The sequence below is a fragment of the Protopterus annectens genome, chromosome 2.part1, assembly GCF_019279795.1.
Source record: "Protopterus annectens isolate FY-2018-M chromosome 2.part1, PAN1.0, whole genome shotgun sequence".
Classification (NCBI taxonomy): domain Eukaryota; kingdom Metazoa; phylum Chordata; order Ceratodontiformes; family Protopteridae; genus Protopterus; species Protopterus annectens.
In genome coordinates, this window is record NC_056729.1 from 1,754,661,252 (window position 1) to 1,754,733,340 (window position 72,089).

The following is a 72,089-nucleotide window of genomic DNA, read 5'->3' on the forward strand; positions in this document are numbered from 1 at the left end:
AATTATAGATAGAGTTTGAATGCAAGAGCATGGATGCATGGGAGAAAAAGAAGAAGCAAAGAAATTAAAGGAGAGGTGTTAGAAGAGGATAGAAAAGAACAGATAACTAGTTATTTCTAATTATAAACCCTCCATGTTTTCTTCCAAAATTGCTATTTTGCGGAGGGATCATTAGGGGAAGAGCAACATTTTGAGTCAAAATCAGGGATTGTTCAGAGGTTTGGCTATGCCTAATTCTATAAAGCAATTTATTTGCATGTACCTCTCAACCTGTTAATGCAATAAATCTGGACAAGGCCAGATATATTGGGGGAACATATAAACACTACTAAAAATTGCTCTTGTATAAACTGGGACATAAATCTGGACAAGGCCAAATATATTGGGGGGAACATATAAACAGTACTAAAAAATGCTCTTCTATAAACTGGGACAGTTGATAGAACAGGTCTTACTTTAGCATGGATTTTTCTGAAGGTTATGAAGTCTGAAACTAGGTGTGTCATTATTTAGTGACTTAATTCCTAAATGATTTGCCAGAAAACCACAAATTTTTATGAGGAACAAATCAAAATAAGAAGCAAAAATCTATTCATTCTTTGAAAATCTGGACAGTTGGGAGGTATAGTTCAGCTGGGGCTGTCTAAGTTTGCCGCCTTCCCCTCACAAAACCCTGGTCGAATGGAGCCTCCTGCACCCATTCCAATGATCCATTAATTTGCTATTTCACTCCATTTACCATAAACACTAATGTGCATACTGATTTACTTCTATGATGATTTGAACTTCATTTGAAAGTTTTATTTTTGCATTTTACAGCACAAACACTAAGACATCTGCTAAACAAACTTGGCATTAAACCTTCTCTGCCCTTGAAACTCACATTCACTGAAACAACATTAAAATCCACATTCAAAGAAAATACATTTTACTCGTGGCAGATAAAAATTAATTCTGGCTGTTTTCAAATCATAGGCCCCTTGCATATGAAACACATGTGTTCTTTGATACACCTTCCTGTTGCTTTGAACATTTTCCAGTAAACAATGAAACAAAACTGTCCATTTCAGAACATTTCCATCATAAAAGTCTACTCAAACTTCTACAGTCCACTATTATCAGTAAATATGCACAATTCTACAGTCCACCATTATCAGTAAATATGCACAATCTCTGAAGTAGTAAAAAGTCATCTAAATAATTCCACGTTAAATAAATCTGTAATGAAGAGGTTGGTGCTAGCAATCACCTTTATATTTAATGGTTTCATCGAACAATAAAGTGTCTGATGCCCCTGTGGAATAAATTGCCTAAATTACATTAAAAATAAGCTAGTAATATTGCAATAGGAAATGGATGGCAAACTGATAACAGGCTCATAATTAGTATCTTAACTTTCAGTACGGCAGCATTCACCCCTTATGAGAGTAGAACCAACAACCTTCTGCATCAAAAGAAAGCACACAGCCTGGTGTGCTATTAGCACTAAACTTCTCTTCCCCTGTAGCTCTCAGCCCTTGTAAAATCTACTAAATACTCAACTGTATCTCAACTTCGCAGCACAAGAAGTCTGGAAAAAGCCAAATTTATTGGGGTGGGTCAAAAGGGCAAAAACCAGGGACACATTAAACATTGCTTGTATAATCTTGAAAGCTGCTAGAATAAAATGCTGTGTTACCACGGTACCACCATACATTTTACTGCCAAAGTCCCTGTGCAAAAAAAGAATCAGAACATACCACTATGCCAAATCACCTGCTTTGTGAAAGAAAATGCTGTGTTACCACCGACATTTTACAGACAAGGTCCCTGTGCAAAACAGTCAAGAGCAACATACCACTATGCCAAATCAGCTGTTTTGTGAACGAGAGGAAGACTGAAACTTAAATGACTATCATATAATAAATTCAGTTCTCACCATAGCTGTCAACCTCTTAGCACAAAACACCTGGACAAACCCAGTAATGAGGGAATGCAGCCCTCAAACATTCAGTGAATTCAGCTCTTGCCATAGCTGTCAACCTTAGCACAAAACCTGACAAAGCCACTAACAGGGTATTACAGTCCCAAAAATAAGGAAACATTTCAAATAGTCACCTTATAAACTTAAAAAATTGCTATAATAAAAGGTTGTGTTACTATATATTTATTGCTAGAATAAAAAGTTGTTTTACTATGTATTTTCTGAAGACTATGAAGTCTGAAATTCAAATGCCTGTCAATTTTACTTGTGATGGAACAAAACAATTTTCAGCAGAGGCCCAGGGAGAAATACTGTAGACACGTCTTTGTAAAATGGCAGGACACCAGAGCAAATCCACACAAACACAGAGATAAGATGCAGACTCCACAAAGAAGGCACCCCAGCCAAGAATCAAACCACAAATCCTATAGCTGTGACTCTGAGGCAACAATACTGCCACTGCACCATCAAATATGTAAGAAATTAAACATTCAGAAACCTGAAGTCTGAAATTCAAATGCCTGTCAATTTTATTTAACATTTGTTAATCAGGACAGTCTGACTTGGAACAAAAAAACAATTTTCAGCAGAGGCCCAGGAAAAAAATAATGCAGACATGTCTTTGTAACATGGGAGGACACAAACGCAAACCCACACAAACACAGAAAGAAGATACAGACCCCACAAAGAAGGAACCCCAGCCAAGAATCAAACCTGAGAACCTGCAGCTGTGAGGCAACAATGCTACCAGTGCACCATCAAATAAAAGCAAACCCCACACAAACACAGGGAAAAGATACAGACCCCACAAAGAAGGAACCCCAGCCAAGAATCAAACCTGAGAACCTGCAGCTGTGAGGCAACAATGCTACATTTCACCATCAAATATCAAGCATTGCAACATTTACAAACCACAGATATTATGAGGAACAGATCAGATAAAATATGAGGCAAAATACGCAATTTTTTTACAAGTGGTGGTGGGTAGGGAACTCAAGTCTTTAACACCTGCATACAGGGTACAGGGTTCAAGCCCACACCACCATGAGCACCTGGGGCATTTACACACACACACACACACACACACACACCTGTTGTCCTACTAACCTGTTTCACAAGCACCATATATTCAACACTTAACCAGTTTCACAAGCACCATATATTCAACACTTAACTGCAGCTCCTATTCCTGTTGCGGCACTTTAAAGTGCACAGACATCTCCTTATGCTTCCCTATCAGTCCTGCCAGACTGCCATGAGCATGCGCATACAGTAGACCAGTAAAACTTTTTTTTTTATTATTTGGTTTGAGGGGGCTGCAGTCCGGCAGTCCGATAGCACGGGCCGCCCCTGTGTACAACTATTAATTCATTATACTACCTCTATAACAAACTTAGATCTATTGCAAAAAAACATATATGATGTAATGACAGAAACTGACACAATAATGAAATGTTATAACATGTATCTAAATAACCTTGCATTCATAATAACCGATCTCATACAATGGTGAAATAGCTCCATAATAAAACCATTCCAAAAGAATAAATCCATTCCAAAAAAAATAGTTCCCAAAAAACAAGTATAGATACATATTGTATTAACAAAAATTGTCTATCTATACATCAGAAAGCATTTGATGTTTATCGTTTCATTTAGACCCAGAGGTAAATCTGCCCCTAGAAGTAACTGCCATAGTGCCTCTTTTTGTTCCAACCTGTTGTTAACATCTCCCAATAACAGACCTTTTTGTACATGGTCCAAAATGAAAAATTCAAACTTTTTAAAGTTAGTACATGACTGAGCATGTCTTGCTAAGGAATTATTACTATCTTTATTTTTAATTGCCAAAGTGTGTTCATAAATTCAAGCGCTTTTAAAACCCTTATTGTTTTACCGATATAATAACTGTCACATGTTACACAAGATGCTATATATACCACATGGTCACTATGACAATTAAAATATTTGTGTGCCCAAGATATTCTATTTATGTGTTTTAAGGTCACAAAAGAAGTGCTACTAATGTAATGACACAGCCTACAGTCTCACACAAGAAAGTACCTTTCTTATTGCTGACTTCCTGACTGTAGTATTCAAACGTGATTGTTATGTTCCAAAATGTGTTTAACATTGGTCACATTCTTATATGTAAATCTGGGTCTGATCCCGCTATGACATTAAGTCCATATTGCCAAGGATGATCCTCCAGTTTTTTCTATAATTTCTAATGTACCATAATTCGTTAGATATAGGAAGAGGAAATGCAGTGTAGAACTCTTCTACTTCTTCTTTGTTTGTATTGTGTGAGCTGTTTTGTACCATAAATTCAGTACTACTAATCAACAAAATAGGTTTAGCTACACCTTTTCTGAGTTTGTTTACTTCCTTTTCTAAACCTTTAACCAATTACATTTGTAACCTCTCTCAATTAACATTTTTCTTAACAAAGATAATTCTTTGTAATAAATGTTGTCTTCTGATGTCAACCTACTCAGCCTTATCATTTGGCCTTTTATTACATTTTTCTTCATATGTGGAGGGTGAAGACTTTCTTTGTGAAGATATTGATTGGTAAAACAAGGTTTTCTATATATCTTACTATGTATTGTGTTGTTTGTTGAATCCATGTACAAACTTAGATCAAGGAAATTGATTTCTTTTCCATATCCACTAGATTTGAAAAATAAAAAACTTGTTGTATTATTCAAATCATGTACCATATTGTCAAACTCAGTTTTGTCCCCTGTCCACAGAAAAAACAAGTCATCTATGTATCTAACATAGAGCACTGCTTTATTAAAATTTGGGTGAGTTTTTAGGTGTTCCTATTCCCAATTTGACATAACAATATTAGCAAAAGCTGGTGCGACCCTGGCACCCATCGCAACCCCAGATGTTTGTTTGTAAAATGTTTTATTGAATACAAAGAAGTAATTGTCTAAAACAATTCCATTAGGAACATAGTGTATTAATTTTTGAACCACCCAAGTCTGTGTTGGACGATAAATAAGTTCTCATGTACTCTAAACCTTCTTCTTGATCTATAGAGGTATAGAGACTTCTAACATCTAAGGTTGCAAAATGGACATCTTTGAATGCAAATTTTCCTTAACTAGTGTTTCCAACAAGTGCCATGAATCTCTCAAAAAGTATTCTGCTTTTGAGCTATCTGATTCAGAATGTTGTCAAGCCATATGGAAATATTTTCCTTTTGAATGTTTAGCTGACACTATAGGTCTAAATGTTAAACCTTCTGTATCATATTGTAATTTTGGGATGCCAAAAAAATTCGCCATCTTCGGTTGTTCTATTAACATAAAGTCATAATCTTCCCTGTCTATTTCTTCTTGACAAAACATGTCAAACAGGGAAGTATTGACCCTTCTATAACAACCTAAGATGAAATCCAAACTGACCTTGGAATAATTATTTATATCATTTAGCAGTAGGGTAATAGCATTGTCATAATCCACTGTATTCATTACTACGATCTTTCCCCCCTTGTCTGCCTTCATAACCCTGATGTCTTGAGTGTGAGACAGTTGTACCAAGGCTTCACATTCTAAGTCTGTCAGGTTATCCTGTACTTTTAATTCTGAAACTTCCCTAAATTCTGTTTCACAAATCTTTTGAAAGACTTGGAGTGTATTAACCAAAGGGGGATTGTAAGTACTTGGTTTTTTTAATACTTTGTTCTGAGTAGAACCAACCATACAAACATCTTTCATGATGTATTTTTGATTCAATTTGTGCAAAAAAATTCTAAAATCCACTAACAATCTACCAATTTCCACCTTGTTGGATGGAATGAAGTTAAAACCTCTTTTCAAAACATTTTTACATGCTTCAGAAAGATGACTATCACTCATATTGACAGTGTTCAAAGAATAGTCAGTATCTACTAAAGGTGTTATCACCACTTCCATTTGTTTTTCCCTTTGGGTTTCCCCTTGTATTGAGTGGAGTTGAACCACTTGGTAGTCTTTTTTGATTGCACCCCCTGTGTGCGAAAAGGGGCAACTTTTTGATTAGTATTAGAACTAACCACCCCTGCAAAACTTGTAGTAGCAATGACTTCTGTACTACTAGAGTCAGTGTTGTTTCCTGTGTTGTTAATGTCATTATTTCAACCTCAATATGACCAGCATGAGTACCTGTAATGGAAGGTAAAAAAGGCTGATTGTCATTCACGCTTGTCTCTTCCTTCTCAAACCCAGAAGGTTTAAAAAGTCAAATTAGGATCTTTTGGTGTTTATGTTGTTTTATTGTCTTTCTTCACTATAAGCACAAATGTAAGCTTCTTTAGCATTATATGCATAGATGTCTCCGCATTTTATTTTGTTTTCTTATGATGATTGTGGTCTGTTGTTCATCCGCTTTTTGCCACAAGTTGTTATAGAGTGACAAAAATTGTGGAAAACAACCAAACTGCTTTATTTTATCATCTAAGGATTTAATGTCTTCCATTATTTTTTTCATCTCTGTCTCATAGTGTTTCACCAGAACACGCATCATAGCTATTCCTGCATCATTGTACAATTTTATTAAGGTATTACAAAGTTCATCTCCCGGAGTAACGAATTTGGGAACTTTGCAGTTCTTAAACCTTGAGGTCCAATATTACGTGAAATACATTCAAATATTGTATCTCTAAACGTAATGTAGTGTGTTTAATAACCAGTCTTTCTAAATCAAAAATAGATTTTTTACAAGCTTGTAAGTTATTGATGTTTTGATTACTTACTGCGTTTGTGACTGGTACATCCTGAAAATTTTAAATGGATTGTCAGGTTCTGCAAACATAATCCCAAACATTGCTTGTAAACTGGGTTTTATCCCCATTTTCAAGTGTCTATCAATACCAATTCAGTATTGACATTATTATTAACAGACAACTTTGTAGACGCTTGAATTGCCTTGTGGAGTTACCTTCCTGACTCTCCAACATGCTTTGTCGCCACAGTGTTTGAATCACCTTCAAACAACTTTGTACTATTTTCGTGATAGTGTCAATTAAATCTTGCTCAGGCCCCCTGACTACTTGTGCTCCTCGGCTCGATCAGCTCGGTCCACTTCGGCGCCGGGTAAATAGATACATCCAACAGTGTGTCTTAGGAGAACGCCTGGCCATCCCAAGTGCAAGTAACTGCCCACTGAACTGTACTTAGAAACTTAAAACTTCAAAGAACACAGACTAGCCAAAACCTTGTAGAAGAACAAACAAACAAAAGAACAATTGGCCAGTAACTGCTATGATTCCACAAAGCAAAATGCGATTTAGCGCTTTCTTTCACCTTTATTATAAAACGGAACTTCATCAGAAAAAACGGGAACTCTCCCATGTTCCCGCTTTAAATGCATTGACAGGAAATGATGTAATCAAATCAGTTTGTCCAAATGACTACTTTAAAGTAAATAACTGTGAAAATATATATATATATATACATATGTGTACAAAAGCTGTTTTTTCAAAACATTTTTTCAGAAACATTTTACAAAATTTTTTTTTTATAAGCTAATACCTTTCAGTTCTAATGTAGAAAAACATAAACAAACATTAAAACTCACATTACAGTCATCTGTCCTATTTATATGTAATGTATGCTTGTGTCACGCTATTCTCATACTGACACTACAACAATCAGTCCTGGAAACGTGAATCTCCATAACTGATGATGCTAAGCACTAAATTACCAATAAAGCCGCTTAGTTTCTGCATGTAAAACTTATTGTTTTATAATGACAAAGAACTGTTCACCCTCCACATATGAAGAAAATGTAATAGTAAAGGCCAAATGATAAGGCTGAGTAGGTTGATATCGTCAGAAGACAACATTTATTACAAAGAATTATCTTTGTTAAGAAAATGTTGAGAGAGGTTACAAATGTAATTGGTTAAAAGGTTTAGAAAAGGAAGTAAACAAACTCGTTGTGAAAAGGTGAAGCTAAACCCATTTTTGTATGATTAGTAGTACTGAATTTATGGTACAAAACAGCTCACACAATACAAAACAAAGAAGAAGTAGAAGAGTTCTCACACCGTAGCATTTCCTCTTCCTATATCTAACGGTAATTATGGTACATTAGAGAAATTATAGAAAAACTGAGGATCATCCCTGGCAATATGGACTTAATGTCCTGCTTGGGGATCAGACCCAGATTTATATATAAGAATGTGACCAATGTTAAACACATATTTGGAACATAACAATCACGCTTTTGAATACTACACAGTCAGGAAGTCAGCAATAAGAAAGGTACTTTCTTGTGTAAGGACTGTAGGCTGTACCATTACATTAGTAGCACTCTTTTGTGACCTTAAAACACATAAATAGAATATCTTGGGCACACAAATATTTTAATTGTCATAGTGACCATGTGGTATATATAGCATCTTGTGTAACATGACAGTTATTAGTATCGTGGGTAAAACAATAAGGGTTTTGAAAACGTCAATTTATGAACACACTTTGGCAATTAAAAAATAAAGATAGTAATAATTCCTTTAGCAAAGACATGCTCAGTCATGTACTAACTTTTAAAAAGTTTGAATTTTTCTATTTTGGACCATGTACAAAAAAGGTCTTGTTATTGGGAGATGTTAACAACAGGTTGGAACAAAAAGAGGCACTATGGCAGTTACTTCTAGGGCAGATTTACCCTGGGTCTAAATGAAACGATAAACATCAAATGCTTTCTTGATGTATAGATAGACAATTTTTGTTAATACAATATGTATCTATACTCTGTTTCTTTTGGGAACTATTTTTTGGAATGGATTTATTCTTTGGAATGGTTTTATTATGGAGCTATTTCACCATTGTGTATGAGATCAAGTTATTATGAATGCAAGGTTATTTAGATACATGTTATAACATTTCATTATTGTGTCAGTTTCTGTCATTACATCATATATGTTTTTTTGCAATAGATCTAAGTTTGTTATAGAGGTAGTATAATGAATTAATAGTTGTACATCTAATTTCATTATTTATAGAAATACAAGTATCGATAAAAACTTTTGACACATATTTACAATATACTAGCATTTTGTATTATATATTTAGGAACACATTCAGTGTGGTCATAATTAATTATCATTGTAAATCTAGAGGGCATTTCTTGAGTGGTAAATCAACTAGTGCACACACATTACAAGCACTTACAGGGTTCAAAAGGTGCATTTGATTGAGTTTTAAAACAAACAGTTCTTTGTCATTATAAAAACAATAAGTTTTACATGCAGAAACTAAGCACTTTGGTAATTTATCGCCTGCATCATCAGTTATGCGGAGATCTCACGCTTTCCAGGACTGATTATTTAGGTGTCAGTATGAGAATCACTGACACAAACATGTTACATTTACATATAAATAGGACACAGATGACTCGTAATGTGAGTTTTTAATGTTTGTTTTATGTTTTTTTCTACATTAGAACTGAAAGGTATTAGCTTATAAAAAAAAAAAAAAAAAAAAAAAAAAAAAAAAAATTTTGTAAAATGTTTCTGAAAAATGTTTTGAAAAACGCCAGGCTTTTGGTACACATATGTATATATATATATATATTTTTTTTCACAGTTATTTACTTTAAAGTAGTCATTTGGACAAACTGATTGATTACATCATTTCCTGTCAATGCATTTAAACGGGAACATGGGAGAGTTCCCGCTTTTTTCTGGATGAAGTTCACGCCTTTATAATAAAAGGTGAAAGAAAGTGCCGCCAAAATCGCGATTTTGCTTTGTGGAATCCTTTAGCAGTTAATGCCAATTGTTCTTTTTTGTTTGTTTACTTTTTATCTTGATTGCTTGGATAAGTTTAATGCAGCATAAGTTTCTGTATGTACTTTTCTGTCATGATTTCTTGGATAGGTATAATGCTGTGTTAGTTTCTGTATGTACTTTTCTGTCATGATTTCTTGGGTAGCTATAATGCTGCGTCAGTTTCTGTATGTACTTTTCTGTCGTGATTGCTTGGATAGGTATAATGCTGAGTTAGTTTCTGTATGTACTTTTCTGTCATGATTGCTTAGATAGGTACAATTATGCATCAGTTTCTGTATGTACTTTTCTGTCATGGTTGCTTGGATATGTAAACCAAAAAAAACCACAAACAAGAGAAACAAAATGAGAAGTAAATCCGCTACCAAGTCCACGAATCACCTTAAAAGTTTATTGTAAGCACTTTCATGCACTTCTTGTGAGTGCACTTCCTCAGACCTTCTCATTTTGTTTATCATGGTTAGATATGCTGCATAATGCTGCGTCACTTTCTGTATGTGATTTTCTGTCATGATTGCTTCGATAGATATAATGCTGCATCAGTTTCTTCATGTACTTTCTGTCATGATTGCTTGGATAGATCTAATTCTGTGTCACTTTCTGTATGTACTTTTCTGTCATGATTGCTTGGATAGGTGTAATGCAGTGTCAGTTTCTCTATGTACTTTTCTGTCATGATTGCTTGGATAGGTATAATGCAACATCAGTTTCTATATGTAGTTTCCTGTTGTGGTTGCTTGGGTAGGTATAATGCTATTTCTCTTTCTGTAGGTACTTTTCTACCATGGTTGCTTGGATAGTATAATGCTCCATCACTTTCTGTATGTATTTTTCTGTCATTATTGCTTTGATAGATATAATGCTGGGTCACTTTTTGTATGTACTTTTCTGTCCTGGTTGCTTGGATAGGTATAATGCTATTTCTCTTTCTGTATGTACTTTTCTACCATGGTTGCTTGGATAGGTATAATGCTCCATCACTTTCTGTATGTGTTTTTCTGTCATTATTGCTTTGATAGATATAATGCTGGGTCACTTTTTGTATGTACTTTTCTGTCTTGGTTGCTTGGATAGGTATAATGTTGTGTCACATTCTGTATGCACGTTTCTGTCGTGATTAATTGGATAGGTATAACGCTGCATCACTTTCTGTATGTACTTTTCTGTCATGGTTGCTTGTATAGGTATAATACTGCATCACGTTCTTTATGTACTTTTCTCCATGGTTGCATGTATAGGTATAACACTGTGTCACTTTCTGTAAGTACTTTTTTATCTTGATTGCTTGGCTAGATATAATGTTGTGTCAGTTTCTGTATGTACTTTTCTGCTGTGATTGCTTGGATAGGTGTAATGCAGCATCAGTTTCTATATGTAGTTTTCTGTTGTGGTTGCTTGGATAGGTATAATGCTATTTCTCTTTCTGTAGGTACTCTTCTACCATGGTTGCTTGGATAGTATAATGCTGCATCAGTTTCTGTATGTACGTTTCTGTCGTGATTAATTGGTTAGGTATAATGCTGCGTCAGTTTCTGTATATACTTTTCTGTCATGACTGCCTGGATAGGTATAATGCTGAGTCAGTTTCTGTATGTACTTTTCTGTCATGGTAGCTTTGATATGTATAATGCTGCATCAGTTTCTGTATATAGATATCTGTCATGATTGCTTGGATAAGTTTAATGTAGCATCAGTTTCTGTATGTACTTTTCTGTCATGATTGGTTGGATAGGTATAATGCTGCGGTAGTTTCTTTATGTACTTTCCTGTCGTGGTTGCTTCGATAGGTATAATGCTACGTCGCTTTCTGTATGCACTTTTCTTTCATGATTTCTTGGGTAGCTATAATGCTGCGTCAGTTTCTGTATGTACTTTTCTGTCGTGATTGCTTTGATAGGTATAATGCTGTGTTAGTTTCTGTATGTACTTTTCTGTCATGGTTGCTTGGATAGGTATAATGCTACGTCACTTTCTGTATATACTTTTCTGCTATGATTGCTTGGATAGGTATAATGCTGCATCAGTTTCTGTATGTACTTTTCTGTCACGATTGTTTGGATAGGTATAATGCTGCATCAGTTTTTGTATGTACTTTTCTCCATGGTTGATTGGATAGGTATAATGCTGCGTCACTTTCTGTGTGTACTTTTCTGCCTTCCTTGCTTGGATAGGTATAATGCTGCATCACTCTCTGTATATGGTTTTCTGTTGTGATTGCTTCGATAGGTATAATGCTGTGTCACTTTCTGTATGTACGTTTCTGTTGTGATTGCTCGGATAGTTATAATGTTGCATTACTTTCTTTATGTACTTTTCTGTCATGATTCCTTTGGTAGATATAATTCTGTATCACTTTCTGTATGTACTTTTCTGTCATTATTGCTTGGATAGGTATAATTCTGGGTAACTTTCTGTATATACTTTTCTGCCTTGATTGCTTGGCTAGATATAATGTTGTGTCAGTTTCTGTATGTACTTTTCTGCTGTGATTGCTTGGATAGGTATAATACTGCGTCACGTTCTTTATATACTTTTCTCCGTGGTTGCATGAATAGGTATACTGCTGTGCCACTTTCTGTATATACTTCTGTCATGATTGCTTGGATAGATATAATGCAGCATCAGTTTCTATATGTAGTTTTCTGTCATGGTTGCTTGGATAGGTCTAATGCTGCATCAGTTTCTGTATGTACTTTTCTGTCATGGTTGCCTGGATAGGTATAATGTTGTGTCACTTTCTGTATTTACTTTTCTGTCATGACTGCTTGGATAGCTATAATGCTGTGTCAGTTTCTGCATGTACATTTCTGTCATGATTGCTTGGATAGATATAACACTGCGTCACTTTCTGTAAGTACTTTTTTATCTTAAAACTTCAAAGAACACGGACTAGCCGAAAAACCTTGTAGAAGAACAGACAAACAAAAGAAAAAATGGTCAGTAACTGTTAAGGATTCCACAAAGCAAAATGCAGTTTAGCACTTTCTTTCACCTTTATTTTAAAACGTGAACTTCATCAGAAAAAACGGGAACTCTCCCATGTTCCCGTTTTAAATGCATTGACAGGAAATGATGTAATCAATCAGTTTGTCCAAATGACTACTTTAAAGTAAATAACTGTGAAAATATATATATATATATATACATATGTGTACAAAAGCGTTTTTTTCAAAACATTTTTTCAGAAACATTTTACAAAAATTTTTTTTTTTATTTTATTTTTTTTTATAAGCTAATACCTTTCAGTTCTAATGTAGAAAAAACATAAAACAAACATTAAAAACTCACATTACAGTCATCTGTCCTATTTATATGTAAATGCATGTTTGTGTCAGTATTCTCATACTGACACTAAATAATCAGTCCTGGAAACGTGAATCTCCATAACTGATGATGCGAAGCGCTAAATTACCAAAGCGCTTAGTTTCTGCATGTAAAACTTATTGTTTTATAATGACAAAGAACTGTTTGTTTAAAACTCAATCAAATACACCTTTTGAACCCTGTAGTGCTTGTAATGTGTGCACTAGTTGATTTACCACTCAAGAAATTCCCCTCTGGAATTTACAATGATAATTAATTATGACCACACTGAATGTGTTCTAAATATATAACTACAAAAATGTGTATATTGTAAATATGTGTCAAAAGTTTTTATCGATACTTGTATTTCTATAAATAATGAAATTAGATGTACAACCAGTGGCGGCTGGTGACTTCAAATCAAAGGGGGGCTGCAGGAGACAGCTGAATGGGTGGGGTCAAGGGGAAGGGGTGTGGCCAACCAGAAAGGGGAGGGGCTATGCTCAAAACTACAAAAACTAACTTTAATTAAATACGCTGCCCTGGGTGGCAAACCATCATTATGAGAGTCCAATCAAGACAAAAATAAGTGTAGAAGAATAAAAATATTTCAATGCATTGGCTGCATGACAGCTTACTTAATATTTAGATGGAACCAAAAGGTTGTGAGGCATGAAAAAATAAACTTTTTAAATACATTACTGGAATGCCAGTCAAAATCAAGTACAAGCAAAACCAGAATCACTCAACTCAAACCACTTCTCCTTGCAATGCAGTTCTAATTATAATTTATATTCAGCTTTATTAAAGTTCCAAGTAACATGCTGAAAGTAGAAATCTCTGTGATGCCCCACTTGTAAAAATGTTTCTTATCCAAAAGACCTGCTGCCTGACAACTATCTACTTGTTTCATGGGGAAAACATGTAAGTAAAAAATGAAAAGCAAACAAGAAACAAGCTCAAGATACATTGCTTAAAGGATTACTGTACAGGTTATGGACCACACATGACTGGCATTCTGTTTAGTTTACGGGTAAAGTCTGTAGAGATGACTGGAAGTCTCCAACAAGTGTAATGAGCTTTTTAAAATAATGGAATCCTGTCCTTTAATACCCAAGGCTTATACATTATCTAGTCAAGTATTCTCTGCATGACAACAACAGAAAGGCTTTCAATGTTGGCAATTCTTTAACAGTATGCTTATTAAAGCTTATTTGCATCTTACGATCTCAGACAAGCTTACATTATGGTCATTAAAGCATTGCTACTTAAACACAGAACAACAGGCACTTTGAGTAATAAGCATAAATCAACAGTACAAAAATATGACAGAAACCAGACCTTTCTGCAAAATCAAGGACAGATGAAAAGCCACTGTAGTACTTGTGTCTACCTTGGATGGGTTGGGGCACACTGCACATTTACACTGCATAACTACTCCTTGCCTTGCTTGGACACATCCAGAGTCAGTACATGGTGGAGTGGGGTGCAACAAGTATGTCACAATTTGAAATGTTTCTGGCTGACTGTGATGGCCCTGACATGTGTCATACCTCTCAACCTCAGAGCAAGAAATCTGGACAAAGCCATACACAGAAGTGGGACAAATGCCCACAAATAAGGACAATTTTTAAATATTGCTCTAATAAACTTAGAAAGATAATAGAATAGGTCTTGCATTAGTATGACTTTTCTGAAGGGTATAAAATCTGAAACTCAAATGTCTGTCATTATTTTCTAACTTCAGTCTTTAGTGATTTGTCACTAATTTGCCAAAAACACAATTTTATGAAAATGGACCAAATGTGATGCAAAATATAAAATAGCCACACAATACAGCTGGGAACCTGTCAAAGAAGGGACACTTTAATATTAGTACTGCTAACTTGAGCAGCTGACAAAATAAAAGAATCTACATGCATTTCAAGTAATCTATAACTTTGATTATTACAGTTATTTCTTAATTGTAAACCCTCCATGTTTTCTTCCAAAATTGCTATTTTGCGGAGGGATTATTAGGGGGAAAAGCAACATTTTAAGCCAAAATTGGAGACAGTTGAGAGGTTGGCTATGCCTAATTTTATAAAGCAATTTATTTGCATGTACCTCTCAACCTGTTAATGCAGTAAATCTGAACAAGGCCAAATGTACTGGGGCAACATATAAACAGTACTAAAAATTGCTTTTGTAGAAATTGAGACAGTTGATAGAATAATAGTTCTTACTTTTGCATGCATTTTTCTGAAGATTATGAAGTCTGAAACTCAGTGTATCATTATTTAGTGACTTAATTTCTAAATGGTTTGCCAGAAAACTACAAATTTTATGAAGAACAAACCAAAAATAAGAAGCAAAAATCTATTCATTCTTTGAAAATCTGGACAGTTGGGAGGTATAGTTCAGCTGGGCCTGTCTGAGTTTGCTGCCCTTCCCCCCTGACAAAATCACGGTTGAATGGAGCCTCTGCAGCCATTCCAATGAACCATTACTTGGCTATTTCACTCCATTTACCATAAACACTAATGTGCATACTGCTTTACTTGTATGAGGAGTTGGACTTCATTTGAAAGTTTTATTTTGTATTTTACAGCACAAACACTAAGTCATCTACTAAACAAAGCAATGCAGTCTCACAATGAAAACTTAGCATTAAAACTTCTCTGCCCTTGAAACTCACATTCATTGAAACAGCATTGAAACCCATTCATTGAAACAGCATTGAAACCCACATTCAAAGAAAATACATTTTGCCAGTGGCAGATAAAGATTAATTTTGGGCTGTTTTCAAATCATAGGCTCCTTGCATATGAAACATACACGTGCTCTTTGATACACCTTCCTCATTGTACTAAATTATATTCCTTGTACAATATATTACAGTTGTTAGAGGGCATTTTAAATTTGTTTTGAACATTTTTCCAGTAAGCAATGAAACAAAATGCATGCACCCATAATGACAAAACTGCCCAGTTCGGAACATTTATCATAAAAGTCTACTCAGACTTCCGCAGTCCACCATTATCAGTAAATATGCACAATTCTACAGTCCACCGTTATCAGTAAATATGCACAATTCTGCAGTCCATTATCAGTAAATATGCACAATTCTACAGTCCATTATCAGTAAATATGCACTCTCTCTGAAGAAGTAAAAGTCATCTAAATAATTCCACATTAAAGAAATCTGTAACTAATGAAGAGGTTGCTGCTAGCAAACACCTTTATATTTCATGGTTTCATTGAAAAATAAAGTGCCTGTTGCCCCTCAGGAATAAATTGGCTATATTACATTAAAAAAATGATGAGCTAGTAATATTGCAAGAGATGGATGGCAAACTGATAACAGACTCATAGTTAGTATTTTCACCAAGGAGAACATTCTCAATACAGCAGCATCCACCCCTTGTGGGAGTAGAACCCACAGCCTTCTGTATCAAAGGTAAGTACACAACTTGTTGTGCTATTAACAAGGTAAACCAACTTCACTTAAGCAGCACTAAACTTCTGTTCCCCTGCAGCTCTCAGCTCCTTGTAAAATCTACTCAATACTCAACTTCGCAGCACAAGAAAACTGGAAAAAGCCAAAATGTATTGGGGGGGGTCTAAAGCCCAAAAACCAGGGACACAAACATTGCTTGTATAATCTTGGAAAGTTGCTAGAACCATACATTTTACTGCCAAGCTCCCTGTGCAAAACAGAGCAACATACCACTACGCCAAATCAGCTGCTTTGTAAAAGAGGAAGACTGAAACTTAAATGGCTATCATTTAGTGAATTCAGTTCTCACCATAGCTGTCAACCTCTTAGTACAAAACACCTGGACAAACCCAGTAATGAGGGAATACAGTCCTCAAACATTCAATGAATTCAGTTCTTGCCATAGCTGTCAACCTTAGCACAAAAAACCTGGACGAAGCCAATAATGAGGGAATACAGTCCCAAAAGTAGGGACACATTTCAAATATTCATCTTATAAACTTAGAAAATTGCTAGAATAAAAGGTTGTGTTACGGTTGTGTTACTGTGCATTTTTTGAAGAACATGAAGTCTGAAATTCAAATGCCTGTCAATTTTACTGCTGACAGAATAAAAATTTTCAGCAGAGACCCAGGGAGAAATACTGCAGACACGTCTTTGTAAAATGACAGGGCACCAGAGCAAATCCACACAAACACAGGGAGGAGATGCAGACTCCACACAGAAGGCACCCCAGCCAAGAATCAAACCAGAAAACCTACAGCTGTGAGGCAACAATACTACCACTGCACCATCAAATATGCAAGGACTTAAACATTCAAATTCCTGAAGTCTGAAATTCAAATGCCTGTCAATTTTATTTAACATTTGTTAATCAGGACAGTCTGACTTGGAACAAAAAAACAATTTTCGGCAGAGGCCCAGGAAGAAATAATGCAGACATGTCTTTGTAACATGGGAGGACACAAAAGCTAACCCACACAAACACAGGGAGACGATAAAGACCCCACAAAAGCAAACCTGAAAACCTGCAGCTGTGAGGCAACAATGCTACAACTGCCCCATCAAATATCAAGCATTGCAACATTTACAAACCACAGATATTATGAGGAACAGATCAGATCAAACACGAGGCAAAAATCTGCAGCTTTTTTTCCACAAATGGTGGTGGGTAGGGGATTAAGGTCTTTGACACCTGCATACAAACTACAAGGTTCAAGCCTGAGGTATTCCCTCACACACAAACACCTGTAGTAGCAAACCTCAAAAACTAAATATACTGCACTGGGTGCCAAACGGTTGTCATGAGAGTCCAATCAAGACAAAATAAAGTGTAGAAGAATAAAAATATTTCAATGCATTGGCTGCATGACAGCTTAATATCTAGATGGAAACAAAAAAGGTTGTGAGGCATGAAAAATAAATTACTTTTTTAAATACATTAATGGAATGCCAGTCAAAATCAAGTATAAGAAAAACAAGCGCTCAACTCAAACCACTTCTTGCACTGCAGTTCTAATAATTTATATTCAGCTTTATTAAAGTAACAAGTAACATGCTGAAAGTAGAAATCTCTGATGCCCCCACTTGTAAAAATGTTTCTTATCCAAAAAGACGTGCTGCCTGACATCTACTTGTTTCATGGGGAAAACATGATCAAAGTAAAACATGAAAAGCAAACAAGAAATAAGCTCAAGATACATTGCTTAAAAGGATTACTGTACAGGTTATAGACCACGCGATTGGCATTCGGTTTATGGTTAAAGCCTGCAGAGATGACTGTCTGTAAGTCTCCAAGTGTAATGAGACTCTTAAAATAATGTAATTCTGTCCTTTATTACAAATACTGGCATATGCATTTCAATACCCAAGGCTTATACATTATCTAGTTAAGTATTCTCTACATGGCAACAGAAAGGCTTTCAATGTTGGCAATTCTTTAACAGTATGCTTATTAAAGCTTACTTGCATCTTGCAATCTCAGCCAAGCTTACCTGATGGTCATTAAAGTATTGCTACTTAAACACAGAACAACAGGCACTTTGAGTAATAAGCATAAATCAACAGTACAAAAAATATGACAGAAACCAGACCATTCTGCAAAAATCAAGGACAGATGAAAAGCCACTCTAGTACTTGTGTCTACCTTGGATGGGTGGGATTCTCTGCACATTTACACTGCATAACTACTCCTTGCCTTGCTTGACACATCCAGAGTCACTACATGGGGAGTGGGGTGTAACAAGTATGTCACAGTTTGAAATGTCTCTGGCTGACTTGTGATGGCCCTGACACATTTGTCATACCTCTCAACCTCAGAGCAAGAAATCTGGACAAAGCCATACAAAGAAATGGGACAAAGGCCCAAAAATAAGGACAATTTTAAAATATCGCTCTTATAACCTTAGAAAGCTAATAGAGGTCTTGCATTAGTATGAATTTTCTGAATGGTATGAAATCTGAAACTCAAATGTCTGTCATTATTTTCTAACTTCAGTCTTTAATTATTTGTCACTAATTTGCCAAAAAAACACAATTTTATGAAAAATGGACCAACAAATGTGATGTAAAAATATAAAATAGCAACACAATACAGCTGGGAACCTGCCAAAGAAGGGACACTTTAATATTAGTACTGCTAACTTGAGCAGCTGACAAAATAAAATAATCTACATGCATTTCTGAAATAAAAGTAATCTGATTATTACAGTTATTTATTTATTATTTATTTATTTATTTCCAGTTTGATAACCGTGGAAGTCCACTGGGCCCGAAAGCCCGTTTTCAGTGGAGGCCCGGGGAGAAAAGCTCCAAGATAATACATTACACACAAAAACACAGCAGAAAAGATCTAAACTAATACATTACACACAAAAACACACTCTGTTCTAATAGCATAATACTTTAACAATTTCCAAACAAGAATGAGGTGCAATGGGCACTATACATAAGAAAAAGATATATTAGTGCAAGTGAGATGTTAGTAAGTAGGAAAGGAAAGCAAATTATAGATAGAGTTTGAATGCAAGAGCATGGATGCATGGGAGAAAAAAGAAGAAGCAAAGAAATTAAAGGAGAGGTGTTAGAAGAGGATAGAAAAAGAACAGATAACTAGTTATTTCTTAATTATAAACCCTCCATGTTTTCTTCCAAAATTGCTATTTTGCGGAGGGATCATTAGGGGAAGAGCAACATTTTGAGTCAAAATCAGGGATTGTTCAGAGGTTTGGCTATGCCTAATTCTATAAAGCAATTTATTTGCATGTACCTCTCAACCTGTTAATGCAATAAATCTGGACAAGGCCAGATATATTGGGGGAACATATAAACACTACTAAAAATTGCTCTTGTATAAACTGGGACATAAATCTGGACAAGGCCAAATATATTGGGGGGAACATATAAACAGTACTAAAAAATGCTCTTCTATAAACTGGGACAGTTGATAGAACAGGTCTTACTTTAGCATGGATTTTTCTGAAGGTTATGAAGTCTGAAACTAGGTGTGTCATTATTTAGTGACTTAATTCCTAAATGATTTGCCAGAAAACCACAAATTTTTATGAGGAACAAATCAAAAATAAGAAGCAAAAAATCTATTCATTCTTTGAAAATCTGGACAGTTGGGAGGTATAGTTCAGCTGGGGCTGTCTAAGTTTGCCGCCCTTCCCCCTCACAAAACCCTGGTCGAATGGAGCCTCCCTGCAGCCATTCCAATGATCCATTACTTTGCTATTTCACTCCATTTACCATAAACACTAATGTGCATACTGATTTACTTCTATGATGATTTGAACTTCATTTGAAAGTTTTATTTTTGCATTTTACAGCACAAACACTAAGACATCTGCTAAACAAACTTGGCATTAAACCTTCTCTGCCCTTGAAACTCACATTCACTGAAACAACATTAAAATCCACATTCAAAGAAAATACATTTTACTCGTGGCAGATAAAAATTAATTCTGGGCTGTTTTCAAATCATAGGCCCCTTGCATATGAAACACATGTGTTCTTTGATACACCTTCCTATTGCTTTGAACATTTTTCCAGTAAACAATGAAACAAAACTGTCCAATTCAGAACATTTCCATCATAAAAGTCTACTCAAACTTCTACAGTCCACTATTATCAGTAAATATGCACAATTCTACAGTCCACCATTATCAGTAAATATGCACAATCTCTGAAGTAGTAAAAAAGTCATCTAAATAATTCCACGTTAAATAAATCTGTAATGAAGAGGTTGGTGCTAGCAATCACCTTTATATTTAATGGTTTCATCGAACAATAAAGTGTCTGATGCCCCTGTGGAATAAATTGCCTAAATTACATTAAAAATAAGCTAGTAATATTGCAATAGGAAATGGATGGCAAACTGATAACAGGCTCATAATTAGTATCTTAACTTTCAGTACGGCAGCATTCACCCCTTATGAGAGTAGAACCAACAACCTTCTGCATCAAAAGAAAGCACACAGCCTGGTGTGCTATTAGCACTAAACTTCTCTTCCCCTGTAGCTCTCAGCTCCTTGTAAAATCTACTAAATACTCAACTGTATCTCAACTTCGCAGCACAAGAAGTCTGGAAAAAGCCAAATTTATTGGGGTGGGTCAAAAGGGCAAAAACCAGGGACACATTAAACATTGCTTGTATAATCTTGGAAAGCTGCTAGAATAAAATGCTGTGTTACCACGGTACCACCATACATTTTACTGCCAAAGTCCCTGTGCAAAAAAAGAATCAGAACATACCACTATGCCAAATCACCTGCTTTGTGAAAGAAAAATGCTGTGTTACCACCGTACATTTTACAGACAAGGTCCCTGTGCAAAACAGTCAAGAGCAACATACCACTACGCCAAATCAGCTGTTTTGTGAACGAGAGGAAGACTGAAACTTAAATGACTATCATATAATAAATTCAGTTCTCACCATAGCTGTCAACCTCTTAGCACAAAACACCTGGACAAACCCAGTAATGAGGGAATGCAGCCCTCAAACATTCAGTGAATTCAGCTCTTGCCATAGCTGTCAACCTTAGCACAAAAAACCTGGACAAAGCCACTAACAGGGTATTACAGTCCCAAAAATAAGGAAACATTTCAAATAGTCACCTTATAAACTTAAAAAATTGCTATAATAAAAGGTTGTGTTACTATATATTTATTGCTAGAATAAAAAGTTGTTTTACTATGTATTTTCTGAAGACTATGAAGTCTGAAATTCAAATGCCTGTCAATTTTACTTGTGATGGAACAAAAACAATTTTCAGCAGAGGCCCAGGGAGAAATACTGTAGACACGTCTTTGTAAAATGGCAGGACACCAGAGCAAATCCACACAAACACAGAGATAAGATGCAGACTCCACAAAGAAGGCACCCCAGCCAAGAATCAAACCACAAATCCTATAGCTGTGACTCTGAGGCAACAATACTGCCACTGCACCATCAAATATGTAAGAAATTAAACATTCAGAAACCTGAAGTCTGAAATTCAAATGCCTGTCAATTTTATTTAACATTTGTTAATCAGGACAGTCTGACTTGGAACAAAAAACAATTTTCAGCAGAGGCCCAGGAAAAAATAATGCAGACATGTCTTTGTAACATGGGAGGACACAAACGCAAACCCACACAAACACAGAAAGAAGATACAGACCCCACAAAGAAGGAACCCCAGCCAAGAATCAAACCTGAGAACCTGCAGCTGTGAGGCAACAATGCTACCAGTGCACCATCAAATAAAAGCAAACCCCACACAAACACAGGGAAAAGATACAGACCCCACAAAGAAGGAACCCCAGCCAAGAATCAAACCTGAGAACCTGCAGCTGTGAGGCAACAATGCTATTACTTCACCATCAAATATCAAGCATTGCAACATTTACAAACCACAGATATTATGAGGAACAGATCAGATAAAATATGAGGCAAAAATACGCAATTTTTTTACAAATGGTGGTGGGTAGGGAACTCAAGTCTTTAACACCTGCATACAGGGTACAGGGTTCAAGCCCACACCACCATGAGCACCTGGGGCATTTACACACACACACACACACACACACACACCTGTTGTCCTACTAACCTGTTTCACAAGCACCATATATTCAACACTTAACCAGTTTCACAAGCACCATATATTCAACACTTAACTGCAGCTCCCATTCCTGTTGCGTGCACTTTAAAGTGCACAGACATCTCCTTGCGTTTCCCTATCAGTCCTGCCAGACTGCCATGAGCATGCGCATACAGTAGACCAGTAAAACTTTTTTTTTTATTATTTGGTTTGAGGGGGCTGCAGTCCGGCAGTCCGATAGCACGGGCCGCCCCTGTGTACAACTATTAATTCATTATACTACCTCTATAACAAACTTAGATCTATTGCAAAAAAACATATATGATGTAATGACAGAAACTGACACAATAATGAAATGTTATAACATGTATCTAAATAACCTTGCATTCATAATAACCGATCTCATACAATGGTGAAATAGCTCCATAATAAAACCATTCCAAAAGAATAAATCCATTCCAAAAAAAATAGTTCCCAAAAAACAAGTATAGATACATATTGTATTAACAAAAATTGTCTATCTATACATCAGAAAGCATTTGATGTTTATCGTTTCATTTAGACCCAGAGGTAAATCTGCCCCTAGAAGTAACTGCCATAGTGCCTCTTTTTGTTCCAACCTGTTGTTAACATCTCCCAATAACAGACCTTTTTGTACATGGTCCAAAATGAAAAATTCAAACTTTTTAAAGTTAGTACATGACTGAGCATGTCTTGCTAAGGAATTATTACTATCTTTATTTTTAATTGCCAAAGTGTGTTCATAAATTCGGCGTTTTAAAACCCTTATTGTTTTACCGATATAATAACTGTCACATGTTACACAAGATGCTATATATACCACATGGTCACTATGACAATTAAAATATTTGTGTGCCCAAGATATTCTATTTATGTGTTTTAAGGTCACAAAAGAAGTGCTACTAATGTAATGACACAGCCTACAGTCCTTACACAAGAAAGTACCTTTCTTATTGCTGACTTCCCTGACTGTAGTATTCAAAACGTGATTGTTATGTTCCAAAATGTGTTTAACATTGGTCACATTCTTATATGTAAATCTGGGTCTGATCCCCAAGCAGGACATTAAGTCCATATTGCCAAGGATGATCCTCCAGTTTTTTTCTATAATTTCTCTAATGTACCATAATTCGTTAGATATAGGAAGAGGAAATGCAGTGTAGAACTCTTCTACTTCTTCTTTGTTTGTATTGTGTGAGCTGTTTTGTACCATAAATTCAGTACTACTAATCAACAAAATAGGTTTAGCTACACCTTTTCTGAGTTTGTTTACTTCCTTTTCTAAACCTTTTAACCAATTACATTTGTAACCTCTCTCAATTAACATTTTTCTTAACAAAGATAATTCTTTGTAATAAATGTTGTCTTCTGATGTCAACCTACTCAGCCTTATCATTTGGCCTTTTATTACATTTTTCTTCATATGTGGAGGGTGAAGACTTTCTTTGTGAAGATATTGATTGGTAAAACAAGGTTTTCTATATATCTTACTATGTATTGTGTTGTTTGTTGAATCCATGTACAAACTTAGATCAAGGAAATTGATTTCTTTTCCATATCCACTAGATTTGAAAAATAAAAAACTTGTTGTATTATTCAAATCATGTACCATATTGTCAAACTCAGTTTTGTCCCCTGTCCACAGAAAAAACAAGTCATCTATGTATCTAACATAGAGCACTGCTTTATTAAAATTTGGGTGAGTTTTTAGGTGTTCCTATTCCCAATTTGACATAACAATATTAGCAAAAGCTGGTGCGACCCTGGCACCCATCGCAACCCCAGATGTTTGTTTGTAAAATGTTTTATTGAATACAAAGAAGTAATTGTCTAAAACAATCTCCATTAGGGAACATAGTGTATTAATTTTTGAACCACCCAAGTCTGTGTTGGACGATAAATAAGTTCTCATGTACTCTAAACCTTCTTCTTGATCTATAGAGGTATAGAGACTTCTAACATCTAAGGTTGCAAAATGGACATCTTTGAATGCAAATTTTCCCTTAACTAGTGTTTCCAACAAGTGCCATGAATCTCTCAAAAAGTATTCTGCTTTTTGAGCTATCTGATTCAGAATGTTGTCAAGCCATATGGAAATATTTTCCGTTTTCGAATGTTTAGCTGACACTATAGGTCTAAATGTTAAACCTTCTGTATCATATTGTAATTTTGGGATGCCAAAAAAATTCGCCATCTTCGGTTGTTCTATTAACATAAAGTCATAATCTTCCCTGTCTATTTCTTCTTGACAAAACATGTCAAACAGGGAAGTATTGACCCTTCTATAACAACCTAAGATGAAATCCAAACTGACCTTGGAATAATTATTTATATCATTTAGCAGTAGGGTAATAGCATTGTCATAATCCACTGTATTCATTACTACGATCTTTCCCCTTGTCTGCCTTCATAACCCTGATGTCTTGAGTGTGAGACAGTTGTACCAAGGCTTCACATTCTAAGTCTGTCAGGTTATCCTGTACTTTTAATTCTGAAACTTCCCTAAATTCTGTTTCACAAATCTTTTGAAAGACTTGGAGTGTATTAACCAAAGGGGGATTGTAAGTACTTGGTTTTTTTAATACTTTGTTCTGAGTAGAACCAACCATACAAACATCTTTCATGATGTATTTTTGATTCAATTTGTGCAAAAAAATTCTAAAATCCACTAACAATCTACCAATTTCCACCTTGTTGGATGGAATGAAGTTAAAACCTCTTTTCAAAACATTTTTACATGCTTCAGAAAGATGACTATCACTTATATTGACAGTGTTCAAAGAATAGTCAGTATCTACTAAAGGTGTTATCACCACTTCCATTTGTTTTTCCCTTTGGGTTTCCCCTTGTATTGAGTGGAGTTGAACCACTTGGTAGTCTTTTTTGATTGCACCCCCTATGTGCGAAAAGGGGCAACTTTTTGATTAGTATTAGAACTAACCACCCCTGCAAAACTTGTAGTAGCAATGACTTCTGTACTACTAGAGTCAGTGTTGTTTCCTGTGTTGTTAATGTCATTATTTCAACCTCAATATGACCAGCATGAGTACCTGTAATGGAAGGTAAAAAAGGCTGATTGTCATTCACGTTGTCTCTTCCCTTCTCAAACCCAGAAGGTTTAAAAGTCAAATTAGGATCTTTGGTGTTTATGTTGTTTATTGTCTTTTCTTCACCATAAGCACAAATATAAGCTTCATTAGCATTATATGCATAGATGTCTCTCCGCATTTTATTTTGTTTTCTTATGATGATTGTAGCCCGTTGTCTATCCGTTTTTGCCACAATGCTGTTATAGAGTGACAAAAATTGTGGAAAACAACCAAACTGCTTTATTTTATCATCTAAGGATTTAATGTCTTCCATTATTTTTTTCATCTCTGTCTCATAGTGTTTCACCAGAACACGCATCATAGCTATTCCTGCATCATTGTACAATTTTATTAAGGTATTACAAAGTTCATCTCCCGGAGTAACACAATTTGGGAACTTTGCAGTTCTTAAACCTTGAGGTCCAATATTACGTGAAATACATTCGCTCAAATATTGTATCTCTAAACGTAATGTAGTGTGTTTAATAACCAGTCTTTCTAAATCAAAAATAGATTTTTTACAAGCTTGTAAGTTATTGATGTTTTGATTACTTACTGCGTTTGTGACTGGTACATCCTGAAAATTTTTAAATGGATTGTCAGGTTCCGTGCAAACATAATCCCAAACATTGCTTGTAAACTGGGTTTTATCCCCATTTTCCGAAGTGTCTATCAATACCAATTCAGTATTGACATTATTATTAACAGACAACTTTGTAGACGTTGAATTGCCTTGTGGAGTTACCTTTCCTGACTCTCCAACATGCTTTGTCGTCACAGTGTTTGAATCACCTTTCAAACAACTTTGTACTATTTTCGTGATAGTGTCAATTAAATCTTGCTCAGGCCCCCTGGACTACTTGTGCTCCTCGGCTCGATCAGCTCGGTCCACGCCTGGCGTCGGGTAAATAGATACATCCAACAGTGTGTCTTAGGAGAACGCTTCCGTGGCCATCCGAAGTGCAAGTAACTGCCCACTGAACTGTACTTAGAAACTTAAAACTTCAAAGAACACAGACTAGCCAAAAAACCTTGTAGAAGAACAAACAAACAAAAGAACAATTGGCCAGTAACTGCTAAGGATTCCACAAAGCAAAATGCGATTTAGCGCTTTCTTTCACCTTTATTATAAAACGTGAACTTCATCAGAAAAAACGGGAACTCTCCCATGTTCCCGTTTTAAATGCATTGACAGGAAATGATGTAATCAATCAGTTTGTCCAAATGACTACTTTAAAGTAAATAACTGTGAAAATATATATATATATATACATATGTGTACAAAAGCGTTTTTTTCAAAACATTTTTTCAGAAACATTTTACAAAATTTTTTTTTTTTTTTTTTTTTTTTTATAAGCTAATACCTTTCAGTTCTAATGTAGAAAAAAACATAAAACAAACATTAAAAACTCACATTACAGTCATCTGTCCTATTTATATGTAAATGCATGCTTGTGTCAGTATTCTCATACTGACACTAAATAATCAGTCCTGGAAACGTGAATCTCCATAACTGATGATGCGAAGCACTAAATTACCAAAGCGCTTAGTTTCTGCATGTAAAACTTATTGTTTTATAATGACAAAGAACTGTTCACCCTCCACATATGAAGAAAAATGTAATAAAAGGCCAAATGATAAGGCTGAGTAGGTTGACATCAGAAGACAACATTTATTACAAAGAATTATCTTTGTTAAGAAAAATGTTGAGAGAGGTTACAAATGTAATTGGTTAAAAGGTTTAGAAAAGGAAGTAAACAAACTCAGAAAAGGTGTAGCTAAACCTATTTTGTTGATTAGTAGTACTGAATTTATGGTACAAAACAGCTCACACAATACAAACAAAGAAGAAGTAGAAGAGTTCTACACTGCATTTCCTCTTCCTATATCTAACGAATTATGGTACATTAGAGAAATTATAGAAAAAAACTGGAGGATCATCCTTGGCAATATGGACTTAATGTCCTGCTTGGGGATCAGACCCAGATTTACATATAAGAATGTGACCAATGTTAAACACATTTTGGAACATAACAATCACGTTTTGAATACTACAGTCAGGGAAGTCAGCAATAAGAAAGGTACTTTCTTGTGTAAGGACTGTAGGCTGTGTCATTACATTAGTAGCACTTCTTTTGTGACCTTAAAACACATAAATAGAATATCTTGGGCACACAAATATTTTAATTGTCATAGTGACCATGTGGTATATATAGCATCTTGTGTAACATGTGACAGTTATTATATCGGTAAAACAATAAGGGTTTTAAAACGAATTTATGAACACACTTTGGCAATTAAAAATAAAGATAGTAATAATTCCTTAGCAAGACATGCTCAGTCATGTACTAACTTTAAAAGTTTGAATTTTCATTTTGGACCATGTACAAAAAGGTCTGTTATTGGGAGATGTTAACAACAGGTTGGAACAAAAAGAGGCACTATGGCAGTTACTTCTAGGGGCAGATTTACCTCTGGGTCTAAATGAAACGATAAACATCAAATGCTTTCTGATGTATAGATAGACAATTTTTGTTAATACAATATGTATCTATACTTGTTTTTTGGGAACTATTTTTTTTGGAATGGATTTATTCTTTTGGAATGGTTTTATTATGGAGCTATTTCACCATTGTATGAGATCGGTTATTATGAATGCAAGGTTATTTAGATACATGTTATAACATTTCATTATTGTGTCAGTTTCTGTCATTACATCATATATGTTTTTTTGCAATAGATCTAAGTTTGTTATAGAGGTAGTATAATGAATTAATAGTTGTACATCTAATTTCATTATTTATAGAAATACAAGTATCGATAAAAACTTTTGACACATATTTACAATATACACATTTTTGTAGTTATATATTTAGAACACATTCAGTGTGGTCATAATTAATTATCATTGTAAATTCCAGAGGGGAATTTCTTGAGTGGTAAATCAACTAGTGCACACATTACAAGCACTACAGGGTTCAAAAGGTGTATTTGATTGAGTTTTAAACAAACAGTTCTTTGTCATTATAAAACAATAAGTTTTACATGCAGAAACTAAGCACTTTGGTAATTTATCGCTTCGCATCATCAGTTATGGAGATTCACGTTTCCAGGACTGATTATTTAGTGTCAGTATGAGAATACTGACACAAACATACATTTACATATAAATAGGACAGATGACTGTAATGTGAGTTTTTAATGTTTGTTTTATGTTTTTTTCTACATTAGAACTGAAAGGTATTAGCTTATAAAAAAAAAAAAAAAAAAAAAAAAAAAAAATTTTTGTAAAATGTTTCTGAAAAAATGTTTTGAAAAAAACGCTTTTGTACACATATGTATATATATATATATATTTTTTTTCACAGTTATTTACTTTAAAGTAGTCATTTGGACAAACTGATTGATTACATCATTTCCTGTCAATGCATTTAAAACGGGAACATGGGAGAGTTCCCGTTTTTTCTGATGAAGTTCACGTTTTATAATAAAGGTGAAAGAAAGCGCTAAATCGCATTTTGCTTTGTGGAATCCTTAGCAGTTACCGGCCAATTGTTCTTTTGTTTGTTTACTTTTTTATCTTGATTGCTTGGCTAGATATAATGCTTCATCACTTTCTGTATGTGATTTTCTGTCGTGATTGCTTGAATAGGTATAACACTGTGTCACTTTCTGTAAGTACTTTTTTATCTTGATTGCTTGGCTAGATATAATACTGCATCACTTTCTTTATGTACTTTTCGCCGTGGTTGCATGGATAGGTATAATCCTGCATCACTTTCTGTATGTGCTTTTCTGTCGTGATTGCTTGGAGAGGTGTAATGCAGCATCAGTTTTTGTGTGTAGTTTTCTGTTATGATTGCTTGGATAGGTATAATGCTATTTTTCTTTCTGTAGGTACTTTTCTACCATGGTTGCTTGGATAGTATAATGCTCCATCACTTTCTGTATGTATTTTTCTGTCATTATTGCTTCGATAGATATAATGCTGGGTCACTTTCTGTATGTACTTTTCTGTTATGATTGCTTGGATAGATATAACGCTGTATCACTTTCTGAATGTAGTTTTCTATCATGATTGCTTGTATAGATATAATTCTGTGTCACTTTCTGTATGTACTTTTCTGTCATGACTGCTTGGGTAGCTATAATGCTGCGTCAGTTTCCTTATGTACGTTTCTGTCATGATTAATTGGATAGGCATAATGCTGCATCACTTTCGGTATGTACTTTTCTGTCATGAATGCTTGGATAGGTATAATGCTGAGTCAGTTTCTGTATGTACTTTTCTGTCATGACTGCTTGGATAGATATAATGCTGCATCAGTCTCTGTATGTATGTTTCTGTCGTGATGTATTGGTTAGGTATAATGCTGTGTCAGTTTATGTATGTACTTTTCTGTCATGACTGCTTGGATAGCTATAATGCTGTGTCAGTTTCTGTATGTGCGTTTCTGTCATGATTAATTGGATAGGCATAATGCTGGATCACTTTCTGTATGTACTTTTCTGTCGTGATTGCTTGGATAAGTTTAATGGAGCATCACTTTCTGTATGTGTTTTTCTGTCATTATTGCTTCGATAGGTATAATGCTGCATCTCTTTCTGTAAGTACTTTTCTGCTGTGATTGCTTGGATAGGTATAATGTTGCATCACCCTCTGTATGTGCTTTTCTGTCATGATTCCTTTGGTAGATATAATTCTGTGTCACTTTCTGTATGAACTTTTCTGTCGTGATTGCTTGGATAGATATAACACTGTGTCACTTTCTGTAAGTACTTTTTTATCTTGATTGCTTGGCTAGATATAATGCTGCATCAGTTTCTGTATGTACTTTTCTGCTGTGATTGCTTGGATAGGTATAATACTGCATCACGTTATTTATGTACTTTTCTCCATGGTTGCATGGATAGGTATAATGCTGTGTCAGTTTCTGTATGTACTTTTCTATCATGATTGCTTGGATAGATCTAATTCTGTGTCAGTTTCTGTATGTACGTTTCTGTCATGATTAATTGTATAGGTTTAATGCTGCATCAGTTTCTGTATGTACTTTTCTGTCATGACTGCTTGGATAGATCTAATTCTGTGTCAGTTTCTGTATGTACGTTTCTGTCATGATTAATTGTATAGGTTTAATGCTGCGTCAGTTTCTGTATGTACTTTTCTATCATGATTGCTTGGATAGATCTAATTCTGTGTCAGTTTCTGTATGTACGTTTCTGTCATGATTAATTGTATAGGTTTAATGCTGCGTCAGTTTCTGTATGTACTTTTCTGTTATGATTGCTTGGATAGGTATAATGCTGAGTCAGTTTCTGTATGTACTATTCTGTCATGACTGCTTGAACAGGTATAATGCTGCATCAGTTTCTGTATGTACGTTTCTGTCGTGATTAATTGGTTAGGTATAATGCTGCGTCAGTTTCTGTGTGAACTTTTCTGTCATGATTGCTTGGATAGGTATAATATCATATCACTTTCTGTATGTACTTTTCTGTCGTGATTGCTTGGATAGATATAATGCTGAGTCAGTTTCTGTATGTACTTTTCTGTCATAATTGTTTGGATAGGTATAATGCTGCGGTAGTTTCCGTATGTACTTTTCTGTCGTGGTTGCTTCGATAGATATAACACTGCGTCACTTTCTGTAAGTACTTTTTTATCTTGATTGCTTGGCTAGATATAATACAGCATCACTTTCTTTATGTACTTTTTGCCGTGGTTGCATGGATAGGTATAATTCTGTGTCACATTCTGTATGTATTTTTCTATCATGATTGCTTGCATAGGTATAATGCTGGGTAACGTTCTGTATATACTTTTCTACCTTGATTGCTTGGATAGATATAATGCAACATCAGTTTCTATATGTAGTTTCCTGTTGTGGTTGCTTGGGTAGGTATAATGCTATTTCTCTTTCTGTAGGTACTTTTCTATCATGTTTGCTTGGATAGGTATAATGCTGAGTCAGTTTCTGTATGTACTATTCTGTCATGACTGCTTGAACAGGTATAATGCTGCATCAGTTTCTGTATGTACGTTTCTGTCATGATTAATTGGTTAGGTATAATGCTGCATCAGTTTCTGTATATACTTTTCTGTCATGACTGCCTGGATAGGTATAATGCTGAGTCAGTTTCTGTATGTACTATTCTGTCATGACTGCTTGAACAGGTATAATGCTGCATCAGTTTCTGTATGTACGTTTCTGTCGTGATTAATTGGTTAGGTATAATGCTGCATCAGTTTCTGTATATACTTTTCTGTCATGACTGCTTGGATAGGTATAATGCTGAGTCAGTTTCTGTATGTACTATTCTGTCATGACTGCTTGAACAGGTATAATGCTGCATCACTTTCTGTATGTACGTTTCTGTCGTGATTAATTGGTTAGGTATAATGCTGCATCAGTTTCTGTATATACTTTTCTGTCATGACTGCCTGGATAGGTATAATGCTGAGTCAGTTTCTGTATGTACTATTCTGTCATGACTGCTTGAACAGGTATAATGCTGCATCAGTTTCTGTATGTACGTTTCTGTCGTGATTAATTGGTTAGGTATAATGCTGCATCAGTTTCTGTATATACTTTTCTGTCATGACTGCCTGGATAGTTATAATGCTGAGTCAGTTTCTGTATGTACTATTCTGTCATGACTGCTTGAACAGGTATAATGCTGCATCAGTTTCTGTATGTACGTTTCTGTCGTGATTAATTGGTTAGGTATAATGCTGCATCAGTTTCTGTATATACTTTTCTGTCATGACTGCCTGGATAGGTATAATGCTGAGTCAGTTTCTGTATGTACTATTCTGTCATGACTGCTTGAACAGGTATAATGCTGCATCAGTTTCTGTATGTACGTTTCTGTCGTGATTAATTGGTTAGGTATAATGCTGCATCAGTTTCTGTATATACTTTTCTGTCATGACTGCCTGGATAGGTATAATGCTGAGTCAGTTTCTGTATGTACTTTTCTGTCATGATTGCTTGGATAGGTATAATGCTGCATCAGTTTCTGTATGTACTTTTCTCTCTTGATTGCTTGGATAGATATAATGCTGTGTCACTTTCTGTATGTACTTTTCTGTCATGGTAGCTTTGATATGTATAATGCTGCATCAGTTTCTGTATATAGATATCTGTCATGATTGCTTGGATAAGTTTAATGTAGCATCAGTTTCTGTATGTACTTTTCTGTCATGATTGGTTGGATAGGTATAATGCTGCGGTAGTTTCTTTATGTACTTTCCTGTCGTGGTTGCTTCGATAGGTATAATGCTACGTCGCTTTCTGTATGCACTTTTCTTTCATGATTTCTTGGGTAGCTATAATGCTGCGTCAGTTTCTGTATGTACTTTTCTGTCGTGATTGCTTGGATATGTATAATGCTGTGTTAGTTTCTGTATGTACTTTTCTGTCATGGTTGCTTGGATAGGTATAATGCTACGTCACTTTCTGTATATACTTTTCTGCTATGATTGCTTGGATAGGTATAATGCTGCATCAGTTTCTGTATGTACTTTTCTGTCACGATTGTTTGGATAGGTATAATGCTGCATCAGTTTTTGTATGTACTTTTCTCCATGGTTGATTGGATAGGTATAATGCTGCGTCACTTTCTGTGTGTACTTTTCTGCCTTCCTTGCTTGGATAGGTATAATGCTGTGTCACTTTCTGTATGTACTTTCCTGTCGTGGTTGCTTCGATAGGTATAATGCTATGTCGCTTATGTACTTTTCTTTCATGATTTCTTGGGTAGCTATAATGCTGCGTCAGTTTCTGTATGTACTTTTCTGTCGTGATTGCTTGGATAGGTATAATGCTGGCTCACTTTCTCTGTGTACCTTTCTGTCATGATTGTCTGGATAGGTGTAAAACAGCGTCAGTTTCTGTATGTACTTTTTTTATTGATTGCTTGGATAGGTATAATGCAGAATCAGTTTCTGTATGTACTTATCTGTCATGATTGCTTAGATAGATATAACGCTGCATCACTTTCTGTATGTACTTTTCTGTCATGGCTGCCTGGATATGTATAATGTTGCATCTCTTTCTGTATGTACTTTTCTAACATTGTTGTTTGGATAGGTGGAATGCTGCATCACTCTCTGTATATGGTTTTCTGTTGTGATTGCTTTGATAGATATAATTCTGTGTCACTTTCTGTATGCACTTTTCTGTCGTGGTTGCTTCGATAGGTATAATGCTGTGTCACTTTCTGTTTGTAGTCTTATGCCTTGATTGCTTGGATAGGTATAACGTTGCATCAGTTTCTGTATGTGCTTTTCTGTCCTGATTCCCTGAATAGATATAATTCTGTGTCACTTTCTGTATGTACTTTTCTGTCATTATTGCTTGGATAGGTATAATGCTGCGTCCCTTTCTATATGTACGTTTCTGTCGTGGTTGCTTCAATAGATATAATTCTGTGTCATTTTTGCATGTACTTTTCTGCCATGATTGCTTGCATAGATATAATGCTGCAGCACTTTCTGTATGCGGTTTTCTGTTGAGATTGCTTGTAAGTTTGAATATTAATGCTGCTGTTTCATTTGTGACATTTGGTTTGGGTTATACTCATAATAAGTAATGTTTCTCTTCAGTATTTTTTCTTCTACTTTGTGCAAATTTCCATAGACAGTTTAATTGCTGCATTATATACCTGTAGATTTATTTATTTATAATAAAATTGCCACATTTGCTGTAAAGTGTAAGAGCAGAACACACCACTCTGTAGTACTCAGAAATGTAAACTGATTAGAACTACCACCCATCTCTTCCTGAGCTAACTACAATACAAACTTCAATATAAGCTGTAAACTGCCCAGGACTTACAGCTTCATACAGCACTACTCCCTAACAGAAGTTTACGCTGTAAGAAAAATCACTAATCACTACAACATAATTGTCTAATACTGCAGATGAATCTCTATATTCAAATAGTGGAGCTAAACTATAGACCCACATCTGAATCCCACTGAAATTCATTCAGAATGCAAATTCATTGAAACCACAACTAGAAGGTCATCTAACAAATCAATCAATCTGCTTCTGAATATCTCCTGGATAAATACTGTTGCTTATCTTCAGCTTACCATATTGTAAATCATTTCCCTTTGTTTAGAATCCTGCTGTGCCATTGGTAGCACACTTGCCTTTGGTGTTGAGGGCTCTGAGTTCTATTCCCACATTAGGGAGATGGCTTGCTAACAGTGCAGCATGAAGAGGGCACTGCACACCCTAGTCTGTCATCCTTCAGAGAAGTTAAACTGAGGCCCCATCTGCCAGAGTTGGTGGTAGCTTAGGAGGGTGTAAAGGATTCCAAGGTACCTATCAAAAAGAGTAGTAAAGTCCACAATGCCCTTGATGAATTTCTCCTAATAGTTTAAATACCACCTCAAGTCCCCCCTGAAAAAAGTCTACTAGCCTAGTGGGACTAAGCATGTCAGTGAATGATAAATAAGTTCTATGCCCTGCAACTAGTCATCACCAGTACTTGAATCATTTTTATTAGCATCCTCCAGCTGTATATGTAGTTTGGTGACATTGCTCGGCACCCCAACTTTATGTATCCAGTATAAACCTTGTGATAGCAATATGTGCAGTCCATGAACCTGCTTAATACCCCACCTTTTTCCTAAAATATTAACATTTTTGTCTTACTGTGTTCCTTTCCTTGCTTTGATTTCTTTGAATTTCTAAGAACTAATCATAACATCTATTATCTATCTGACAAACCCACTAATGTACCTCTTTATATGCTCAATATTCAACATCTAAGGCAGAAGTCTCTTGTATACTGTAATAGCTGACTTTATTTTCATTTGAATGTAATCTAATTAGCAAAATGCATGTGTAATTACTAATGTATATTATTTAATGAATGTTCATGTATATTACCGAATGCCTGTTTAAAAATGTTTCTAATATGTTGGAGTTTTTCTTCCAGGGCCTCCAGTGAAAACATTTTTTTACTAAACCCAGTCAGACAAACCTAGTAAACAAAAGCAAAATAAAATAAAATAAAATCCTTCTGCTCCCATTTGGTATTTGACATTTTCCTTTCTGTATCTGACATGCTGGTACATTCTATACATACTTTGCTAGCTCAAGGAAAGCAGGCTTTCAGTGCTGCCTGTCTCACTCTGCGTTGGACTTCTCAGCAGATTCTCTATTTCTGTTATCTGCAGCCTGCATGCTGACCCCCTTTTACTTCTTTAAATATTCATTATGATTCAGTGTTTTGTGCAATGTGGCCACTGTGGTGGTTCCCTTCTATTATGATGAGTAAATGTTTCTGAGATTTTTCAGGGGTTGGGAGGGTAGCCTAATGGCAAAGATGTTTGCCTTACAATCACAAGGTGCAGGGTTTGAGTCTCGCAAGGGGTAATTGGCTAGGCTTGCAAGAGCAGTTAGCCTACTACTAACCTATGAGATCCAGCCCAGCATTGACAGTCTGTCCCTTGGGGCAAGAACAGTCTTACAGCAGAGCTGGCTGTGGCATGAGGTATCCTAACACAGTAAGTATACTAGTAAAAGTCCAAGAAAGTCAAAATAATTTAACAGCTGCTTTGCATATCATTGCTAATTACAGCTGCGTATTCACTATATGAAGCACTTATTCAAACAATTAACTCTTAACTAATTCTGATCTACCAGTCTGTAGAATATTTATTAAAAACTGACATGGTTAAGCACAAGGCCTGTCTAATAGCTATTTTGCAAAATCACTTTTAAAGGCAATATAAGTTCATAGGTTCATATGTAGGTACTAGGCTATTGGTCATAGGGCCTATATAAACCTGGCCAAAAAGGTACCCTGGCTTTCGCCACCCAAGAAAATTATTCTCCTGTGCCCCTGTTGAGCAGAGCCACAGAGGTGATCCCCGGGGTGAATTTCCTATTACTCATCCAATCATCAAGATTTTTCTTGAAGAGTGCTAATGAGGAGCTTTGTTTGACACAGATAGGTAGTTTGTTTCAGAGTATGGGAAGTCTCTGGGACAGGAATCTATCCCTCCAGCATGTTCTGTTTATTGTTATGGCAAGGTTAAGGTCCCTAGAGCGTGTAGCTCGGAGGGATTGGGATTTCTTTAAGTGGAGCAAGTCCAACAGCTCTGGGTTTGACGTAGCTTTGTACGTTAGGCAGAGACCACAACTTTGCTTGTGCAGTGCTGTGCTAATGAGGTCATTGGATGGTTGAAATATGTGTATTTACAGCTAGTGGGATTTGGCTTTGTTGGCCTGAAGTTGTCCATTAAAATGACAAAACAAGTCATTGGCATTCAGAAATGTCATTGAACTGAAACACCTGGTGTTCATAAGGGTCATTTGCATATATCCCATGTGCCCCTGGTTCAAGAGATTTGAGAGGTCACTCATTGGAAGTTCCAGCTTGGCTGGAGCTTTCATTATTTAGTGGGAGGTTGGCATAATGGTTAAGGTGTTTACCTTACAGACACAAGGTGCAGGGTTTGATTCTCACATGGGGTAATTGGCTAGGCTTAAAATGGCCCAGAAGGGCACTTAACTTAGTACTAATCTATGAACCTATAAAATACATTAAAATTACTACCACACAATACTTAATTTACTGCACAATCCCTAAATACATTTCGCTTTTACTTATGAACCCAATCTTCATTAGGCAGAGCTCCTCGCTAACACTCTTCAGAAGAAACATTGACGAGTGGATGGGAAACAGAAAGTTTACCTCGGGGATCACTTCAGTGGATCTGCTGGAAAGAGGCACAGGGAACTAATCTAAGGGGGTGGTGAAAGCCAACACATTCTGACTAGGCTTATAAATGCCTTTGGGCAGATAGCCTAGTACCTACCTATGAACCTATGAACCACCTCTGAGTAGGCGATATGTGATGGAGTAAAGCTGAAGTTTTTTGAGACAGTCTGCATAGGGCATCTGCTTGAGGTTGGTAATCCTCTTTGTGAGGAATTTCTGCAGCCTTTCCAGTTGTTGTAGGTGTTTTGTGAGATACATACCAAAAGGGGCACTGTATTCTATAATGGGTCTAATGAGTGATGAGTAGAGGGGAACAATGACCTCTTTTTTCCTGGATGAGAAACCTTTTGTGATGAGCTGTGCCACGTAGAAGGATTTCCTGACTACCGTGGCAATGTGATTATCAAAGGAGAGACTACTGTCCACCTGTGTCCCTAGGTCTCTTATCACACCTTCGGTGTTACGTAGACTACTGCCTATGTGGTAGTTCATTGGTACAGAGTTTTTACGAAAAGGGATGACAATGCACTTTTTGGCATTGAGCTTGAGGCCATGACTTTGACACCAGGCATCTGTCTAAGTGAGGCCCTTTAGTAAGATGTCCACATCGTTAGGAGTTTGGATTATAGCTCCTAGTTTGCAGTCATCTGCAAACTTCATTAGCCAAAGACCTTCTGTGTTAGCCTGTACTTCAGAAAAGTAAATACCAAATAGGAGAGGACCCAGGACTGAAGCTTGTGGTATTCCATTTGTCACTGGTCTGAAGTCGGATTTGAAGTCTGCTACTTTCACAGTGTGGGTTCTGTCAGTGAGCCAGTTGGCAACTCATCTTGTGACATAGGGATTTATACCTAGTTCAGTGATTTTTATCTATAATTCCAGAGTGGGGGATGGTGTTGAAAGCCTTGGTGAGATCTATATAGGCTGTGTGAACCACCTTACCCTCATATACGGCTTTGGTGCCCACTTCAAAGAAGTCTATCAGGTTTAGGAGACATGGTCTGCCTTTCACAAACCCGAACTTGGATGGGGTCCAGAGTTTGGAGATTACCAATGTCATTGTTTATAAGTTCCATAATGATACGTTCCATAGCCTTGCAGACCAGGCTCATCAGGCTAATGGGGTGGTAGTTCCCTGGGTCTGTGGTGATTCCCCCTTTGTGGAGTGAGATGACCATCGCTGTGCGCCATTCAGTGGGCACAAAGCCTGAGGTAAGGCTATGACTGAGCATGGTACTTAGGTAAGCTGTCAGTTCGTGCTGTAGTTCATGTAGAATGCAGCCTGGGATGTTGTCATGTCCCATGGATGCTGTGTTCATGGCTTTGGAGAGTGTGGTTTTTATCTGTGCAGCCATGATTACAGGAACTTTGCATTCTTCCAGTATAGAGATGGGCCCTTTAGGGGGTGAGAGGGGGGTAAAGTTAGCAGTGAACCTATCTCCCAGGATGTTGACAATATCAGTTGGTACTATATATTTAGTGCCATTGTGCTGTAACTCAGAGCAGATCTGAGTATTGCCATTGAGATTCTTGACATAGCTATAGAATGCTTTGTGGTTGTCTTTAGAATCAGTGGCGATTTTGTTTTTGTAACTAGCTTTGGAGGATTTTATGATGGATCTCAGCTTCTTACTGAGGCTGACCAGGGAGTTCCTCCAATCATGGGATTTTACTCTTTTTTGCAACAGTTTCTTTCTTCTGTTGTAGAGATTGTTTATGGCAGGTGGCCACCAGATTGACTTCCTTTTTTTTGGAGGATAGCATCTTGGTTCTGCTAGGGATAGCATGATCCATGCACTCGTGTAAGTGCTTATAAAGTGCATTTGTGTAGGATTCAGCAGTTGTACCTCTATTGTCCGTCTGCATGGGTGTCGTGAAGTTTGCCACTTCTGCCTTAAGAAGAGTGAAGTTGGCTTTGGAGAAATCTTTTACGATGGTTTCCCTAATGGGGGGTGGGGGCGGGATGTGGATATCTAGGGTGATTAGCTTGTAGTTGGATCTGACCAACGAGGGACTGACATCTGGTGTGGAACACCAGTTGCCCATGTTGGTAATGACCAGGTCTAGGATATTGCTGCCCCTGGTGGGGGTGCAGATAAGTTGATCCAAGGCACTGGAATTTATGAATTCCAGAAAACGTTGAGCAAAAGAGTTGGTACATGAGTAGTTTTCCCAATTAATGGTGGGGTAGTTAAAATCACCCATTATTAAGGTATTAAATTGTACCCTAATATTTTCCAGTGTATCAAGAAACGAGGAGTGGGAATGCTGGGGCATGGTGGGGGATCTGTAGCAAGCTACAATTTTGATTGCGGTCTTGCCCAGAGTTAATTTCACTTGGATAACCTCAGATGCATTATGCTGAGCAACTAGCCTGGAGGTGTGGATACCCTTAATGAATATGGACACGCCTCCGCCTTTAGTGTTTCGGTCCAGGTTAGGTGGCCGAAAGGTGTGGTATGAATTATAGCCTGGTAATGCAGGGGTGCTCTCTGGAGCCTTGAAAGAGGTCTTTGTAACTGCACAGATGTCGATATTCTCCATTTTAAGGATTGCCTTGAGTGAGTGCGTTTTGAGGTTTAGAGTTCTTGCATTGAGTAGCATTACCCTCTGATTTTGCTTGTTTATACCTGTTACAGTGGTGAATTTGTCATTTGAACCTTACCTAAAAAAGGCACTATAGGGGTGGCAAGAGCCTTAGCCAGTATCCAGAATCCCAAGGATGACAGCTGCAGGCCATCTCTGGCAAAGCATCATGGTCTGTCGATCAGGTCATCCCAGGCAGACAGATACTGGATCTCCTTAGAATGACACCAGAAGCTTAGCCAATTGTTGAAGTCAATCATTTTGTCCTTGTACTGCGGTATAATTCTGGGTGATGGTAGGATGCTACTAAGGGCTAGGGTCACACCTGCCTGGGCTACAAGATTGGAAAGCTCCTCCAAGTCTCTTTTCATGTAGTCCAGGGAGATACGTCTCAGGTCATTCACACCAATATGGACAATGACAGAGTCATATTTTTTCTTGTTGTTTCGTGACCTGAGTGTGTGCATTATGTGGTGGATCCTGGCACCTGACAGGCAACTGACAGTAACTTTCTCCTTGTTTAGCCTGGTGAGTGGAACATCAGTGTGCCTGACTATAGAGTCACCTATGACTAGAGTGTTGGGTACGTTGTTATGCCTTATCGGCTGTGGTTGAGTGGCACACTGAGTTTGTGGGCTATGTGTCTTTTGGGTTGTGTTGGGGGGTGGAGGTTGCTTGTGTTTCCGCTTTGGAGGTCCCTATTGCTTGGGAAGATTTTTATTGAAAGCCTCCATGAATGTAGGTGTTTATTTTGTGTTTCTACGTGTGTGTTTTGGTGATATAGGTTTTGAGGGACTATGTGATGAGTGTGGTGTGGTGCAGGTGTTTATCTTCTCCTCTTGACTGTCTAGTCCAGTCTTGGGTGAAGTGAGCTTTACTTCCAGTTTGGCTATGTAAGTGCATCTCTCACAAGTTGTATTATTGGGTGGTAGGAGGAGATGGTTGTCTGTGTACATGATACAATTGCTGCATTGCCCCAAGATGTCCAGATCTGGGAGCTGACCCTTAGACATGCCTGGAGAGGTGCTTATTTATTAAGTACTAAAAACTGTTTTCCTCTAGATAAGTGAGGAAAGTTGAGTGCTGTAGTAATTTGTAGCTTATTTAGTGCTTACAATGAGTTCTGAGCAAGAGCTGAGCTCAAAGAAACAGGTTTGATTGCTAAAACTAAAGCTGGCTAGTTCTAAGGGAAAATTCAAAGAGCAGACATTATGGTGCCAGGAATACTTTAACCCTAGCTAAGTTGTGATGCATAACCTCTTTTTTTTAGATAAGCTACCTAGTGCTTACCACTCCCTCTGATAAGCTAGAAGGCTTCCCTCCAACACAGAAAGGCTTGGGGTCTCAAAAACTTACAAACAGTCCTGGATACAGCAAATCTGTATCTGGGCTAGACTACTTACAGAAAAGGCAGGAAAGAAGCTTAGCAATTTTTTTTTGGTAAAGTGGAAAGGGAGAAAGGGGGAGCAGAAGATAATTCAAGGTTAAGAGACTAAGTGGGTTGGCCTTCTCAAATGTTCTCCCTATATTAGTTAGAATGAGGTAATGACACTACACTGGGAGGAGTGTCCCAGATCAAATTTACAGTAGGGGTGGGCAACTACAAAGACACCAAGTATAAGAACAGGATACCATTAGGGACGGAGGGTGGGAAACAAAAATCAGAACGAACAAACCCAAGCAGATGATTAACAATTGTAGAAAATTTCTAGTTAATATCTCACACACAGTGAAACTAGCTAGAAAAGTATGCAGCAGACAATAAAAGTGCTATAAATACCTCGTACAAATAAGCAAAAAACAGGATACTTAATGTTATATACCACAGATCAGTTTGCTCAGTGCCCTTCCTCCGATTAGCTCAGTGTGAAATGGCAGAAACCCTCACAAGTTAACTTCTTAAGTAACAAAGTTGAAACCTCAAACAACTTAAAAAAAAAAGCTCGAAAGAACCAATGACGTGCTTACCCCAAGCTGTAGTCCAGGTAACCCCAATCAGTCAGTGACCATAAACACGTCACTCTCACTGAAATGCTATACTGGCTTTGGCTAAACTATGATGGCCTGGGACATGTGCTCAGACACACAGCCTCTACCAACAAACAAATAGGCCCAAAGCACAAGCCTGAATATGGACAATGCTACAACTACCCACATTACTTAGGTAGAAAACAATGCAGAGATGTTCAAACAGATAAAGGAGCAAGGAGACTCCAGAGAATGCTTTTAACTGCAAACAATTAAGTTATATGATGCACTCCTTGGCAGGAAATCAGAACAAACAAACCCAAACAGATGCTTAATAATTATAGAAAATTTCTAATTAATACCTCACACACAGTGAAACTAGCTGGAAAAGTATGCAGCAGACAATAAAAGTGCTATAAATAACTTGTAAAAATAAGCAAAAAACAGGATACTTAATTTTATATATCACAGAGCAGTTTGCTCAGTGCCCTTCCTCCAATTAGCTCAGTGATATTGTTGATTTATAGAGTTAATTACATGTGATTTATTCCTTTTTACAGACATGCTGCATAAGTTGCATTTGTCAGCTACCTTAAAGCACAATAAAGTATGCACTATCTGGTAATGACATTCTAATTTTTTTTTTATTTGTATGCTGTACAATGTCTTTTTATTTTAGAATTTAGTGTTACAGTAGCTGAAGTCTGTGGCCTTCAAGGATACAGGCCTGACCATGACCCACATGACTACAGATGGAATAGACACTCAGTTGCTGGATGAAGTGGGAAAAGGAGTGAGTCAGTAAGAGGCTGATGCCAGCCTGCCCATCCTAGGAGGAGTGAGGAATGATTTCTTTTGGCCAATCACCATTTTTAATGGTATTATAGGTTCATAGGTATGTACTAGGCTAATGACCACCAGGGCCTTTATAAGCCTAACCATACAACCCAACCCAATTATGCCCCTGTGTATCATGGACATTTATTTGGAGGGGGTATGTTAGTTAAGAAGTTTATAGACATTATGTGGGAGAGGTATGTTAGTTTGGGTATTACTGTCTGCCTCTGTCTATCAGTGACATGGACGCCAGACCCCATATCTCTGATAGATAGAGATAGACAGTAATTAGAAAGACTATAACTGAGGATGTGAGCTTGGTGATCACAAACCAGTGATGGCAGCTCTCATAAGCATGTAGTTGGAAGCACATGCATGGATAAGGCATAAACATGCTCTGGTGATGCAGGTGCTCATGGTCCTGACAAGGGGCAATGCCAGTGATCACACAAACTACCTCCATGGCTGCCTGCATGAAGGCCCCTCCACTCAACTTTTGTCTCTCTGCAGGAGATGCAGACCACTTGTAACAAATGGACTCAAGACTGATAAAGGGAGGCTGAATTGCTGGCAGGCGCTGAGACAAAAAACACACAGAAAAAAATAATCCTCAGTCTGGCTGGGAGTTATTTAAATGTGCTGCACTTTTGTGCAAGGCTTGCACTGTTTGGTGGCACTGCTCACCAATGTAGGCAGAAATGTCATATCCAGAACAATACAGGCAGGGCTTCACTGCAGGTAGCTGTTCTCTGGGATACCTAACGGAGCAGTGCAGCAAACAGGTACATCAACATATCTGTATAGTGAAATATGTACACAGAATTGGAAGACAAAATGCAAAGAGTGTCTGAGCTTTGCATTGTGAAAATGTCACCAGAATGGAAAGAATAAACCTACAAATCACTGCATCTCAAAATAAACCAGTACATATAAATGCTGTGTTGCATTTCCCAGCTTGCCCATCAGCAGGATGGCATAAAGTGGCACATAAAGCATATAGCCATATTGTATTTGAAAGTGTAGTGCTGTGGTGCCCACATATGTGGATACCTTCCGGAAGGTTATGACATCCACACATGTGAATACCTGTCAGATGGTTATAGTGTCCACATATGTGAACACCTATCAGATGCAAGAAAGTGGAGGAAATGAGTATATAGGAACGTAGGAAAATGGGGAAGACAACAAGCAGGGACACACACAGAAGGGGTGCAGGATTGGGGAAATGCGCAGCAATATTTTCTGCGGGACTAGAGCTCCTTTTTTCTTTATATAAAGAGAAACGGAAGAGGGAAGGAATGAAAAGAAGGGCAGGAAAGGGAGCAATTATGTGTGCAGACAGACATACAGACAACAGTACAGGGCAACAGGGCTGGATGTGCAAACACTAGGATAAGAACATATAGGGTGGACAGAAACAAACAGAGGGTGGTAAAATGTTGATTGGGGGCTTGGAAAATGCGCAGTGTATGTGGCATGAAACTAGAGGAAGAGGTTCCAGCAGAATGGGGATAAGGTGGGGGACAAGCATCAGCATTGGGGTGCAAACATCAGTATGCACTCTGCCACCACAGTCCAGCAGGGCATTATTGGAAATCAACACCAGATGGTGGACCAAGGTAACTGGTTGTGTTGGCCACACCCTTCCCAGGTGGCCCAAGTTTGAGGCTGGACTGGCTTGGTAAGTGAATCGCTTATCCCATCTAGAAGACTGTCCATCTGGGCCATATAATCTGCATTCTGCTCTTTCCATTGCAACCTCCACCATCTACTCCAGCTCTGAGTTATGCATCTCCAGCAGTGCTGATGGGCTAACTGCATGTGTGAAGTGGGGATCCTGCACTGTTGAGACACTTCCAACCTTATCACCCTTGCTGTCCTCAGCTACAACCTAACCAGGGGCGGGAGGAGACACAGTATGAAGTTTGTTATGGGTATCTATCCTGCCAATGGATTGAATATATTGAAGATGGGTCAGATTTAGTTGGTAGAACTATCACTGGTTGACTGCTTGCATTCAAGGTGGCAGGCAGGTGTCTGTCTCCTGTGAATATGTTAATATATGCATATAAAAATATGGTTGTGATACACATAGGAACACAGCACATATGGTACAGGCACCCTGATACGGGGTAGCCAGACTGCATCGCATACCTAGTCGCTGCAGAAACAACAAAAAATGTAGTTGTCACTTGGCATAAACATCTCCACTCAATATAGAAGTACCACATAGTAACCCTCACATGTGTGGTATGCTGAATTAACAAAGACCTGCCAGTTAGGGGAACAGTTTTCCACACGTACCAAAAAAATCTTTTTCATTTATAATACCATTTGTGGCACTGGTGCCTACCCTCAGCCACACACGTGGAATATATCTGGGTTTAACAACACAGGTCATAGCAATGCCCACACTGTTCTTCTGCCCAAGTTATATCTTGGTATCAGATTTACAGACTGAGGCAGCAGATGGGCCCAGCAGACAGTCCTTCAAATGGCTGTGAAGATGATAAAGCATGACCCTAAGGCTGATAGCCTAGTGCCAACCTATGAACCTATGATCTTCATCTGTGTCACACGCCATACAGGCACTCTGTGCTGGGCATGTGAAGAGGCAGCCATGTCACATGAATGTTCTCAGAAAACTGTAGCATGTTCCCAAGGAATAACATGGTAGCCATAAGTCATGCACGCATCATGATTACTGATTAGTAGGTGGCACAGGCTGCAGCTACACAGAAGAGCAATGCATGACTGCACACAAGAAGATGTCAGAGGCAGGACAATGCAGTGATGTTGGCATAATGGTTAAAGTCTTTACCTCACTGATACAAAGTACATGGTTTGATTCTGACCTCTGATTATTGGCTAGACTAGTCTGTAGACTAATAGACAAGTATTTACCTATGAAGTTCAGACAACTTCTAGTAACCTAGAAAGGATATAAAGTTCCTAACTATTTTTGGGGTTGGCATAATGGTTAAGGTGTTTATTTTATGAACACAATGTATAGAGTTTGATTCTTACCTTTGAAGGAAAACTGCCTACACTTAAAATGGCCTGCAAGAGCAGCTAGCCTAGTACTTACCTTTGAACCTAGAAACCATGCACCAAGCTATGCTTCTCACCAGAAATGTACAGCAGAAAGACAAAGAAATTCAGGGACATAAGTTCTTAGGATCATGGGAGATTACTAGGCTATCAACCCGGAGGTCATTTTAAACCTAGCCATTTTATCTCAATATAATACCATAGAAATGCTACTCACTATCCAAGATTCCATTTAGTGATGACTGCCCATGTCCAGGAGGGTTGTGGGCTCTATCTCCAGTAAGAATTTACGGTGCCCCATCCACTCATCTAGGTTCCTCTCAAGCAGTGTCATAGATACGCTCTATTTCACATGAATTTGTAGCCTGTTCCAAATATGTGGCAGTCTCTGGGAGATAAATCTGTCCCTCCAGCATGTCCTAGTTAAGTCACAGACCATATTTAGGTCCCTGGAGTGAGTAACCCTAGTCCCGTTTGATTTACGGATATGCAGCAAGTACATTAGGTTTGGGTCTTGGATTGCTCTGTAGGCCAGGCATGTCTCCCCTAAGAAGTCTATACAATACAGAATATAGTGACAGGGACTTCAGTAGGTTTATGTAAGGCCCCTTGATCTTCTTTGTTAGAAATCTCTGAGGTCTCTTCAGTTGCTGCAGGTGCTTAGAACAGTACATGCCAAACTGGGAGTTATAGTCAATTATGGGCCAGATAAGTGCTTAGTATAGAGGGGTTGTAACTTCTTTTGCTCATGAGGTAATGCTTTTCTAATCAAGTGTGCTACTTAACTTTATCTGCTACATGCCATACAAATAGGAATAAAGTTGCCTAGTTAAAAACATGATGCAATATTGGATGCTAACTTACACAGATTTGGGAAGCAATTTTGGAGAATTAGGCACAGTGCTTGGAGGACTAGCAGCACATTCAGCATTTGTATACAGCTCTGACAAGATACATAGTGTGTTTGGTAAGCTGTCTTTGACCACTTTCCCAAAAATATGTACCCTTGTACAAGTAGTCTAGTGCTACCAAAATGTGTACCTAAATATGTCTTGTATACAAATATCATATTGGGACTATGGTAGCTCATGATATCAGGACAACCTGTCCCTGTATATGCCTGTGGTTTACCAGCAATGTGTGTTCTCATCTGTCATTCCAAATGTAATATGACAGAACCTTAGAACTGCCCTGATAACTACAGCATAGTGTAACTTGGTACCTCAGTGTCTGTAGCTGTCATCCTACAAGTTTCTATGCCCATGTCTGAAGTATATGATGGCCTACAGTTTTGGCTACAGCAGAACTATGCCTATAACTGTGTATCACCCCACTGTAGTACTGTACAGCTGTGTTACCTGTGGTTTCGCTTGTCTCCCAGTAGTGGCACCTGGGATGAATTTCCTTCCATTCACATATCTGTGGGTCTTAATAAAGGGGATGAGCCCGCCAGCACCATAACATAAAGGGATGAAGTCCTATCTATGGCCCAGACAACCCAGTTTTGATTAACAACTCAAGATTCTGAGGTGCTAGGAGGGAGAAATGGGTGTGGCCATACCAGTGGGGAGGGCATTCATCTTGACATTCTTTGTAGGGAGACATGGTCCACAGATGGGAATAGTCCTTGAATATAGCAGGCAAACACAGATAGGAGGGACCAAGGGATATATCATAAATGAAAAAATCCCCCTGCGGAAGCAGTCAATGGCATGACTCCTAGGATTCCCCTTAGGTTCCCCACTGTTCTCAGCTTAGAATGAAGATAGTCTGGGGCACTAGGAGAGGCTATTGGACCCAGCAATTGACAGGAGCACTGGGGTAGCTGGGAAGAATGAAGCAGAAGGGGGACAAAGAAAAAACATAGGGGATAAGCCTTGCAAGGAGTCCACATGTGTCACTGTATGGCAGGTTTACCAGCAATATGTGTTCTCATCTGTCATTCCAAATGTAATATGACAGAACCTTAGAACTGCCCTGATAACTACAGTATAGTGTAACTTGGTACCTCAGTGTCTGTAGCTGTCATCCTACGAGTCTTAGCAGTGCACTATAGCCTTGTCTGTTGTGTTCATAAGTGTTTGCATGTCCAGCGATCAGGCTGGACAGGAGAAGCTGGATAATTTCAACCCTACTGAAAACAATGTCCTGTTACATCCACTTAGTACACATGGGCGATACCTGGTCAGGAGAGGTGGTGCCGGGAGCCTTTATAGGAACATGTATGACAGACATTATTCCAGAATACCTGTCACACAGGTGGACTAAACTTCACCCTACAGAAATTCCATAAGCCTGTCACCAGAATGCTACACCATTCTAAGTCAAAGGCATAGTTAGTAAGAGTTGGGAGGTCGACCACGGGGGGCGACCAATACCAGAGAAGGTTCCCGTATTCCTCTGACAGTACAGTGGTACTGAGTTTGTCCCTGGTGCCGTGGACATTGACCCGTATTCCTCTGACAGCACAGTGGTCCTGAGTTTGTCCCTGGTGCCGTGGACATTGACCCGTATTCCTCTGACAGTACAGTGGTACTGAGTTTGTCCCTGGTGCCGTGGACATTGATGTGAGAATGGAACAATTGCCATGTATCTCAGTGAATGATACATCAGGTTAATAACGATTCGTGGACATTGATGTGAGAATGGAACAATTGCCATGTATCTCAGTGAATGATACATCAGGTTAATAACGATTATAGCACATTACTGAAGAGCACCAGAGCAGACATGGTCAGTATGCTGAACACATTATACACTGCCTATGTTTTGCCACAGGAACATCAGGGCAGGAGAGGAGGTAGGTTGCGATTACATGGTACATCTTGCATGGACTCCCTTAGCATGCATGCCACAGGGTCACAGTGACACAAACTACACATAATTATTTTCACTCTGGTGTGTCTACCATTGTATACTCACAACTGTAGAAGGTGAGGCACAACAACAGGCAGATGCTGGTATCCTTAGAGGGGCTGATAATGATGATGATGACACAAATACCTGAATCACAGTCACATGACACATGATGATGATGACACAATTACCTGAATCACAGTCACATGACACATGATGATGATGACACAAATACCTGAATCACAGTCACATGACACATGATGATGATGACACAAATACCTGAATCACAGTCACATGACACATGATGATGATGACACAAATACCTGAATCACAGTCACATGACACATGATGATGATGGCACAAATACCTGAATCACAGTCACATGACACATGATGATGATGACACAAATACCTGAATCACAGTCACATGACACTATGGCAATATATGTCCCTGTCTTGGGTGGACATCTACCTGAAGAAAAGAGGGATGCCATGGCCTTATCCACAGATGTACCTGAGGCTGTACAGTATGAATACCAACAATCATCACAGTGGTGGTATGTTATGGCTGTCATGGCTGTAAACACCAGCAGTGATCCCTCTGTGCCTACATCAGAAAATAAGTGTACTCCCATGTAGGTAAATCTACCATAACATAGCCTCACAGGGGTGGCCAACTACATGAGGTGTCACAGCTGGTCTCTGACTTGTGGCCAGCTCTTGGGACCAATCAGCAGATGTGCCACATTGTCATCCAGGGACAGTCTACAGCTACAGCTATCCTGTTCCTCATCGAGTTGCCAGCTGAGTTTTTGGTATTTGTGTGGATGATGTCCAGCACTGTCAACTGGTGTGTGAGAAGGTGAAGTCCAGTGACTCTCTAATGATTGGTCTCATGAGGTCTGTAATGGTGTACATCACATGTGTGTCCACCTCTTTGTGGAGGATTGCCAGTCCTACCATCTGTTGAAATTGTTAGAGTTGTTTAACACTATGGTAGCATGTTATCTGGGGTTGCTGTGCAGGAGAACATCAGAAAGTACACAGTCCTCACCTTCATCAGGCAGTGCATGACAGCTTGCCAGTCTTCATCACTGGAGGTGACAGTACTCAGCCCACAACATCCTGCCAACAGACTCCATCAAGTTTATGATCCTAGAGCTGCACACCATCTCTGTTATAGGAGGCCCCAAGTCCTAATGCACCAGGCAAGAGATGTTTCCCCCCAGGAAATGGTCATGTAGTGTCACCTCACCCCCCATTACAGGAGGATGTAACCCCTGATACATAGTACCCACGAATACGAAATGATCGACACATATTGCGTGAACTATGTAAATGCCAAATGTCCAAAACAGCAAAATCCAAAATGTCAAAGTGTTTTGGTTGGTCCGTCTATGATATAGCTCCGTAAGGTAAGTGTGTGACAATTATGGACCTTAGGGTAGGGTGCTGGTTAAGGTAAGTGTATAGATAGGTAATGTATGTAAGATTTAGTGTAGTGTTAGAAGTAGGGTTTTGTTAAATGTATTTATGTGTATTATTTATTTTGTTTGGGTATATCTTCTTAGGGGAAGTGTGCGGTAGTTATGGACCTTAGGGTTAGGGAGGGGTTAAGGATAGTGCATAGATAGTTGTGTATGTGGGGTTCAGTGTAGGGTTAGAAGTTGGGGTTTGGTGCTTTACTTTAGGGTTAGGAGTAGGGTTTGGTTAGTGTATGTATGTGGCTTATTTATTTTGTTTGGGTAGGTAATATGTAGTAGTTGGTGGGGTTGTCCTACTATGACCGTTCAATGTTTTAAATTTCACGGTTTAGTGCGTTCAGTCTATTCGTGGTTCGATTAATATGTGTTGCTCTTTTGGTATTCGCTGAAATGGATTTTCACAGAACTGATATAGACCCGTACCCATCACCTTGAGACTCCTCTCTCTGCCTCCTTTGAAATGGCTCTCACCCAATGTGTGCTGACAGACAAATGTCATTGTATCCTTAGCCATCTGTGCATATGATGATGACTGCGACAGACTCCACCCTCCCTTCCGTGTGGTATATATGAGAATGTTTCATGCACACTATAGCCCAATGACACCATGACAGCACAGCTGTCTATTACCATTGCATCTTTGTGACACTGCAGTTAGTGTGCGCTCACCAGAGCCCATAGTGCTGGAGTATTTGTGGGCACTTCAGCTGCCCTGCTGTGAACTGACAGTTGCTGACAGGTGAATGACTGCTGCTTGTCTCTGTTCCACCTTCTTCTCATCAAACAATAGTCCTAATGCCCCCTCTGTGCTGGCTGTGTACATGCAGAGTCTGCCTTCTCCAGTACCATGGGGTTGTCCTTCATATGTCCTCACTGGCATGTTTGTAGCAAGCAAACTGTTAGAGACATCGTGCATGCTGTGGCAGGTTCATACTGAATTTCCTTCCCCCAGACATATCAAGGAAATGGAAGTGGGATTTGAGCAGATGAAACATATGCTTAACAATGTACAGGTTTGTGCAGGGAAGATGTTGCACTACAGTTTTTATTTATTTTATTTTTATTTTACATTTGTTGACCGGGAGAGTCCAGCTGGATTACAAGTCTATTTTCAGTGGAGGCCTGGGGAGAAAAGCTCCAAGAGAACAATTATTTTACAAAGCATAGTTTTAAGGACAGATGTTTGACATGCAATTTCCATAGAAGAGACTTTGGCATGCATATTTACTAACAGATAGGATACATTCATTCTCTACAATATAATATTAAATTTTAGAAGATATTCCTAAGTTTAGGATTCCTTTGATAGATTTACTATCATAGTAAAAGCAGAGAGACATAGAATAAGGCTTCGAGAGAGCAGATGATGCTCGCTATAGTTGAGAAGGATAACAGATTGATTTACAATATGTCTTCTTCTGGTTTTAGTTGCTTATGGAAAGCACAACATTGCTGGGGTAGTTTTCCCTAACTCCTGGAGAGATGGGATGAGCAGTAGATTAACAGTCCTAAGTGGGTATAGTACTATGATTGGTTGGGTTATCAGAGTTACTTAAATTAGGTGAAGGTACAGTTTGGTCATGCTGTGCGGGTTCTATATATATATCATTAGCCAGGACTCTGGAAAGTACCCAACATAGTATCCATATGTGGATAGACTACTGTATTTTATAGATCACAGGTTTATAATAAACCAACAGTGCGTCAACCCTTGTAGTCTGATAAAAATTCTGTTTGTATCTCCAAAAATAATTTTACCTTCCATCATCATCTTCCTAAGCATTAGCTCACCTTCCAGGGTTTTTCTTGCCATTGTTGTTTAATCCTACAATGGTTGTCATAACTCTGGCTTAGTATTAATCCATGTACCTAATCCCCAACAAGGATGTAGCGCTTGTCTTATGTGTTGTGGACTAGGCTCTTGTGTTGTTTACAAAGAGAAGTTATGCTGCTCAACAGTGCTGTTGTACATGCGATAGACTGCCAAACTTACCAGACCTCTGGGTATTGTACATGTGGTACACTGCCACACGTATCAGACCTCCAGGTATTGTACATGTGGTACACTGCCAAACTTACCAAACCTCCAGGTATTGTACATGTGGTACACTGCCACACATATCAGACCTCCATTAATTGTACATGTGGCACACTGCCAAACTAACCAAACCTCCAGGTATTGTACATGTGGTACACTGCCAAACTTACCAAACCTCCAGGTATTGTACATGTGGTACACTGCCAAACTTATCAAACCTCCAGGTATTGTACATGCAGTACACTGCCAAACTTACCAAACCTCCAGGTATTGTACATGTGGTACACTGCCGAACTTACCAAACCTCCAGGTATTCTACATGTGTTACACTGCCGAACTTACCAAACCTCCAGGTGCTGTACATGTGATACACTGCCAAACTAACCAAACCTCAAGGTATTGTTCATGTGGTACACTGCCAAACTTATCAAACCTCCAGGTATTGTATATGTAGTACATTGCCAAACTAACCAAACCTCCAGGTGTTGTACATGTGGTACACTGCCAAACTTACCAAACCTCCAGGTATTGTATATGTAGTACACTGCCAAACTTACCAAACCACCAGGTTTTCTACATGTGTTACACTGCCAAACTTACCAAACCTTCAGGTGTTGTACATGTGGTACACTACAAAACCTACCAAACATCCAGGTATTGTACATGCAGTACACTGCCAAAGTAACCAAACCTCCAGGTATTGTACATGTGGTACACTGCCAAACTTACCAAACCTCCAGGTGCTGTACATGTGATACACTGCCAAACTAACCAAGACTCCAGGTGTTGTACATGTGGTACACTGCCAAACTTACCAAACCTCCAGGTGCTGTACATGTGATACACTGCCAAACTAACCAAACCTCCAGGTATTGTACATGTGGTACACTACCAAACTTACCAATCCCCCAGGTATTGTGCATGTGTTACACTGCCAAACTTACCAAACCTCCAGGTATTCTACATGCAGTACACTGCCAAACTTACCAAACCTCCAGGTGTTGTACATGTGATACACTGCCAAACTTACCAAACCTCCAGGTGCTGTACATGTGATACACTGCCAAACTAACCAAACCTCCAGGTGTTGTACATGTGGTACACTGCCAAACTTACCAAACCTCCAGGTATTGTACATGTGGTACACTGCCGAACTTACCAAACCTCCAGGTATTCTACACGTGTTACACTGCCGAACTTACCAAACCTCCAGGTATTGTACATGTGGTACACTGCCAAACTTACCAAACCTCCAGGTTTTCTACATGTGTTACACTGCCAAACTAACCAAACCTTCAGGTGTTGTACATATGGTACACTGCAAAACCTACCAAACCTCCAGGTATTGTACATGCAGTACACTGCCAAACTAACCAAACCTCCAGGTATTGTACATGTGGTACACTGCCAAACTTACCAAACCTCCAGGTATTCTACATGCAGTACACTGCCGAACTTACCAAACCTCCAGGTGTTGTACATGTGATACACTGCCAAACTTACCAAACCTCCAGGTATTGTACATGTGGTACAATGCCGAACTTACCAAACCTCCAGGTGTTGTACATGTGATACACTGCCAAACTTACCAAACCTCCAGGTGTTGTACATGTGGTACACTGCCAAACTTACCAAACCTCCAGGTGCTGTACATGTGGTACACTGCCAAACTTACCAAACCTCCAGGTGTTGTACATGTGATACACTGCCAAACTTACCAAACCTCCAGGTATTCTACATGCAGTACACTGCCGAACTTACCAAACCTCCAGGTGTTGTACATGTGATACACTGCCAAACTTACCAAACCTCCAGGTATTGTACATGTGGTACACTGCCAAACTTACCAAACCTCCAGGTGTTGTACATGTGATACACTGCCAAACTTACCAAACCTCCAGGTATTCTACATGCAGTACACTGCCGAACTTACCAAACCTCCAGGTGTTGTACATGTGATACACTGCCAAACTTACCAAACCTCCAGGTATTGTACATGTGGTACACTGCCAAACTAACCAAACCTCCAGGTACTGTACGTGTGGTACACTGCCAAACTTACCAAACCTCCAGGTGTTGTACATGTGATACACTGCCAAACTTACCAAACCTCCAGGTATTCTACATGCAGTACACTGCCGAACTTACCAAACCTCCAGGTGTTGTACATGTGATACACTGCCAAACTTACCAAACCTCCAGGTATTGTACATGTGGTACACTGCCAAACTAACCAAACCTCCAGGTACTGTACGTGTGGTACACTGCCAAACTTACCAAACCTCCAGGTGTTGTACATGTGATACACTGCCAAACTTACCAAACCTCCAGGTATTCTACATGCAGTACACCGCCGAACTTACCAAACCTCCAGGTGTTGTACATGTGATACACTGCCAAACTTACCAAACCTCCAGGTATTGTACATGTGGTACACTGCCAAACTTACCAAACCTCCAGGTGTTGTACAAGTGATACACTGCCAAACTTACCAAACCTCCAGGTATTGTACATGTGGTACACTGCCAAACTTACCAAACCTCCAGGTGTTGTACATGTGATACACTGCCAAACTTACCAAACCTCCAGGTATTCTACATGCAGTATACTGTCGAACTTACCAAACCTCCAGGTGTTGTACATGTGATACACTGCCAAACTTACCAAACCTCCAGGTATTGTACATGTGGTACACTGCCAAACTTACCAAACCTCCAGGTGTTGTACATGTGATACACTGCCAAACTTACCAAACCTCCAGGTATTCTACATGCAGTACACTGCCGAACTTACCAAACCTCCAGGTGTTGTACATGTGATACACTGCCAAACTTATCAAACCTCCAGGTATTCTACATGTGTTACACTGCCAAACTTACCAAACCTCCAGGTATTCTACATGCAGTACACTGCTGAACTTACCAAACCTCCAGGTGTTGTACATGTGATACACTGCCAAACTTACCAAACCTCCAGGTATTGTACATGTGGTACACTGCCAAACTAACCAAACCTCCAGGTACTGTACATGTGGTACACTGCCAAACTTACCAAACCTCCAGGTATTGTACATGCAGTACACTGCCAAACTAACCAAACCTTCAGGTGTTGTACATATGGTACACTGCAAAACCTACCAAACCTCCAGGTATTGTACATGCAGTACACTGCCAAACTAACCAAACCTCCAGGTATTGTACATGTGGTACACTGCCAAACTTACCAATCCCCCAGGTATTGTGCATGTGTTACACTGCCAAACTTACCAAACTTCCAGGTATTCTACATGCAGTACACTGCCGAACTTACCAAACCTCCAGGTGTTGTACATGTGATACACTGCCAAACTTACCAAACCTCCAGGTATTGTACATGTGGTACACTGCCAAACTTACCAAACCTCCAGGTGTTGTACATGTGATACACTGCCAAACTTACCAAACCTCCAGGTATTCTACATGCAGTACACTGCCGAACTTACCAAACCTCCAGGTGTCGTACATGTGATACACTGCCAAACTTACCAAACCTCCAGGTATTGTACATGTGGTACACTGCCAAACTTACCAAACCTCCAGGTGTTGTACATGTGATACACTGCCAAACTTACCAAACCTCCAGGTATTCTACATGCAGTACACTGCCGAACTTACCAAACCTCCAGGTGTTGTACATGTGATACTCTGCCAAACTTACCAAACCTCCAGGTATTGTACATGTGGTACACTGCCAAACTTACCAAACCTCCAGGTGTTGTACATGTGATACACTGCCAAACTTATCAAACCTCCAGGTATTCTACATGTGTTACACTGCCAAACTTACCAAACCTCCAGGTATTCTACATGCAGTACAGTGCCAAACTTACCAAACCTCCAGGTGTTGTACATGTGATACACTGCCAAACTTACCAAACCTCCAGGTATTGTACATGTGGTACACTGCCAAACTAACCAAACCACCAGGTACTGTACGTGTGGTACACTGCCAAACTTACCAAACCTCCAGGTGTTGTACATGCAGTACATTGCCAAACTAACCAAACCTTCAGGTGTTGTACATATGGTACACTGCAAAACCTACCTAACCTCCAGGTATTGTACATGTGGTACACTGCCAAACTAACCAAACCTCCAGGTACTGTACGTGTGGTACACTGCCAAACTTACCAAACCTCCAGGTATTGTACATGTGGTACACTGCCAAACTTATCAAACCTCCAGGTATTGTACATGTGGTACACTGCCAAACTTACCAAACCTCCAGGTATTCTACATGTGTTACACTGCCGAACTTACCAAACCTCCAGGTATTGTACATGTGGTACACTGCCAAACTTACCAAACCTCCAGGTATTGTACATGCAGTACACTGCCAAACTTACCAAACCTCCAGGTGTTGTACATGTGGTACACTGCCAAACTTACCAAACCTCCAGGTATTGTACATGCAGTACACTGCCAAACTAACCAAACCTCCAGGTACTGTACGTGTGGTACACTGCCAAACTTACCAAACCTCCAGGTGTTGTACATGTGGTACACTGCCAAACTAACCAAACCTCCAGGTATTGTACATGCAGTACACTGCCAAACTTACCAAACCTCCAGGTGTTGTACATGTGGTACACTGCCAGACTAACCAAACCTCCAGGTATTGTGCATGTGGTACACTGCCGAACTTACCAAACCTCCAGGTATTCTACATGTGTTACACTGCCGAACTTACCAAACCTCCAGGTGCTGTACATGTGATACACTGCCAAACTAACCAAACCTCAAGGTATTGTTCATGTGGTACACTGCCAAACTTATCAAACCTCCAGGTATTGTATATGTAGTACATTGCCAAACTAACCAAACCTCCAGGTGTTGTACATGTGGTACACTGCCAAACTTACCAAACCTCCAGGTATTGTATATGTAGTACACTGCCAAACTTACCAAACCACCAGGTTTTCTACATGTGTTACACTGCCAAACTTACCAAACCTTCAGGTGTTGTACATGTGGTACACTACAAAACCTACCAAACATCCAGGTATTGTACATGCAGTACACTGCCAAAGTAACCAAACCTCCAGGTATTGTACATGTGGTACACTGCCAAACTTACCAAACCTCCAGGTGCTGTACATGTGATACACTGCCAAACTAACCAAGACTCCAGGTGTTGTACATGTGGTACACTGCCAAACTTACCAAACCTCCAGGTGCTGTACATGTGATACACTGCCAAACTAACCAAACCTCCAGGTATTGTACATGTGGTACACTACCAAACTTACCAATCCCCCAGGTATTGTGCATGTGTTACACTGCCAAACTTACCAAACCTCCAGGTATTCTACATGCAGTACACTGCCAAACTTACCAAACCTCCAGGTGTTGTACATGTGATACACTGCCAAACTTACCAAACCTCCAGGTGCTGTACATGTGATACACTGCCAAACTAACCAAACCTCCAGGTGTTGTACATGTGGTACACTGCCAAACTTACCAAACCTCCAGGTATTGTACATGTGGTACACTGCCGAACTTACCAAACCTCTAGGTCTTCTACACGTGTTACACTGCCGAACTTACCAAACCTCCAGGTATTGTACATGTGGTACACTGCCAAACTTACCAAACCTCCAGGTTTTCTACATGTGTTACACTGCCAAACTAACCAAACCTTCAGGTGTTGTACATATGGTACACTGCAAAACCTACCAAACCTCCAGGTATTGTACATGCAGTACACTGCCAAACTAACCAAACCTCCAGGTATTGTACATGTGGTACACTGCCAAACTTACCAAACCTCCAGGTATTCTACATGCAGTACACTGCCGAACTTACCAAACCTCCAGGTGTTGTACATGTGATACACTGCCAAACTTACCAAACCTCCAGGTATTGTACATGTGGTACACTGCCGAACTTACCAAACCTCCAGGTGTTGTACATGTGATACACTGCCAAACTTACCAAACCTCCAGGTGTTGTACATGTGGTACACTGCCAAACTTACCAAACCTCCAGGTGCTGTACATGTGGTACACTGCCAAACTTACCAAACCTCCAGGTGTTGTACATGTGATACACTGCCAAACTTACCAAACCTCCAGGTATTCTACATGCAGTACACTGCCGAACTTACCAAACCTCCAGGTGTTGTACATGTGATACACTGCCAAACTTACCAAACCTCCAGGTATTGTACATGTGGTACACTGCCAAACTTACCAAACCTCCAGGTGTTGTACATGTGATACACTGCCAAACTTACCAAACCTCCAGGTATTCTACATGCAGTACACTGCCGAACTTACCAAACCTCCAGGTGTTGTACATGTGATACACTGCCAAACTTACCAAACCTCCAGGTATTGTACATGTGGTACACTGCCAAACTAACCAAACCTCCAGGTACTGTACGTGTGGTACACTGCCAAACTTACCAAACCTCCAGGTGTTGTACATGTGATACACTGCCAAACTTACCAAACCTCCAGGTATTCTACATGCAGTACACTGCCGAACTTACCAAACCTCCAGGTGTTGTACATGTGATACACTGCCAAACTTACCAAACCTCCAGGTATTGTACATGTGGTACACTGCCAAACTAACCAAACCTCCAGGTACTGTACGTGTGGTACACTGCCAAACTTACCAAACCTCCAGGTGTTGTACATGTGATACACTGCCAAACTTACCAAACCTCCAGGTATTCTACATGCAGTACAGCGCCGAACTTACCAAACCTCCAGGTGTTGTACATGTGATACACTGCCAAACTTACCAAACCTCCAGGTATTGTACATGTGGTACACTGCCAAACTTACCAAACCTCCAGGTGTTGTACATGTGATACACTGCCAAACTTACCAAACCTCCAGGTATTGTACATGTGGTACACTGCCAAACTTACCAAACCTCCAGGTGTTGTACATGTGATACACTGCCAAACTTACCAAACCTCCAGGTATTCTACATGCAGTATACTGCCGAACTTACCAAACCTCCAGGTGTTGTACATGTGATACACTGCCAAACTTACCAAACCTCCAGGTATTGTACATGTGGTACACTGCCAAACTTACCAAACCTCCAGGTGTTGTACATGTGATACACTGCCAAACTTACCAAACCTCCAGGTATTCTACATGCAGTACACTGCCGAACTTACCAAACCTCCAGGTGTTGTACATGTGATACACTGCCAAACTTATCAAACCTCCAGGTATTCTACATGTGTTACACTGCCAAACTTACCAAACCTCCAGGTATTCTACATGCAGTACACTGCCGAACTTACCAAACCTCCAGGTGTTGTACATGTGATACACTGCCAAACTTACCAAACCTCCAGGTATTGTACATGTGGTACACTGCCAAACTAACCAAACCTCCAGGTACTGTACATGTGGTACACTGCCAAACTTACCAAACCTCCAGGTATTGTACATGCAGTACACTGCCAAACTAACCAAACCTTCAGGTGTTGTACATATGGTACACTGCAAAACCTACCAAACCTCCAGGTATTGTACATGCAGTACACTGCCAAACTAACCAAACCTCCAGGTATTGTACATGTGGTACACTGCCAAACTTACCAATCCCCCAGGTATTGTGCATGTGTTACACTGCCAAACTTACCAAACTTCCAGGTATTCTACATGCAGTACACTGCCGAACTTACCAAACCTCCAGGTGTTGTACATGTGATACACTGCCAAACTTACCAAACCTCCAGGTATTGTACATGTGGTACACTGCCAAACTTACCAAACCTCCAGGTGTTGTACATGTGATACACTGCCGAACTTACCAAACCTCCAGGTGTCGTACATGTGATACACTGCCAAACTTACCAAACCTCCAGGTATTGTACATGTGGTACACTGCCAAACTTACCAAACCTCCAGGTGTTGTACATGTGATACACTGCCAAACTTACCAAACCTCCAGGTATTCTACATGCAGTACACTGCCGAACTTACCAAACCTCCAGGTGTTGTACATGTGATACTCTGCCAAACTTACCAAACCTCCAGGTATTGTACATGTGGTACACTGCCAAACTTACCAAACCTCCAGGTGTTGTACATGTGATACACTGCCAAACTTATCAAACCTCCAGGTATTCTACATGTGTTACACTGCCAAACTTACCAAACCTCCAGGTATTCTACATGCAGTACACTGCCGAACTTACCAAACCTCCAGGTGTTGTACATGTGATACACTGCCAAACTTACCAAACCTCCAGGTATTGTACATGTGGTACACTGCCAAACTAACCAAACCACCAGGTACTGTACGTGTGGTACACTGCCAAACTTACCAAACCTCCAGGTGTTGTACATGCAGTACATTGCCAAACTAACCAAACCTTCAGGTGTTGTACATATGGTACACTGCAAAACCTACCAAACCTCCAGGTATTGTACATGTGGTACACTGCCAAACTAACCAAACCTCCAGGTACTGTACGTGTGGTACACTGCCAAACTTACCAAACCTCCAGGTATTGTACATGTGGTACACTGCCAAACTTATCAAACCTCCAGGTATTGTACATGTGGTACACTGCCAAACTTACCAAACCTCCAGGTATTCTACATGTGTTACACTGCCGAACTTACCAAACCTCCAGGTATTGTACATGTGGTACACTGCCAAACTTACCAAACCTCCAGGTATTGTACATGCAGTACACTGCCAAACTTACCAAACCTCCAGGTGTTGTACATGTGGTACACTGCCAAACTTACCAAACCTCCAGGTATTGTACATGCAGTACACTGCCAAACTAACCAAACCTCCAGGTACTGTACGTGTGGTACACTGCCAAACTTACCAAACCTCCAGGTGTTGTACATGTGGTACACTGCCAAACTAACCAAACCTCCAGGTATTGTACATGCAGTACACTGCCAAACTTACCAAACCTCCAGGTGTTGTACATGTGGTACACTGCCAGACTAACCAAACCTCCAGGTATTGTGCATGTGGTACACTGCCAAACTAACCAAACCTCCAGGTACTGTACGTGTGGTACACTGCCAAACTAACCAAACAGCCAGGTATTTGAAGTTTATAAGCCTCCAACCACACAGCAGCTGGCTGGTCAGAATCAAGCTATCAGGGCTTGATGACTAGTAATTATCCTGAACTCCCCCTCTGATGCACTAATTGTCCAACTGAGACAACAGGGATAAGTTCTTCTATTTGACATTTATTTTATAGACTTCCAAACCAATATCCACAGATTAGGGTTAACAAAATGTACTTATAACTGCAGTCTGGGATGTGTGATCTATGCATCCACTGATATTAAACTGTTCTAACAAGGGCTAGATTATGCACATGCCTGGTATACAGAAAACAGTCTCAAGGTAAATGTAAAAAAAGTGCAACTTGATAGCATTCAACAAAAAAGCTTGTCTCACCTCATGTGTTATAAGTGTAATTCTCTTCAAATAGACTGTCTAATTTGATCATCATGTTTCCACCACAGTAGGAATTCCTTTTTTTTTAATTTCTCCAAATCTTTTGGGTTCCAAATACCATGACAGGAATAGACCCCTTTCCTAAGTCTAAATATGATTAAAGTTCATGAAATTAGTATTGTTTCACTCTGATGTCAGCCAAAAGTGCTCTTTGAAGTACCAGCAACATGCCCAGTAATGATTTATCTGCAGTTCACATGGAGTTACATGTATTGGTAACATCTCTAAATATGATTGTAGACTGTTCTTTATAAGACCCTTTGCTCCTACTACTACTATTGGAACCATCTGGGTGTCTTTTTCCACATTGCTGTTGTTTCTGCTTGCAAATCCTGATATTTTATAACTTTGTGTCTCTTTGTACACAGGACAATGGGTGTGGCGATTTCAATGATCAATCATATTTTTGTCTTCTTTTCTTGCACCCAATATATCCAGTTTTCTAGCAATGATCTTTTGAACTGTTGATAATGGATGATCCCATGGGAAATAGACCACAATTTTCTATGATGCTTTGTGGCTCATGTTTCCAGTGTTTTTCAGCCACTTCAATACCATAAATGTTTGCATAATCCCCAGTGCAACAGTCTTGCCACATTATTATGCCTTTCAGTGTACAGTCCTTCTGCCATTAGTTTGTCACACCCAGCAACAAGATGTGCAACTGTTTCCAATTTGGTTTTACAAAACCTACATTTGTCTGATTCTCCCACATGTTCAATGGACTTTGTAAACTAGCATGTACATAGCCCACTATCTTGGGGCGCCAGTATTAACCTTTCATTTCTTGGTTTGAATTCACCTCTCCTTAACCATAACTGTGTTTGTTTCTGATCAACATGAGGTTCTTCCAGAAGTTTTCTAAACTTGCAACTATTTTTATGCTTTTTCCACATTTCTTGCCTTTTCATCTGGTCATTCATCTTATATTCTTTTTTTTGTTTTGTTTTTTGGCATATTGCTGCCCGATTTTTATCTACTTCTGGTTTAATTTCCATTCCTGCTTGATGTCGATATTCTTCTGCTAGAATAAGCAGAGAAGTCATCTTAAATTTATTCTCCTCATGTTTTAACACTTTTACTACATTTGGAGCTTGGGACATCAGCAGATATGTGTGGAGTACCACGACTGCAGATCTATACATGTAATCAATTTCAAGGAGGCCCAGCCCTCTATTGGAATAGGGAATATATCATCTGGGTATGCACTGATTTTTATAAATCATTTGGTGAGCATGAAGAATCCTTCTTGTTTTCATATCTAATATATCCAACACATTTTGGGGCCAGTCAATCACTCCAAAACTGTAAGTTAGGCCCGGAAGAGCAAATTGGTTTATAGCTTGGATATTGTTCCTACATGTCAACGCTGTTTTCAAGATTAATTTAAGTTTTCTAAAGGACTCCTTACTAAGTTTTGTTCACATTTGTTAATGTTTTATTGATGATCCTTTATCATTTCCCAAATATTTATACACTCCCTCTTGCTCAAGTTCTTTTATATCACATTCTTGTCCCAAACTGATGTTTTCCTGACGTTGCAGTTTTCTTGCTTTAAAGGTTGCTTTTTCACATTTAGCAAGACCAAATTACATTCTTATAGCATCTGAAAAAGTTTTGACAACCTGCAGTTGTGCTTTCAATTCTTCATCTGATGAACTATACAGTTTTAAATTATCGACAAAGAGAAGATGAGAAGTCTTTAGACTTTTTTGTTTTCTAGGAGCCAGATTATACACATGGCCTAAGCTGTTAAGTAGACAGCTTAATGGGTCAAGGGCAAGGCAAACTAGCAGCAGTGACAGACAGTCACCCTGGAATATCCCCCTTTGAATTTTTATGTCTGGGATAATAATTTGTCCTTTATCATAGGTTAATTGCAAAGTGGTCTGCCACTGTTTCACAGTCACTGTAATGTAATCGATCAGTGTAGGGTGTATCTTATACACTTTTAAGCACTTTTTTATCCATGAATGAGGGATACTATCGAATGCTTTTTTGTAGTCAATTCATGCCATACTTAGATTCTTCCCCTTTTTATAGTTCTCCATTATGACTTTATTTAACAACAAATGATCATTTGTTCCCTATGACTTTTTTATTGACCTTTTGTTCTACTAACATAATTGACTATTCTTCTAAATGACTATAAACTCTGTCGGCGTCGTCAAAAGGCAAGTTATTGGCCTATACTTTTTAGTGTAGCTTACAGGTTCACTCTTAAGGAGAAGCATTGTTTTACCTCTTATTAGCCAGGCTTATGTCCATTCAAGGTGCGCATATAAATAGTTCTTATTCATGGCTAAATCTTCATGCAAAGATGTTAATACTTTTAACCAGAAGTTAGGTACTGTATCTGGCCTGGGGTTTTCCAGTTAGTGGCTTTTATTAACTTTGTTTCAATCTCTTTGGTTGTTACTTCATCCCATTTCATATCCTGTAACTTTAAACTTCTTATTCTTTCTTTTACTTCTTCTATCCATTTAGCATCTTTGTTATGTTCCACAGGATCTTCATAGATACTTCTCCAAAATGCATCTACTTTCTTGGTGGTCTTTCAATTCCTTTTACCTTGTTTCCCAATTCTCTATAAAACATTTTTGGGTCATGTTAAATAAAACCAAGATATCAATACACAGGAGGTTCAGGTTCAAAAGTTTACTAGTGTACGCCAGGAGGCAAAAAACATACAAGTACAAAATTTTGTCTAACATGAAACAGGAAGTATACAATTTTTATAGTCTTAACATTCAAGTTGTGCCCACCTTACTGACGTGGTATGTCACAGGGCATCTAAATCACTTTAGCTTACAGTCCTTCATTCATAAAATATTGCTGATGCTGTATATTTAAAAAAAAGTTTTCCTCTGGTAACAATATGGCCTTGCTATCCACCTGGTCAGACATAATGTCTTTCTGTAAAGTTACTTCTTCAAGGCTTCAAACTAGTCCGAATACAATAGCAGATTCAGTCTTTTAATACACTTCTTTTTTCCTTGTAACACTTTCCCAACAGCTGCATGTTATCTTAGTAACACATACATAAGGCCAAATCATCCCAGCAGGAAAGAGCAGAAGATTTCATTATTTCACATATTTAATTTCCTGACCCAGCAGATAATCACTTGTGAAAAGCATAAACATTAAAACTTGCTGAGCTGGCAGCTGCCAGGGTCAGAGGTCAACTTGCTGCAAGCCACACTGCAGTTTCAAAACTACTTGCAATTACACATGAATTCAGCCTTTTTGTTATATCATCAATAGAATAAAATGCATTACATACTACTTTGCTTTTAAACTAGCATTTCACATATATTCAAATGCATATTTTTCTAACATTTTCCCTCCTATTAATTCTTTTTATTCTATTTTGAAGTATGCATAATGTCATTTCGTCTCCTAACCTCTTCCACTAAGGATTTTCAGCTAGGTGAGTCATTTGATCTATACTTCAGAAAAAGTTCTCGTCTGAGATCAGGTTTTCAATCTCAATATCTTGATACATAGTTTCAGTAACAGATACATCAATAAAATCTTTGATTAATCTTTTCATGCAGGGAATTCCACAACAAACACATGCTCCTATTAGGAGTATACCCACACAAATAGCAATCAGAATATTCATTAGGATGGAACCCCACCCCCCCAAATAGATTCTGGAAAAAGTCCGTCAGTGGGTCTGGGCCTGGTTCAGTCATGGCTGATACTTGCTGAATTACCTCTAGGTGATTGTTAATTTCATGCCTATTGTCTGGAATGTACGCACAGCATTCTTCTTTGATAAGCGCGCACGCACCACCTCTCGCCGCTAGGGTGAAGTCAAGAGCCATTTGATTTTGTAGCCCAACAGTTCTCATTGCATTCAGCTCATCAGTCACCAGTTCTAGGGCAGAGAAAGTTGCATTACTCATTACTTTGAGAAGTTTTGACAGTTTCCTCAACTCTCAGATTGATTTGACTGCTCCATATGCTGGGAATATTCCTGCCCAAGATATAACACTGTCACTCAAGTCCATATGAGTCAATTTGCTTTTATCTTTTATGTTATTATGGTCTTTCCAGCCAGCTTCGATCCGTCCTACTGGATTTACAGGTTTCTCGACTGGACCTCCAGGTTTCCGAGCTGCTTCTCTCATGTTTCATATCTTACCCAAAGGTAATTCTGCAGTATGTCTTATAGCCGGAACCAGATAACCCAAAAAACAACTGCTGGACCAATTCTCAGGTAGCCATTTATATGCTTTTTTCCCACAAATAAAATAACAGTTTTCTACTTTAGTACTAATACGCATTAACCCTGCATGAAACATTTTCTGGTCTATAACTGACAATTGTTTAAATAAAACAGGATTTTTGCGAATTTCATTTATGGTTGTTTTCATTGAGTTCAAATATGAGTCATAATTAGAATTGCAAAGAGTATTGCCATTACTAGTCTTAATATAACACCGATAATATATTGTTATATTACAATTACTCCAGCCCACCTGGAGAGTGTCATTTTTGTAAAAACATACAATTCCCTTTTGTGTGACAGGTAAAAATAAAGCTATTTTGTCCTGTGATCTTATAGTTCCTGTATCAAAAAGTAAATTCTCCCAAGTCTCATTTATCCCCAGAGGGACAGTGGACATTATCAGTCCTCCATATGCTGTTGGTATAGCTGTACAGACCCAGCAATTTGAAATGTTCATAGTCTCTGCATATACACGCTTCATGGCTAGGTATGTGTTAAAATTTGGATGCCAGTCTATAGACATTTCGTCACGCCTTCCCACTTTCACTTGTGTGGTTGAGTGTAGGAAAAACCACAACAAGAGGAAAATTGTCACAATTATAGTCAATAAATGTATACTCAACAAAATTATTATGCAACATCTCTGGGGTTGATCTAAATTTCTATTCGCTTTTTTCTTGGACATTTTGCCCTTGTTGTATATCAATCACAAAGTTTTTATCAAGTTGGAAGTTCTTTACTGGTTTGCAGTGTGTCAAATGAACCCAGGACGTCCTCTCAGTCACTCTGACTCCAGTAGGCGTTGCCAACAGTACCTGGTATGGTCCTTCCCACTTTGGACTCACCCAATTCTTCCTCTTCGTCACTTTTAGCCACACCCACGTTCCGGGAGCCAAAACTGCTTCTACCGGTCTGGTCTGTTCCTTATCAGAAAAAGAGTTAAACTGCAAAACAGATTTATTTGTTAACAGTTTCCTCATATAACTAGCTAATGAACTGTCAGCCTCTTGTTCTGCAGGCATGAGAGCTTTCCACTGAGGCACATAATATGCTCTCCCAAAAAACATTTCAAAGGGAGTCAAACCCTTCACATTTGGAACCGTTCTCATACTCAGCAGTGCTAAAGGCAGACAGTATATCCAATTCTTCTGGGTCTCCTCAACTAACTTCCTAAGTTTACTTTTAAGGGTTCCATTGTACCTTTCCACCAGTCCTGCTGACTGTGGGTGGTAGGCACAATGGTTTTTCAAGGAGATTCCAAAAAATCTTCCAAGTTGCTGGATTGTCTGATTAACAAAATGTGTGCCATTGTCACTATAAATCCTTTCCGGAATGCCAAATCTAGGGATTACTTCTTTTATCAGGGCTTTCACCACTGTTGCTGCATCCAGATTTTTAGTTGGAAAAGCTTCTACCCATTTAGAAAACATATCTACAATGACTAGGCAATATTTTTTCCCTTCGCACTTATTCAATTCCATGAAATCCATACAAATAGTATGGAACGGATATGGTGGTATAGGAAAACTTCCTTGCTTAGGCTTAAATACCCCTTGTGCATGGTGCTTGTTACAAGTATGACAAGCTGCACAAATTTTTTTTGTGTAGTTTGTGAATCCGTATGTTTGGAATATTCGGTTTACTAACTGTACCATCCCCCCTGTTGAGACATGGCACTGCCCATGGCTCAACAAAGCTGCATATCTAAATAAATTAGACGGCAATATCGTTTTTTTCTCTTTGGAAATGTACAGTCCATTTTCAAGAATTGTGCCTTGTTTTTCCCATTTTTGTTTTTCTGCTTTTGTAGTAAGCGTCTGCATTGTTTTCAACATGTCTAAATCTAAAATCTCAGAGGATTGTAATTCCTCATTCAAAAGTAAAGTTTCTGAGTCTGAGGCCGCTTGCTTTGCAGCTGCATCAGCTCTCACACTGCCTTTTGAAATCCTATCCTGTTGCTTTGTATGAGCTACACATTTGCAAATAGCTACTTTAGTAGGTAACTGGATAGATTCTAATAATTCCAAAATCAACTGCGCATGATTAATTGGTTTTCCACTAGATGTTATCATTCCCCTATTTTTCCATTGTTGTGCAAATACATGTACTGTAGAGAAAGCATACTGACTATCAGTATATATGTTCACACATTTGTCTTTTGCTAAAGTACATGCCCGTGTCAAAGCTATCAATTCTGCTGCTTGTGCAGACAAGTTATGTGGTAGGGGTTGGGCTTCTAAAATTTCAGTGTCTGTAACTACTGCATACCCCACTATATTTTTTCCTGTAGGGCCCCTTCTGCATGAGCCGTCCGTGTAATATGTCACCTCGGCATCATCCAAGGACATATCTGTGAGATCTTGTCTAGGCAAGGTTAACTGTTCAATCTCTTGCAGGTAGCTGTGCGATGTGCCATCCGCAGGAGTTGGGAGTAATGTTGATGGATTTAATGTCGTACATCATTCAATTGTCATATGAGGTTGGCTCAGCAGTATAGTCATACATGAAAGATGTCTAGCAGGGGAGAGATATGCTACTTTTTCTTGCAGTAAAATTATTGCAACTGCATGAGGCACTCTCAATGTGAGAGGGTGGAATAACACCACTGAGGCCGAAGCCTGTACTGCCATTGCAGCTGCAACTACTGCTTGTACACAGTGAGGCAAAGATCGCGCCACTGGGTCTAACTGCGATGAATAATAGGCTATGGGGCGTTGCTTATCCCCATGTTGTTGCATCAGCACTGATGTCATATATCCTTGCTTACAATCTACGGTCTGAAAGAACCGTTTGTGATAATTTGGGAGTCCTAAAACTAATGAAGAAGCTATCAACTGCTTCAACCTGCAGAAAACCGTTTCTACTTTGGGTGTCCATTGTAATAAATCTTGTGCTGCCATTGGCATTTTATATATTAAGTCAGTCAGTGGAGCAGATTCCAAAGCATAGTTTGGTATCCAACTCCGACAAAAATTAGTTGTCCCCAAGAAGGACATCATTTCCTTCTTGGTTGTTGGTTTGGGTGCTTGTAAAATTGCTGTCTTTCTATCCTCGTGTAATATCCTACCTTCATTGGATATCACATATCCTAGGTATTTAACTTGCTTTTTCCAGAGTTGTAACTTACTTTTGTTCACTTTGTGTCCTTGTGTTGCTAAGAATTTCAATAGCGCTACAGTATCTTCCCTGCATTGCTGCTGGGTGGGGGCTGCTAGCAAGATGTCATCTACGTAAAGTAGAATTTGACTACCTCCTGGTGGGGTAAACCCTGCCAGGTTGCTAGCCATTTCTTGTGCAAATATTGTTGGGCTCTCACAATATCCCTGTGGTAGTCGAGTATAGGTATACCTTTTACCCTGAAATGTAAATGCAAACCAGTATTGACTATCAGGATGTATAGGTATTGAAAAGAAAGCATTACTGATATCTACCACAGAAAAATATTTCTGTTGTGGTTTTAAGTCATTTAACAAAGTATGTGGGTCTGGCACCGTGGGTGCTCTGGGTATCACTGCATTGTTCACAGCTTGTGAATCTTGAACCATCCGCCATTCCCCGTTTGCTTTTTTAACAGGAAATAGGGGTATATTACATGGTGAATCAGGAGATTCTACCAGTACTCCTTCCCTGAGTAATGCTGCTATTATAGGTTTGATTCCTATTTCTGCATCTTTCCTCAAGGGGTATTGTCTTTTCTGTGGCCTAAATGCCGATTTTGGTGTAATTGTAACTGGTCCCGCTGTTCGAATAAGTCCTACATCTGACTTGCCTGTTGACCAAAGAGCCGTTGGTATCTCACATAAAGCTTTCTCTTCTTCTTCTAATAAAAATGCTAATCAGCTGTCCTCGCTAGATTGCAAGTGTACAGCTGGATGTGTCTGTGTCAACCAATTCAACTTTTGTTTCTGTATTCCCTGTTCTGACAATTCCAAGTCAGTCTGTTTCTCCCATCTTGTTACCTTTTCTCCTAAGTCTGCCCATTTCACATTTTTATTCTTTGTCAAGCTGACATGTGGTAATCGATTTGACCTATATAATGCAAGGAATTATTGAGGTAATGAACAGCTAACCACACTGTTCCCCTCAGTATCCCAATACAAATTACATAATACTAATCTAGTTGCACGATTTCTGAATAATTCTTGTTCATATTCTCTATCAGGTCCTGGCGTATTACAGTAGTATAGAGTACAGTGTAACAAATGTTGTCGATCAGTGTCAAGGGAGGGGGTTTTACTGATGGCTACATTCATCAGTTCCTCGGTTACTGCCCCTGGACCAGTCGTAACTAGGTCCTGGCTGTACCAGTAAAAAGTTTCACCCTCCGATCGCACTACAAAAGTATCCATTTGTCTCTGTGCCTCCATACCCTATACAGTTGGAACTACTGCTATGACAAATATCTACATAAGGTCCCTACCCAATAGGTTTACTGGACACTTTGCAGAAACAACAATTTTACTTCTTTGGGGTCATACCTGAAACAGGGTCAGTTATTGCTATATCACGGGAAAGTGGTTCCCTGTATAGCTGTCCATTTGCAGCTTTCACTAGTATATAATCAGGTGATTCAGAATGTTCTGGTAACTTGGAGGGGTGTATCAGGGTCTGTGACACTCCTGAGTCACACAGGAATTTGACTTCCCTCCCCTCCACCAGAAGTGTAACTTCCGGTTTTGTGTCTGCTAAGTAGAGCTCTAAGCTCAATAATGCTAAATCCAAAATTTCACTTTCTTCATCCTCCATATCTGCTTGCACTTCCTCTATTCCTTCTATCACATTTACATTTGTTCTCTGTTTATTAACTTCTCCTGACGATTTCTGACTTTCGCATGATGTATCTTCACTATCATATAGTCAGTCTTCATCTCCCTTGTCTTCTGTGATTACTTTTTTGTTCTGTTTACAATCCCTCGCTAAATGTCTCTTCTTTCCGCACTTAAAGCATTCACCTCTCTTTTTTCTTTCTTCAAAATCTTCTGACCATTTGTCAGACTGTTTGTTTCCATGGGCATTTTTCTTTCCCTTTTTACCTGACTGTAACACAAACACTTCAGCTCCGTCTTCAGCAGTGAAGACCTGCGCCTTCTTTTTCTTCTTGCTATTAAAATGTCTTTCAGCATGTCTAGCATATTCAAGTAAGGCTTGTAGCCTACTTGTTCGATGGTCTATCATATGCTTTGTAATGAAGCTACTGATAGGTGCAATGCAACCTTTTAAAAATGCATTTTTCAATTGTTGTTCATATGAGGAATCATTCACTTGATTTTCAGGAACTGTCATATCGCTATGATTATTAAAACATTCTAATAATCTAGCATAGTACCCATCTATTGTCTCATTTTCCTGCTGTATGCATTGGTTAATGCAAGTCCAATCTGCTCTAGGTTTCCATTTCTCAGAGATTCGGTCTGTAAGACCTTTCACTCTGTTGTCTAATTCTGCATCACTATGTGGGAGTGGTTTAAGCTCTGCATTTCGAGGATTCCAGGTGGCACAAATCATGTGCCAATCTGGACCTATAATTTGTCTTACTACTTTTTCTACTTCTTCCCCATTCAAGTGGTAACTCAACCTCATGCCTTGTAAATATTCTACAAATTTCATAAAATTAACTTTCGGATGGGGGATTCCCTCAGTAGCTTTCCAGATATCCTCCGGTGTCCATGGTCTGTATACTAAGAGTGTTGGGTCCTGCCCTGCCTGTCCTGCCTGAGGATTTGGAACCTCTATAAGTGGACATATTTCTTCCTCACTCTCATCCTGTAGGTTTCTCTCTATTTGATATGATTCTGCGTCCCCATGTATTTTACGTGCTCGGGGTCTAGTTTCAATAGGATCTCTAACAAATGGTTGTGGTCTTGCTGAGACCTCAGGATAACGTGGAGGCAGACCAGCCTGTCCACTCACTTCATATCCTGAAAAAGGCAATGGAGGGGGCAGGGGAAGAGGAGCTGTTGCTATTACTAAGTTATTATCTTCTTTGTCTAAGAATAATGTTTTTGAATTTTTAATCTTCTGTTCCCTACAATTTGCTTCCTCAATCCACCTGTG